The sequence below is a fragment of the Magnolia sinica genome, chromosome 13, assembly GCF_029962835.1.
Source record: "Magnolia sinica isolate HGM2019 chromosome 13, MsV1, whole genome shotgun sequence".
In the NCBI taxonomy this organism is placed as follows: Eukaryota; Viridiplantae; Streptophyta; class Magnoliopsida; order Magnoliales; family Magnoliaceae; genus Magnolia; species Magnolia sinica.
Genome location: NC_080585.1, coordinates 57,524,700 through 57,596,788, shown reverse-complemented (window position 1 = coordinate 57,596,788; position 72,089 = coordinate 57,524,700). Strand labels below are relative to the sequence as shown.

The 72,089-nt window shown below is 41.3% G+C and overlaps 1 protein-coding gene across 2 annotated transcripts; it reads left to right on the top strand.

Annotated features, from left to right (window-relative positions):
* Window positions 1–33,027: 33,027 nt before the first annotated feature.
* LOC131223772 (cytochrome P450 714C2-like) lies at window positions 33,028–62,332 on the top strand. Of its 2 annotated transcripts, XM_058219266.1 has the most exons (6): window positions 33,028–33,389; window positions 42,539–42,631; window positions 50,354–50,580; window positions 54,133–54,380; window positions 60,435–60,798; window positions 61,800–62,332. In XM_058219266.1, exons 1-6 carry the CDS (start codon window positions 33,107–33,109, stop codon window positions 62,223–62,225), a joined length of 1,641 nt encoding a protein of 546 aa, XP_058075249.1. In that variant the 5' UTR covers window positions 33,028–33,106; the 3' UTR covers window positions 62,226–62,332. The 2 variants fall into 2 exon arrangements, with proteins under 2 accessions (XP_058075249.1, XP_058075250.1); XM_058219267.1 differs by lacking the exon at window positions 42,539–42,631 and having other exon boundaries at window positions 33,031–33,389.
* The last annotated feature ends 9,757 nt before the right edge of the window (window positions 62,333–72,089 follow it).

Here is a 72,089-nt window from a genome sequence, read left to right as displayed (position 1 = left end):
ATATCAAATCGATATCAATATCATCAACAACCTTTCAGAATCCGAAGCATCACATGTTATAAAGTGTTATTGAAGACCTCTTCGATAACATCGAATGGGGCATATCGATATCATTGAATCCAAATTTGATGATGTCGAAGTTCACCGCCGAATAAAATGACGGACAAGCGGGAAAATTCTATTTTGTTCTATCCATCTTCCCAAGCCGTTTTTCCCTCTTTTGAAGACCACAAGCAGTCTAGCATGGCTCAAATCTGGTAATTTCTTGGCATATCCTTTTGATTCCTCAAGGTATTCTACATTTTTGGGTCTCCCTAGGTTGATTAAAAGCTCATTTCTTGGCATATTCTCTCTGGTTGGTCTCCATAGCTTTTTGTCATCTATCAGATTCCTTTCATCTGTTAGTTCGTTTTGAATTGTTGGTTGTCTAAATGAGTAAAGACAAGGGAAAACCACCTGTTATAGGGGAATCCTCCAGGCCTACCGGGATGAAAACCCTAGCCCCAAAAGAAAAGGCTAGGGCACAGGATCAGAGATCCTCGGCTCGCTAACAGAGCACCACTACCCGACAAATGTCGCACAGTGAAGCTCCGGCTACGGCCCCTGCACCTCAACCCTCTGTTGTAGCTCCTCCTCCACATATCCTTGAAAAATATATAGGAAGGTGACTTGTGTATGAGCGACGGCTTGATAGGGAATCGAGCAGATCTTACTGGATTTATGGCCATAATTTTATACTGCATTTCAACTGGTGTCAAGATTTGTCTGCCCACTTTAATTCTTCACCAATTAGCCAGCATCATTCACACTTCCAGAGCAACTTATCTACCCTTCCCTCATATCATCCATGTGATATGCGATAAAATTGGACTTCCTCTGACAGACGATCCTGAGCGTCCACTGCAACACTTCAACAAAGTCAACATCTGAAAAATGGACCTTAAGTTCCATGAGTTCACAAAAGAATAGCCTGAGGAAGAAATCCAAGGAAAAGGAGACATGGGGGAAGGGGCGGCTCAACTAGAAGGAGATCCACAGGAGCCTCAGCTAATTCTGACTCCGACGGACTCTACACCGACTCTATGGTTCCAATTTCATCAAGATTGGGTCAGGGCAACATTACGTGGAGTGGCACGAATAGAAGAGAAAGTAGAGAAGCATGAAGAGTGTTTCTCAACCTCGGATAAAATGGTGGTTGGAGTGCAGCACACAGTACAACAGCTCGTTGATCTAATGACATGCTATTGAGATGACATGACGCCATCTCACTCAGCCCCAGCACCATAATGACAGTTGCTCTTATGCCATCACATACACCGATTATGTATTTATACTTTGGGCATGAGTATCTTTTTGAATGCCCTACGTACCTATGAGTGTATGTGGTGGTCAGCTAACATTGGACAGATTAACCTTTTGTGGTGGTTGTTAGTCAGTTTTCTTTTTTCTTGTAGTTGTTCGTCCTCTGAATGAGGAAAATACTTTTTGTTTTGATATGCCCATGGATGGGCTGAATACTTTGATGGATGTTTGTTTTTAATGCTTCAAATACTTCCAAGCTTGGGCAGGTCTTTTGGATATTTTGGTACATGAATGATGTTATATATATTTCGTGCCTACTTCCTGCTAAGCCTATTTGCTCATATTATTTACTAATGATCTGTTTGAGCTTTATAGGAACTGTCTATGGGATGCATGTTATGTGACAAATGATAATTGATTCTCTGCTGATTATTGAATGCCCATAGAAGTGGTTTACTATGTGATGTGGTGATTCCCAACTTTACAATGCATATCTATCTTGAAATGTTTTACTGATTATATGCTCACATGGAAACTTACACCTCTCCTATTGCCTTAATTCTCCCAGTTTCTTTAATGTCAACTTCAGTCATTCGATCTGTTATTAGTACATTAACCTTTGTCAATGACTGACAAAAAGGGGGAGAACAAATCTCACCATGAGAATACATTGGATGTATGTTTTTAAGCATGGTGATGCAGGTGATAGGGGGAGCAGCTGCAAGATGATAGGGGGAGTAGCTACTTGAATCAAGATTGTGTGTAAACTCCATAGTATCTTTGTAAAATTGTGTAAATTTCATGTACACACAATTTAGGACGTCGTTCTAGGTTTGTTTTAGGTGTTTTGTCATGTAATTGACAAAGGGGAAGGGGAAGATTGAAAGTGCTCGGGTTTGTCAATTAGCGCGAGAGTTGAGTCGGTAAGACAAGTGGGCCTCATATGAAGATCATCAAGCGTTTGCCTCAACTGGATGTGTGCTCCGAACTCATCACAGGTAAACTAAGCCTCATGTCCCATGTCCCAAAACACCCAGGTACATAAACCCTTAAAATGAGTAAAACAACATAGGTGTTTTAGTATGAAAATTTATTTTGCAAAACAAGAAAATCTATAAGTTTTCAGCTTGATATATCGATAGCACATCGATATGATCGAACACCTTTTATCAATGTCCTCAGAAAGTACTCGATATCATTGAATTGAGGACCTATTGTGTCCAGCAACCAACTTGATCCTTAGACAAAATTCTCGATGAATTGATGGACTCTTCGATATCATCGGATTTCAAATTCTGATCACATCGAGACATCTTAATATAATTGAATTTTGGCTAGTTTGTGTCCAGCGTGTAGTTAAGGTAAATCTCATAATTATCGATGACTCGAAGTGAGCCTCGATTCCATCGGAACTCAAAATCCGATGATATTAAGGGAGCTTCAATGATATTGAATTCGGACCAAACTAGTACAGCGAGCTCAATAGGAAAATCCTCTGAAAATGACCGAGGAATCGATGATGTCTCGATATGATCGTAATTCAAATATCCAAGAAATCGATATCTACTCGATATCATCGAAATGGATCAAAGATTGTCCAGCAAACTCTTTTGAAAATCATGTGGAAGTGATCAATGTATCGAACATATTGTTGATGAAATCGGAATTCAAACTCTGATGACATCGACACACGCTCGATGACATCGATCCTTAGACAAAAAGTTTCAGGTATATACTTCAGTGGAGTTTGTATCATTGAACCTTGCTTCGATAGCATTGAAAGTATACGTTTGATGACATCAAAGCAAACACGATGATATCGAACTTAGTCAGAATTTGACATCTTAATTACTGTTGGAACTTTTTGTCTATTTAAGGAGAGGTTGTTCTAGGTTGCTGTGTTAAGAAAAAGAGAGAGAGCTTCGAGAGAGTAACTACACATTATTTACCCTAAGCCCTTTTTCTCATGGGAGTTCATCCTTCAATCCACCCTCATCATTGATATTTAATAGAGTGGATTGGGGAATGAACTTCCGCATTCTAGGATCATCCAGCTAACACCTTAATGGAAAATCATTGAGCTGAGATCCCTTGAATGCCTAAGACCTTGGAATCTCTCCATTGTTTTAATAGGTAATATTTATTAAAGTATATTCTGAGATAACCTTGACCCAACCCGTCACCTTTATTGGTAAATCTTCGAGTGTTGCAGATCAAGGGAGCTGAAGAATCTTCATCAACAAGGAGAAGATCTTCATCAACGTGTGGAACGGGGCTCACCTATAAGTTATTAGAGTCTAGTGACCCTTTTGATCATTCCTTTTGTAGGTTTAGGTCAAAGGTGCTTCTCACCCCTTTCAAGTCCTCATAGGAGGCCTCCGACGGGAGAGTACGTGTGGGTGTTGTGTGTTGACCCTTGCTCTTGTGTAGGGCATAAACTTAGGTCCTTAGTTTGTGTGGCCTAAAAGTTAGGTTTCTTAGTGTGGATCCTTTGCTCTTGTGCAGGTCATAAAACTTAGGTGTTCTGTGTTGACATTTGCTCTTGTGTAGGGTATAAACTCTAAGGTCTTTATGTGGATCTTTGGCCTGTGTGGCCTAAAACCCTAGGTTCCTTTTGTGGATCCTTTACTCTTGTGTAGGGCATAAAACTTAGGTGCTGTGTGTTGACCTTTGCTCCTGTGTGGGGCATAAACTTGTGTCTCGTGGAGACATGTTAGTTACCTTGTGTAGGTCCTAGAGTCAGCCTTGTGTAGGTTATACTGGTTTGAGGTAAACCTGATTTGAAACCTCTGTTAGTGAAATCCGGTACACTCAAGGGTTGAGTGCGTCCGCCGGGAGTGGAGTAGGCATATAATCGAACCACTATAAAATGACTGTGTTTGAGATTGTTGTTTACATATTCTTTTATTGTGTATTCTGATCACATGATGCATGATTATTTAGAACTGATAAGTATCACATCTCACACATAGTCACTCAGTGCATCCATCATAGACTAAATTTATATACTGTTTAGATATTATATAGTCTTGTGATTAGATTCTCTATTTCGATTGGAAGCCATTACAGTTAAGTTGAAGATATCTTGATAAATTGTTATATTAGATCAAGATAATGGTAATAGGATTTTAAATTGTCATAAAATTGTATAAAGTCCTATTCAGCCCCCTCTAGGACACTTTGACCTATTCCTACTTCTACTAGATCGGTCATTACCGTAATTTCAGCAACCACCTCTCAACAGGGAAGAGGTTACCCCAGCAAAAGCGGAAGAGCCAGCGCTTGTGAGTTCGCATGTCAGAGCATCCCAAAACTTATCCACTAGAGCTCCTAATCCCGCACGGAATGCAACGACTCAGGCCCTGACCTACGTATCAGTTACCTCAGCGCTAGCCCTGACTGACCTTCGCCATGAATTGGAGAGGATGAGAAGGGACAAAACGCCTGAGGTCAAGGCTCCTCAAGAAACTATTGCTAAAAAATGATATCCGTGGGAAGCCCAACTTAATGAACTTCGAAACTGAATTAAGACTCTGCAGTGGAATCAACAGACCCCGGCTCTGACTGCGGTAGAAGCAATGATGGAAGAAACTAAACCTCCATTCACCAGTGATATTATGAGCACAAAAATACCTCCGAGGTTCAGGATGCCCCCTGTCATTCAGTACTTAAGGTCCTTGGACCCGATAGAGCTGTGGAGTCTTACCACTCGTGGATGCAAATTCAATCAACGTAGAAGGCGATGATGTGTAGAGCTTTCTCGATAACCCTCACTGGGGCCACCAGGAATTGGTATCGACAGCTAAAGCCGAGGTCGATCAGCACCTTCGTCGAGCTCAGTAGATCGTTCCTGACGCAATTCATCGTCGAAAAGAAGAGTCGGAAACCATCAACCCACTTGCTTACCATCAAGAAAAAGAGCGGAGAGTCATTGAAAGACTACATCTCTCACTTTAATAAGGAGGCTTTGCAGGTGGATGACTACTCCGACAAAATGGCACTATCTGTAATGATCAGCGGACTCAAGGAAGGGAGATTCCTCTTCTCGATAAGGAAGAACCCGCCATCTACTCTTAGCAAGCTCATCAACCGTGCCCAAAAGTATACATATGCTAAGGAGTTCTTCAGCTTGCACAAGAGAAACCAAACCTTGGAGCACTCTTCTAAAGAGAAAAGATGAAAGGATGAAGTGTCATAACAAGCAAATAAAAGAAGGTCGGACAACAATGCCTCCCGAGACCGGAGGCCTAGCAGGAGGCCCGATAGCAAGTTCAGCTCGTACACTCCCCGCAACACGTCTCCAGAGCAAATCCTTCTGGATATCTGAGACTAGAGGCTACTACATTAGCCGAGTAGCATGAAGACGGAGGCTGGACAACGAGATAAACACAAGTATTGCTGCTTCCATCGTGATCATGGGCACAACACTAGTGATTGCGTCGACTTAAAGGAAGAAATTGAGACCCTCATTCGAAAGGGTCACTTGCATCAATATGTGAAGGAAGAGAAACAAGGCCGGAAGGATGACTAGCCGGGTAGAGCTGCAGATGAAGCTACAAAGATCCGAATAATCTATGGTAGTCCGTCCGGAGGCGGTGACTCGAATCGGGATCGTAAAGCCCATTCCCAAAGGACCGACCCCAAGCTCTATGTCTAGTCGGCCGACAGGCCAAGGAAAGAACTCTAAGTAAGTTCGTGCAACTTTACATTTATAGAGGATGATGCATGGGGAATTCAGCATCCCCATGATGATGCTTTGGTGGTCGTGATGATGATGGCCAACCACAAGGTCTATCGCATCCTGGTCGACACCAGGAGTTCAGCCGATATATTGTACTCGGAGGCGTTCAACAAAATGGGGATAGACAAGCCGTGTCTCCGACCTGTGAAGACACCACTGCACGGATTCGCGGGTGATAAGGTGATCTCCGAGGGTGCAATTTCTCTCCTATCACAGAAGGAGAAGGGAATAACCAGGTGACCCTACTGGTGGACTTCTTGGTGGTAAATGTACCATCAGCCCACAATGCCATCATTGGGTGACCGTCCCTTAATACCATGAGAGCGGTCGTGTTCACATACCATTTGATGATGAAGTTCCCTGCCGAAGGAGGAGTCGGCTATGTCCGAGGAGATCAGCGAAAAGCTCGGAGGTGTTATTCGATAGCAGTTAGGAAGGGATCAGCAAAGCAGGCCCTCACAATAAATGTACTCAACCCTAGAGTAGATGCTTCCACGGAAGGTTCCCCCACTGAGGGTCTAGTGACCGTTCCACTCGATGACTCTGACCTAAGTAAAACGGTTCAACTCGGATCGTCATTGAATGCCGAGTAGTGAAGCTAGATTCTGACCTTCCTACAACAGCACAATGACGTCTTCGCATGGTCCCACCAAGAGATGCCAGGTATCTCTCCGAAGGTCATGGTACATAAGCTAAATGTGGACCCAGAACACAAACCAGTGAAGAAAAAAAGGAGGCCTTTCGAGCCTAAAAGGTACGCGATAATAGCCGATGAGTTTTCTAAACTCCTCGGCGCTGGTTTCATCAAATAAGTCCATCACCCGGACTAGATCGCAAATGTGGTCCTTGTAAAGAAAGCCAACGGGAAATGGCAGGTTTGCGTGGATTACTTGGACCTAAACAAGGCATGCCCCAAGGACAGCTTCCCCTACCTCAGATCAACCAGTTGGTCGACAGCACGGCCGGGCACGAGCTTCTCACTTTTATGGACGCATACTCTGGTTACAACCAAATAGTGATGTACCCTCTAAACATATAAAAGATGAGCTTTGTCACTGACAAGGGGCTCTACTGTTACCGGTTCATGCCTGTAAGACCTGTATCCTAGTCCGTACCATTCCGTAGGCTTCTACGGTCCTTCTAATCGAATTCCGGTAATCCTCGACCCATATCCGATGTTTGCGAGCGATCCTAAGCCGGGTTCTACATACCGAAGTCAGCTCGAACCGAAACTTGTACCTTAGCTACCGCGCTGTCACTGAGGTTCCAACGCCATGACTCACGCACCGATCCGATACCTAGGCTAGAAGTTGTAGGCCGCGTTCAGTTCTAGGAAAACGTCGTGCGTTACGAATTCTGAGGAAATCTCTACGACATGTCACATCAATCCGTCAATCAATCAAGTCAAATGAACCCATACCTTACCCATACCTCTCTCACCCAAAGTCAACAACACCCATACTCATCTCATTCCTTTCTTACCAACAAGTCAACAAGTACCATATCCTCCATTTATTACTTCACATCTCTCTCTCTCTCTCTTTTTCAAACCAATTCTCAAGCAATTCATGAAAGCCAAAATGTCCAAGCTCCAAGCTCCATGGATAGAGCTTGTGTGGCCCACCTTCCTACCTCTCATCTCCACCATCCAAAGTCCATCTCAACCGTTGTAATTGTTCTTTTAGAGCTCTAGCATGCATTGGCGGAAGAAGGAAGGGGAGATCTAAGGTGGGTGTTTTTCTAAGGTTTGATTTTTGTGATTTTGATGGTTTGAGGGGCCACTTTTGGTGGGACCCATCTTGATGTATGTTTTGTATCTATGAGGGGCCCTTAGTGGCGGGGTCCCTCCATCATCCGATCTCCCTCTCTCTCTCTCTCTCTCTCTCTCTCTCTCTCTCTCTCTTCTTTTTTCTTTTTTTTTTGTTTGATGGCCCACTTGATGAGTGTGTGAGAGTTCTCCATGCTGTCCAAGTGGAGGACCACATGGCCGCCCTAATAGTAGGATCGACCCACCTTGCCACTCACCGTCCAGTAGTCTTGCTACCTGAATTTTTGGGTCGGCCTGGCTAAGGAAAAACCTCAAATATCAGCCTGATCTAGAGTAGTGTGGCCCACCATATGGACTCCACTATGATGCATGTGATGTATATCCACCTCGAACATCCCCTGGCCGCCCTACAGCGGGCCAGATGGGCCGTGATCGGCTGTCCTGATCGTCCAGCACATCTAGACTATTGAAACACAAATAGCAGCTTTTATCCAAGCTGGTGGGTCCCACACGTGTGGACCCACTTGAGATATGTTTTTAATCTAAGCCATCCAACGGCTTCCAGCTGCTGTAGCATTACGTCAGCGAGTGCTGCGAACCCCACCTTGAAGCATGTGAATCCGGTCCGTCCGTTGGACAGGCGTCCAACCATCTGGACACTGGACGCTGACTAGATGCTTGTGTTTATTTATTTATTTATTTATTTTTAAATAATAATAATAACGTAATTATAGTAAATATATATATTATTATATTCTGGGGGCCCATGTGGGACCCACCTATTGAGATAGTAGATTGGCCGGTCTGCCTCACACCAACTATATAGCTGTGTGTGGACATCAGCAACCTCACCGTCCATTCAGTTGGTGGGCCGCATGTGGACCCCACCATGATGCATGCGTTGCATCCCACCATCCAGGAAGTGGGATCCACCGTGATCTCAGTGTTTTATCCACGCTGCTGGCCCCACGTGGGATCCCACCTTGATTCCATATGTTGCATCCACACCGTCGAATCCATGGACGGTGGATGCAGTTGGTTGGAGTACCTCACATCCATGGTATAGCTACTGACTAGCGTCAGCATTTGTTGTGCCACCATGATGTATGTGTTTCATGGTACCGTCCATCCGTGGCCCACCCCACACGTGTGGGTGGACCCACGTTGATGTATTTATTATATTTACACCGTCCAGATCTTCTGGACGGTGGAAACTCACGTTGTATGTGAGTATACATTGACCAGGGGCAGAGATAGGACGTTTTTAAAATAATAATAATAATAATAAAATATTAAATATAATATAATATTGTATATATGTATATGCACGTGAGTGGTGGCCCCATGTGGGACCCAACTAGATGTATTTGTTATATCCAAACCGTCCATCCATATGGACAGTGGGTCCCATGCTGCATGATGTCAGTAAGTTCTGTGGGTCCCATTTGATGTATGTGTTCTTCACGTCATCCATCTGTTCTGCCGAGACCCACCATAGCACATGTTTCATCCACGCCGTCCAGGGGGTTTAGACGATGTTGGACGATGTTTGGACATTGCTGATCATCATTATTGGGCCATGTGCACCACGCAATGATAGTGTACAGTGGTACACATGTTACACCTACAACTATTAAAAAAAAAAATTGGCGTACTCCAGGCCCATTTGAGGCCCATTGGTGGGCCCATCCATGAGGCCCATCATGATGTATTTTGGCCCATGTGTGGGGCTTACTTGTTTGTACTTTTGGCCTATGTAATGGGGCCCATCTATTTGTGTTTGAAGCCCATATGATAAGGCTCATCATGATGTATATTTAAGGCCCATATGATGGAACCACTTACTTAAATCTAAGGCCCATGGGTTGAGGCCCATTATGATGTATTTGTGACCCATTTGGTGAGGCCCACATTGATGCATATATGCTCCACGTGAGAAGGCCCACTGTGATGTGTTCGTGACCTTTGGCGAGGCTTGACGTGATGATGATGTTGCCTTTATGATTTGGGTATACATGTGGTTATGCTTATTACGAGTTAAATGTACAAAAAAAAATCCTCCTTGTAGGATCCCAGGATCGGAACCTGGTGTATGTACGCTGGGGGCCGAGAATGGGGTACTATGGAGGCTGTCGGCACCGAGTTCGGTGATCGGGATTCCTGTGAATCCGATTTCCGGGTTTGGGGCGTGACAATACCCTTCGGCCTGAAGAATGATAGTGCAATGTACCAGAGGCTGGTCAACCAAATGTTTGCCCAACAAATCAGTCAGACCATGGAGGTCTATGTTAACGATATGCTCGTAAAGAGCTTTAAAGCATCCTACCACATTGTAGACCTCAGAGAGACCTTCTTGATCTTGCGAGAGTATCGAATAAAGTTGAATCTGGCTAAGTGTGCCTTTGGTGTGGGATCAGGTAAATTTCTCAGTTTCTAGGTTAGTCAGAGGAGTATTGAGGCAAATCCCGACAAGATTAGAGCTCTGCTCGACATGAGCTCGCCTTGGATGATGGAGATCCATTGCCTCACTGGAAGAGTCACCGCACTCAGTCGCTTCATATCCAAAGCCACCGATAAGTGTCTCCCCTTCTTCCAACAGCTGAAGGGCCACAAGAAGGCAGAATGGGCCTCTGGCTGCAAGTAGGCCTTTCAGCGATTAAAGAAATACCTAGGGTCACCACCGTTGTTGTTCAAACCCGAAGAGGGGGAGCCCTTATTTCTCTATTTGGCAGTTTCCGCCTCAGCTGTCAACTCGACACTTATCCGAGAAGCTGAGGGCAAACAATGTCCTATTTACTACACTAGCAAGGCTATGGTTCCAGCTGAGACCAGATACCTGAGTATGGAGAAACTAGCCTTGAGTCTGGTTGTCTCCGCTCAGAGGCTGCGCCCATACTTCCACGCACATTCCATCATCGTCGTCACAGATTCACCTCTCCGACAGGTGCTCTAGAAGCCGGAAGTGTCCGGACATCTGACCAAGTGGGCGGTGGAACTCAGAGAGTTCGATATTCAATATCAACCAAGGACAGCGATCAAAGGCCAAGCTGTGGCTGACTTCTTAGCTGAATTCACTGCTCCGAGTTGCGAGATTGGAGACACCAGTCCAGATGCACCATCAAGAGCATCTATTTTTCCCCTGACCCTTCCTCTTCTCAAGAGCATCTAGGTAGAGGCAAGTGATAGATGGACCCTATTCGTAGATGGGTCATATAATTCAAAATGAGGAGCAGGGATTGTTCTGGTCGTGGACGCGACCACCATTCAGTACGCGATCAGGCTCGGTTTCAAGGCATCTAACAACGAAGGAGAGTATGAAGCCCTATTGGCTGGACTCAGATTAGCTAATAGTCTGGAAGTCCAGCTCCATGATGTGCATTGCGATTCCTAGCTTGTTGTGAACCAAGTATCTGCCGAGTACGAGGCCAAGGAAGCAAGGATGATAGCTTACTTGGCCAAAGTTCGGAAGTTGTCAGAGAAATTCAAGGACTACATCATCAGTCAAATACCGAGGACTAAGAACTCTTGGGTTGACGCCCTCACAAAGCTTGCTTTAGCAATTGAGGGGAAGATCCCGAGGATCGTACCAGTAGAGTTTCTTGATAATCTGAGTATAAACCGAGCCGAGCAAGAAATGATCAATCCCGTGCAAACAACTACAAGTTGGATGGATCCTATCGTCAAATACCTCACCACCAGCAACGTCCCTCAAGACAGGTTGGAGGCTCGACGTCTGAAGGTCAGGGCAGCGCGATATGTGATCCTGAACAACATGTTGTACAAGAAAGGATACTCCCAGCCCTACCTCCGATGTCTCCGACCGAATGAAGCAGAGTACGTGATCTGAGAAATCCATGAAGGAATCTGTGGAAATAATTCTGGGGGTCGTGCCTTGGCTCAGAAAGTACTCCGCCAAGGGTATTTCTAACCAACGATTTGAGAAGACTCCAAAAACTTTGTCCAGAGGTACGATAAATGTCAGAGATTCACTGTCGTCCCGAAGCAGCCAGCAGAAGAGCTGACCCCCATAAGCCGACCATGGTCATTTGCTTAGTGGGGGATTGACATCATCAGGCCTCTTCCTCGTGGAAAGGGGCAGACCAAATTTGCAATTGTGGCTGTAGACTACTTCACCAAATGGGCTAAAGCCAAGCCCGTGAAGAAGATTACCGAACAGAAGATGATGGACTTTGTGTGAAAAAACATCATATGTTAGTTCGAAATCCCACGCACTATCGTATCCGATAATGGGAAGCAGTTCGACAACGATAGGTTCAGAGGCATGTGTTAGGGGCTCAGCATTTCCAACACATACTCATTGCTTTGTCATCCGCAGTTTAACGAACAAGCTGAAGTAGTGAATAAAGTTATCAAGCATCATCTCAAGACAAAGATGGAGAAAGCCAAGGGCAACTGGACCGATGAGCTTCCATTTGTCCTCTAGGCCTACAGGACCACGGCTTAGTCATCCATGTGGGAAACCCCCTTCTCTCTATCCTATGGCTCAGAGGCAGTCGTCCCAATCGAGATAGGGCTCCCCACTGCGCGAGTAAGTAACTATCAGGAAGAGAAAAACGCCAAGCAGATCGCAACAAACCTTGATTTACTTGAAGAGGTGCAAGACATTGCCAAACTCTGAGTTGCATCTCGGCATTAGTAAGTTGCTCGTTTCTACAACTCTAGAGTCAGGATGAGGCGGTTCCGAATAGGAGATCTAGTCCTTTGCCGCGTATTCCAGAACACTACAAAACCCGGGGTAGGGTCCATAGGTCCGAACAGGGAGGGACCCTATCGGGTAGCTGCCTCAGTTAAGCTAGGATCATACTGCCCAGAAGACTTGGAGGGACGTCCGTTACCCCACCCCTGGAATATCGAGCACTTGAAGATCTACTACCCCTGAAGGGGAAAGCCATGTATGGGTCAGATCTACTTGTTATTTCATCTCTTAATAAAAGATCGTCTATTTTCTACTTTAGATTATCTACTAAATGATCACCTCGCCATCTAAGTATGCTACGAATGACCATTTCTCATTTACAGAATTGAAATCCTTCGACGAACTAATCCCTTAAAGAAGAGGTCGGCTCGCCATTCAACAATCCAACAAGTTTAACGAAAGCAATCTACCGCAAGCATCCAATCATCATTCAAAAAGTAAGGATTAAAAGTTAAAAAGTTATGGGACATCCATTGTCTTGACATAAAAACATATCATTCCCTCTGAGAAGAGGGACCAGCTACTGAGCTGGGGGTTTGAGCATTAAGGGCCTCCTCGGCCTCGGCGATGGCAAGAGCCTCTCCAGCTTCAGCTACTGGAGCTTCCTCGGCGTTATCCATCACCAGGGAGTCGAGATCAATGTTGAGATCGAGACCTCTAACGTCGGCCAGACATGCGTTGTAGGCATAGTAATAGACACTGTCCAGTTCGACGGATCTCTCCGACAACGGCTTGAAATCTTTGACAACCGTAGTAACTTATGTTGCAGCCAAGGCTTCGAGTTCAGCCCGCTGCTTGGCCAGCTCCTCAGTAGCTTCAAGCCTCGCCACCCCGACCTCAGCTGAGAGGCATGTGTTGTCCTCCTCCACACACTTAGCGAGAGCCTTCACACACGCCATCTCAAACTCGGCAATGTCCAAGTGAGATTAGACCCCGTTGACCTCGCCTTAGAGCATAAGGTCCCTTAGCTGGCCTTCTCCCACCAGGCCTTTCAACTTCTCCTATTCTGTGACCGAGGCCTGCAAGAGCCCTTTAAGCTCAGCCTTCCCCCCCTCAATCTGAGCCATCACCCTCAGCCTTTCTCGGATCTGGACAAACATTGGCAACGCCTAAAAAAGTAAAGGGTTAGAGAATAAAAATGACAATTAGAGCTGACAAATAATGTTGAAAGCTTACCATGTAGTAGACTGAGACAAAGTCATTTACGAATGACTCGAGAAGATGGGTTTGAGTATTGGAAATCGACGCCTCGGTCGCGTGCTTAGCTGCCCAGTCGTTCAGCAATGACATATGGTAGCCTGGTGGAAGCACCTCCGATCCTGAGGGAGGAATCAGATCAACAACCCTCCCCACACTACTGACAGCTGAGGCCCGAGGCTCGACCTCAGGGACAACACTTTTTTCGGCTAGGACATTCGTCCTGCAGGCCAAAAAAATTACCTCAACACAGTGAGGTTGATGTTGATGTTGATGATCTCGTCTAAGGTGTCCCCTTCTTGAGAGAGAGCCGCTCCAATTGTCTCTCCGACCACCTCCCTCTCGATCCTAGGTGGATGGGTCGGAGCAGTAAAAGGGGCTTCGGGGGCTGAGGCGGGAGTTGAGACAGGGATTGCGGCAAGTTCGGCCACAGGGGATGTAGTCTTCTTCTTCTTCGTCGTGATTTTAACACGCGGCTTAGAAGCCATCATCACGCTTAGAGGAGGGCACAACACCGACGACCTCTTCCTCTTCGACCCCGAAGCCTCGGCCATACCTGACCAAAAATGAATCAACTCAGAAACATGCCTATAGAGAAGATAACTATATAAGAGGTCAGAATACTCACCCAGAGCCATCGGGAGGGGCTTGAATCTACAGAATCCGAAGTTAATGAGGCTATCCGGACTAATGATATCGTGTCAGACACACTGCGCTTCCTTGAGTACCCGAGCCCTAGCAATTTGAGCTTGGAGGAAGGGGGGATGTCGGAGAGCCCTTTCGGGTAAACTACAAACAAAGAATAGGTCAGAATGGAGAACGAGCCGGAAGTAGGAAGCACTATAAATTAAAGTAGACTCAACTTGGATTGAAAATTTTGGTGGGGACTCGGACCCATAGGTTACCGAGTTCAGAAGCAGGCGCCTCCCACTCCCCCGAGGCCCAAAACCACTTGCCTTTCTAGTTTTTATTGGAGTTAGGGAGTCTAGTAATCAGGCCCAGGGTACACTGGGGCTTGGCTAAGAAATTGTACCAAAACGGCTCGGATCTGTCGTGTTTAGCCTGGTATATAGCTGGGAACTCATCCGGCGTTAGGTGTTGGTTCTTTAGCTGGTGCCAGAGAATGTTAAAAGAGACCAGAATCCACTAGGCATTCAGAGCCAACTGAACCAGAGTAAGCTTCAGACATACGGTCATCAGGTGCACAAACGTATGGATGGGAAATTAAAGCCTGCATTGAAGGGCGCAAATGAATATAGTGACGTCCCCATCGGTAAGGTCACATAGAGCGTCAAAGGGAGAAGGAGCTCTGATATGCACCGAGTCGGGGATCTGGTACTCAGCGCGGAGTTGAGCCATCTGACGCTCAATCAGAACCGAGCCTCAGGGGACTACCGCTTCAGATCAGCCTCTCGAAGGCCCGGCCTTGGCCCTTCCTGCTAGATCACGGAGTATCCTCTTTAATCCTATGCCGCGGCTTTTGGCTTTTGTGCCCGCAGTCTTCTTGACCAGAGGGTGGAGTGGTATTGTTTCAAAGGGACTGTCGGAATCCCCTCGCTCCAAGTCTATGGTTTCAAGCTCAGAGTCCTCATTCGTTGCTCGAATCTCTTGGACTTCATCTGAATCATTCAACATAATGCTTTAACAAGAAATGGAAAAGGAGTTTGGGAAGAAAAAAACTCATAGAGAACAGCTCTCCAGAAGGCTTCTCGCTACGTAAGCTCTCAGAAGAAATGAAGCACAAGAGATGCGAATGAAAAAGCATGAGAGCCCAAATGAGAATAGGCAAGGGTTTATATAGCTGCTACTAACCAGATGCAATCATGATAGCAACTATCTCAGAAGCTGAAACGTCTCGGTTCCTAACCGATTGCACACGTGGAAGTAGGTTATTCGTCTAAGCCGACGCTCTCCGAACTGAACACTGCCAACACTGCGCAGCATTTATTATGCAGATGGCTCTTCACCTTTCAACGTCCACACAATGACATCTTGCTCATCTGGCTGATTCGAATCCTCAACCGTCGCCACGCGTTCGCCATCCAACGGCCAGTACTTCGAAAAACTGCAACCGTCGTACAACGTGCATATTTTGAAGCGCAATCATCATGAAAATTCATTTCAAGTTAGTCGATTCGTCATCAAGAGTAGGGTGGCGGTTCATTTTCCTAGATATTTACTCTCAGAGTCCGAGCTTAGACTCAGAGAGTAGGGGGTTTCTGTTATAGGAAAATCTGAGCCGAACCCGACAAAGGCCGACTTAGAGAAATTGATGAGCAGAGCCTCGGATAATAGCACTACATCCGAACCAGTTGCGCCTCTGAACTATGATTCCAAAACTAAGGCTTTTGAAGAGAGGAAGATGGGCCACACCAACGACTGGAACTCTCATTCGAAGAACTACGGCCCTGGATAATGCACAGGAGCTTTGACACCGGCCTGAAATTTGAAAGAAGTTATTACACGTCCAACCCGTCGACTCCTTCTAGTAGCTCAGAGGATCGTAGGTGAAACCCAGCTCAGATGAGAATATGACATTACACGTCCGACTCATAGGCCAGAGTCGGAGATCTAGTGCTTGGTGCCGATATGAGTCATCTGAGATCCGACCAAGATTAACTTGTTCATGAGCTCGAAGGGCCGTGGGCTGAGATCAGCTCAGATGCATACGTGGCCGAGGATCATGCTAAGGGATTAACCCTAATAAGGCATGCAGGAGAGTTGTCCGGTGCACGATCTTAGGATAACGGCCGACATCAGTGCACGCGCAGCTCCGGCTTAATGGAAGAGATCATGCGGAGATTAACGGGCACATCAACTTCGATCCAAAGGTATAAATAGAGGACATAATAACAGAAACAGGGACGCAACATCTTGCACCCTAACACCCAATTACACCACTTAAACCCATATTCCTAGCTTGACTTTGGCATCGGAGGGTCCCCTGCTCTAGCCAGGGTCTCCTTTGTCCTTCTCTTATGTAGGATTACAGGGCTCGGAGCTACCCGTCAGGGCATGGTTGGAGAAGCCAGATTTTGTATCAATAATGACTATCGTGCTTCTTAACACGTGGATGAGTAGGTTCAAGAGATGTTTTGTTGCTCTCGGACAGTGCATTAGAAGTTTTTAAAAGTCATTACGAAGGGTATTGGACATTGACGGGACACGCTGTTGAGTATGAAATATTGCATATTTTTCCCTAGTTATACCTTAATTTTATGAACATGATGATGCTTAATTGATCCATTTCTACATGTTTTTTCTTGCGAGGTGATTTTGAGAGCTTAAGGTGAAAAGGATGCTAAAAGCATGGATTTGATGCTCAAGAATTACCTAAGAAAGGATTGGATACTTGGAGGTCAAGATTGAAGATTTTAAGAGTCCAAGATCCAAGAAAACTAAGCAAAGAAGGAAGAAATTTGAGGTTGCAAAGTGTAAAAAACTGGAACTATTGAACTTAACAGTTCGATGCCATCGAACACAGCTTCAATGCTGTCGAAGTAAGTGTTTAATGCCATCGAAGGAGGCTCGATCCCATTGAAAATCAGAGAAAATCAAGTTTGTTTGCTAGACAATTGGGTGCAATTCTCGATCCCATTGAAGACCCCTTTGATCCCATCAAAGACACACTCGATGCCATCGAAGACAGTTCAATGACATCGAGATTATCATGAATTTTGGGGAGAACTCGTTGGATGATTTTAAATGTTTCTCGATCCCATCAAGCACATGTCTAATGACATTGAAGCCAATTTGATGCCATCGAAGGTTGGGCGATCTGATCGTAGGACTTATGCAGATGATTGTTAACAATTTCCAAATTCGAATCGAACTTGATGATGGAACTTCGATGCCATTGAATTCCCATCGAAGCTGAGATAACCGCATAAATTAAAGGCGGTTTTGAAGTCAATCCAAACAAAGCCTATATAAAGGAGTTCTCTGAGTTCTTCTAGGGGGAATTAAGGTAGAATGAGTGGAGCAAGGTGTTGTGGAGCTTCAAGGAGTCCTCTCTTTCTTCAATTCCTTTCATTCTAATTAGTTTTTATGTTTTTCTTTGAGAGCTATTAGTTTAACCATGTTTATGATTAGCTAATCTCTTAGCTAAAGCTAAGGGATGAATCTTGTAGTTAATTTCAGTCTTTAGTTTGTTGAAGTCAATGTTATTACTTTGAATGGTGATAATAAATTAGTTTAGTTTAAATTTACTTTAAAAGTCTTTGAGTTGTTTATTTCTGAATTTGTTGTGCACTCCGGGTACAATAAATGCCCTGATTTAACAAATTTTTAGCTTCAATCTAGAGAATGAATCAATATGTATAATTGATTGATCTAATGATGCCTAGGGGTGCATTGGATGTCTTTGATTCCCTGTGATTAATGGAAGAACCGGTCCATTGAAATCATATTCATCTTAATATTTGAGAATGGTTTAACTGCTCTATCATCTGACTGGATAGATTAAGATTTCAATTCCAGTTGTGTTATTTTATATTGAAGCAATAAATTGGTGTTGAGATTACTACAAGTGGATTCCTGGATCCTTAGTGCTTTATCATTATTATTTATTTTTCCTTTCACATCATTGGATGAAGAAACCCAGACAAAATAATTAGACTTAAATTGGTTCTAAACCGTGTTCCCCATTCCCTGTGGATTCGATCTCGATCTCACTGAATTATTACTACAGTGCAGCCCTGCAGTTGGGGTTGTGAATAAGTTTTTGGCGTCGTTGTCGGGGAGTGGCATTGAACATGATTATTTTTAGGGCTTTTAGGTTTGATTTCTGTTTTAGGTTATATTTTTTTAGTTTTCCTAATTTTCCTAAACTAGGATTTTTAGAATTTTCTGCATTTCAGGATTTATGTTTTGTCTAATTTTTTTTTCTATTTTGTTTCTAACATCACTAACATTGTTTTCTGTTTTATCGAATCCCCCACTCTAGCTCTTCTCTTCTGGTAACATCCTTCCTTACCTTCTCTACTTGCTTTCATACTTGTTGTAGGATTTAGAATTAGAATTTGGGTTTTGTGTGGTTCATGCCCAAGTGGGTAAGGGATCATACACTGAGACTTCTGAGTGAAGGGGGTTCAGTTAACGGCCTTATAATCCATTGACGAGTTAGAAAATACCTAAATGCTCCTGAACCATCATATGCAACTATGGCTAAAGATGAATAAAATTTTGATGAGAATCTCGTGCATCATACACTACCATTTAGGACGGTGCATGATGAGAACGAGGTGCACCAGGTGGAGCCAGTTCGAACTTTATGAGATTATTTAAAACTGGTGAGAACAAGTACACCTTCTTGTATGATTTTCCTAATCAATACAGGAAACGTGGACTTCAAACCTAGAATGATCGAATTACTTCATAAATTCCACAAGCTTGATTCAGAAAGTCTATATTTACACTTAAAAGAATTTGAAGAGATAATTGCGACCTTACACTTTAACAATGCTACTCCTGACACTATCCGACTACAATTATTCCCATTCTCATTAAAGGAGAAGGCCAAATCATGGCTTCACTCCTTAAGATTCAATATTATCCTCCAAATCTCATATTCTTCATCACCTTCAAGCTTGATATCTTTTTGAGCTTTAAATCATTCTTTTAAGTACGTATCAACTTTATCTTCCAAATTACCTTGCATGTATAAAACATATGTTATTAGATCAATTTAACTGTTGAATGAAGCTAAAACTATTGCAATTGGGAGGATAAATATGCAATAATATTTAGGCGTTATCATGGCCTAACTCAAAACTAATCCCGCCCAAATCTCAGTTTGGGAACTTCTATGCACATCTCAAACCTATCGAGAACTGTTCATAGAGACTCTGAATGACGCACATATCTCTCCTAAGGCACCACTTGAAATGGTCGTGACATGATAGGGCAACTCCTTGCCCCACGAGTCATTTATGTTTTCAGATGACAAGCTACCACAAAAAATCCATGACCATAGCCAATAGTTAAACATAATCGTCTATCACAAAGATTATAGTATCCCACTCATACTTATTAACAATGGTTCGAGCTTAAACGTATGGCCACTTCGGATTACCAAGTATCTTAGATTGAACTCTCCATGCTCAGGCCAAGAAACGTGAATGTCAGAGCATTTGGCAATTCCCAAAGACAAGCCCATGGAGAGATTGGCATCAAACTGTAAATCGGTCCAAACACAACTACCATCACTTTTTAGATATTGAACATTCCTCCATCATTCAATATCTTCCTCGATTAGTGATAAGACATAAATATTGCATTTTTATCCCTTATTATACATTACTTTTCCCATGTAATTTCATGTTAAAGTTGCTTAATTAGATTAGTTTTCTATTTACAGGAAGATTTAAGAGTCTAAGTCAATTTTATGCCTAAAACATGGGTTTAAAGCTAAAAAGAATTCAAGGGAAGAATTGAAGAATTGGAGCTAGAATTTAAGATTCAAAGTTCCAATGGACCAAGGAAATTAAGTGTCGAGGCTATGAAAATGATTGAAGTTCATGAGCACTACAAACTGGAATACACATTACAGTTTAATCGATCGACTATCCTAGTCCAATCGATCGACAATTCCTCAAGAGATCTAGATTGTTCGAGTGAAGAGATCGAAATTAATTTGAATTTATGCTTGAACTCGCTGGACAAATTTTGGCATGTTTGCTTGATCGAAGTCCAGGGCTTAGTCGATCGATAATTAATGAATTTTTGAATTCTGGTCGTTGGAAGTTATTGGGGACCATTGATCGATCCATCGACACATCGATCGATGGTCGCAGTGACTACGTAAGTTCATGATTTTTGAAGGTTGGTGTGAAAGTGCAGAAATCTAACTATTTAGAGGGAATTCCAATTAATCACTCACTCTAGGGTTTAAAGAGAGAAAAAGCTTGGAGGAGCGCTGACAACACCCTTCCACTTTTAGTTTTTTATTTTCCTAGAGTTAGCTATATCTGGCTAATCTCTTAGCTAAGTTTAAGGGGTGAAGCTTCTAGTTATTTGAATGTTCTAGTTTATTGATTCATTCTTTATGTATCATGATGAATATTTGATTGAATTATATTTGAATTTACTTTAAATCCCTCCCTTGAGTTGTTTATTTTTTAATCCGTTGTGAACTCTAGGTACATTGGATGCTTTGAAGTGCAATTGCTTAGATTGATTAGAGAATAAATCGATTTGTAAAATTAATTAATCTATTATAGACTCTGGGCACAATAGATGCTTTGAATTTTTTACGATCGATTACTGAGTGCTTCATGAGAGAATTGTGCAATTAAAATCATATATATTGTTGGATGTTTGAGTTGGTTTAACTATTTGATCTTCCTATTAGAACAAATTGAAAATCGATTCTAATTGAGTTGTAGAATATGAATCAATGAATTGAGAATTGTGATTGTTAGAATAAATCCTTGGATCCTTAGTGCTTTCTTAATTATTGTTTTTACCTTATCTCATTCACTGGAATTTCTTAGATCTTGATCTTACTTTAAAGTAGTTCTAATTGTGTTCTCACATTCCCTATGGATCAACCTCGATTTCACCGAGAATATATTACTTCCCATTCCTACACTCGGGATTGTCCAACAATCGGCCCTAACTACAAAAGTTTGGGGTCATTCCTTCAAGTCTCCACTGGAGAGTTAAGTACGTCCTAGGGGACAAAGTCCTCTCCACTGTGGCTGACCATGAACAACTCTTTCCTACCGAAGCAATCTATCCAGGAGAGCCTAACATCCCAATCATTGACACATGGCACCTAGCGAAAGACAACCCATACCAGAATTTTCATTTTGAGGCAGTGAATCATGTACCAGCAGCATGTGCCCTCATATTAAACTATATCTTCACTCCAGTCAAGCATCAAATTTTAAACTATCGACTTGAACACTAAGATACCACCAACGTAATTCATGTACCAAAAAACATAGGTAAGACTGGATTGGGATACGATTCTCTCTTGGAAGATAAGCCAGAGGAGCCAGATCCCAAAAGGAGATGGGAAGGCGAGGAGATGGATGCCCTCTTTTCCTCTCACCAATCAAACTCATTAGCACCGGATTCATTCACCAAGATGGAAACCTGGATCCCATCCCGCCGAACTACAACCACTATCTCACCTCCATGGAGTTGCCCAAGGAACAGGTGGGCAAGGGACAAGAGTTGCCCCAACTTAAATGGACCTCCATTATGATCCCGCTAGAGTTGCAAGAGCCTGATGAAAGCCTTGACCTTGGAAAAGAAGAGGAATCCACCTTGTTTGACACTAAGTCAAAGCCTAATCCCTGCTTCATCGTGATGGTTGAGCATGACAAAGGCCGACCAAACGTCTAAAAGTGTAAGCCTAAAAAAATGCCCCTGCAAATAGACATCAACGCCCTGGCCGAATTCGGGCAGCCCTTGGTTTAAAATGTCATCTTACTTGGTGTTCAATAAATTCAAAATTCCAAAAAATTAGAAAACTCACAAAATCCAAAAATAACAAAAAAAAAAAAAAAAAAAAAAAAAAAAAAAAAAAAGCAAAGAGAAGCGAAAAACATTCAAAAATTTTCAAAAAGCCAATAAATCAAAAAATCTTCAAAAACTAAGTAATAATGTGCCAGAATTGTCTAATGAACAACATGAGTTTGAATTTGACATATATGATTTTAACACAAAACTAGACTTTGAACTCATGAGTTAGAAAGAGGTCAAGGATGAGGGAAATGGCGATTCAACTCCCGAACTGGAGGACCTCCTCAATAAGTTCGATCCCAAAGCTAACATTGCACCCGTTAACTTTAAGATGGTCAATCTCGAAACTTCTGAGACTCCTTGGGAAGTACGAGTTTGAAAGAACATATTCCCTTACGATAAGTAGAGGATGATCGAGTTCTTGAAACCATGGTTGTCAAATTTTGCCTTCTCCTACGAAAACATGTTATGGCTTGACAAAGACTTAATCGTACATCATCTTCTTATGAAGCTTGAAATTAAGCCAGTCAAGAAAAAGTTAAGAAGAATGTGATTAGAATGGATCCTTAAGATATGGGAAGAAGTGATCAAGCAAAACAACGCGAGCTTTCTAGTAGTATCCAATTGCCTGCAATGGCTTGCCAACATTGTCCCTATGCCCAAGAAGGATGGCAAGGTTTGGGTGTGCATCAATTTCTGCAACCTTAAAAAGGCCATTCTGAAGGACGACTTTCCACTACCCTACATTAATACTCTGGTCAACAACACGATAGGGAAAAAGATCTTTTTCATGGATGGATTCTCTGGCTACAATCAAATCAAGATAGTCATGGAAGACCATAAAATGACATTATTTATTATGCCGTGGGGAACCTTATGCTTCTAAGTTATGTAGTTCGGGTTGAAGAATGCAAGAGCAACATACCAGCGAGCCATGATGACACTATTCCACGAAATGATGAACCAAGAACTCAAACTCTACATAGATGACAAGATCATCAAGTCTCGAAGCATCGAGGGACATTTTAGAGATCTTAAAAAGATATTCGACCATTTGGAAAAATTCAAACTCCACCTCAACTCATAGAAGTGTGTATTCGAGGCAATTGGGGGCAAGTTACTTAGGTTTATTGCCAACGAAGATGACATCCAAGTCGATGAGTCGAAAGTCAAAGCAATAATTAAAATGCCACCCCCAAGATCGAGAAAGAAAATTGAGGCTTCTTGTGCAGAATCCAATACATCAGTCACTTCATAGCCCAACTCATGCCCATATATAAGCCCATATTCAAGCTGCTCTGCAAAAATACGCCAAAAGAATGGAATGAGGATGGTCAGAAAGCCCTTGATAGAATTAAGGAGTAGTTGTTGGATCTACCAGTACTAGTCTCACCAGTACCAGGACGACCACTGCTACTCTACATCTCAGTAGCTACAGACGCCATTGAGTGCACCCTTGGGGAGCATGATGACACAAGAAGAAAGGAGTAAATGATCTACTATCTTAGCCACCAATTAACAGATTATGAGTCCAAATATTCTCCAATCGAAAAGAAATACCTCACCCTTGTATGGGCCACGCAACACCTGCGTCAGTACATGATCGCTTATCCTATCCTCTTCAATGCCCGTATGAATCCATTGAAGTATTTGTTCGAAAAACTAGAACTAACTGGCAGAACAGCAAAATGGCAACTGTTGCTTTCTGAGTTCGACATTACCTATGTCTCCCAAAAAACAATTAAGAGGCAAGCATTGTCTAATCATCTCGCAACACATTCTTTACGACTACCAGCCATTAAAGACCTTTCCTGAGAAGTACATCATATTCTTCAAGGGAGAAGAATGACCATAGGAGGACGAGTGGACCATGTATTTCGATGGTGCAGCTAACGCTGAAGTAAGCGGAGTAAGGTCAATCCTTTACCTTATAGATGATATCTCAGTCCCTATCTCAAGAAGGCTAGCTCTTAGATGTACAAGTAACATAGAAGAGTACGAAGCATGTATAGCGATATTACGAGAAGCAATCATCCTGGGAGTGAAAAAGTTGAGAGTCTTCGATGATTCTCAGCTCATCATCAATTAAACCAATGGTGACTGGAAAACAAAGGATGAGAAGATAATTCTGTGTCACGTCTATCTCGAAAATCTCATCGATGAATTCTACAAAGTCGCCTTTACATACATGCCATGCACCAAGAATCAATTCGCAGATGCTCTATCTACATAGGATTCTATGCTAGAAATTCCAAAAGGAGCAGTCTAATGAAAAATCACATTCAAACTTTAGGAAAACTCGACACTCTGCCTACAAATTGAGGAAGTTGAAATGTCCCTTGATGGACATCCTTAGTATACTGACATCAAGAAATACATGGAAGATCGGGTATACCTAAAAAGCATCACGCCAACGGACCATAGCACAATTCAACGACTGGCTGCACAGTTCACTATTAACGGCTACATCCTATATAAATTGTCCTTTAACCAGGTCCTGTTACGATGTGTGGATGAGACAGAAGTTGCAAAAATCAAGTCTTAATTTCATAATGGAATTTGAGGTCCGCATACGAATGAGCACATGATGGCTAATAAAATCCTACGGCTGGGATACTACTGACTAACTATGAAAACAGACTGCTGCCTTCGTGTTAGGACATGCTTCAAATATCAGGAGCATGCAAATAGAATCCACACACCTGCTTCTGAATTATATAACTTGATGACACCTTGGCCCTTCTCAATGTGGGGGTATCGACATCCTCGGTAAAATCAGCCCCAAAGCATCTAATGGCCACGAGTACATCCCGATGGCAATCGATTACTTACCAAATGGGTGGAGGTAGCATCCTATACCACCATAACAACATCACATGTGGTATGATTCCTAAAAAACAGCATCATCAATCGATATGGAGTTCCATAGGTCATTATCACAGACAAGGGGACACCCTTCGTAAATCAAAGGGTAGATAACTTTGTTGAACAATTCAAGTGAAAAGGCATCAATCAAGTCCCCATCAACCGTAGATGAATGGAAGGGTTAAGGCTGCTGACAAGATGTTCATTCACATCCTCGAAAACATAGTGAAAACATATCATGACTGGTCAGAGATGCTCCAGGCACTATTTCATACGAGCTTACATACGAAATGGATCGTTGTCCTAGCAATCGAGGTTGAGATTCCATCATTATGCATATTATTGGAAAGTGAGGTCAAAGAAGGAGAATGGTCATAGGCTCACGACGATTGGCTACATCTGGAAGATGAAAAGTGCATGCGAGCTATATGTCATTCTCAGACTTACAAGAAGAGGATTGCACAAGCGTACAACAAAAGGGTCCACACGAGAACATTAAGAGTATGACACATGGTAATGAAGAAAATCCTACCTCCTCACTTGCCTAATCCAAGGAGCAAATTCAAGCCCACCTGGAAACGTCCGCTCATCATTCGAGAAGTACTCTTTGGAGGCGCACTCCGCCTTGCCAATATGGAAGGTGAAGATCTTCATGAGACAATCAACACCAACCATGTTAGAGTTCACCATGGAGAGTAGGATAGTTACAAGAAGCCACCTGAGGTCGAGCCCCATCCCTTACTACCAACATGCCCTAAAAAAGAGAAAAAAAACATGTGTACAGAAAAAGGGAAAAATAAAAAAAGAAACCCAAAAATTATGAAAAATAATAAGGGCATAAAAAAGAAAAAAGAAAAAAAAAAGTATTCTTGGGAGAAAACCCCACCAAACCTCCCCCACCCTTGGGAAGATCTCAACCTCGGGGAGCGCATTTCAAAGCCTCCCACTTCGTTAGAAGCTTCCGTCGGCCGACAATGATGGAATTTCTGACCACATAAAAAGAAGAGAGAGAGAGAGAGAGAGAGAGAGAGAGAGAGAGAGAGAGAAGTGCTTCTAAAGTAAAATGGCGATGTGAAAATCTTCAAAGGCATCTCGAGTAAAAACAACGAATGAACAACAAACTTGGTGAAAGCTTAAAAGGGTGTTGGGGGCAAGAAAGGAAAGTTTCCAAAGAGTAGACAAGAATAAATACTTGGGGATGTGGTGAAAACTCGAAAGGCCACCACGGGCAAAAATGAAGGGCGAAATAGGATGTAGTGAAAATCCGAAAGGGCGCTACGGGTAAAAATGGTAACAAATATATATATATATATATATATATATATATATATATATATATATATATATTTTAAAAAAAAGGAAGAAAAATGAAACAAGATGGTTTGTGACCCCAGCTGGGTTCATATCTTGAAGGCAAAGCCTGAAAACCATGACATTTTAGGAACTTTCAACTTAGCCCAAATTTAGGAAGGAACTTCTAGTACATACTTCTAAGGGTCTTTTAAAACCCTCAGGAATCAGTTCAGAGCTCGTATAGGACGGATGTTGGAATAGTCAAGTATCTGGTCCCTACAATCCAATGCACTAAAATCCAAACCACAGATTGAATAGACAAGACTGGCATAGAAAGCTTTTCATTCAATTTCTTCCATCGAAAGTTATATTTGCCTTTAAAAAAAAACAAAAAAGTGCACATAGATGTACGTAACAAAAAAAAAAAACCAATATTCATCTCTGCAGGTTGTATTACTCAAACCATGGGCGTCTCTCCAAAATGTCTAACTAGACAACAATCTCATCTAACTACCTAGGTGAGTCTCACTCTCTCTACTCTAACTCTTCAATGCTCCAGCTGATGCGATCTCTCTCTCTCTCTCTCTCTCTCTCTCTCTCTCTCTCTCTCTCTCTGCAGGTACAAAAGCACCATTGATAGTAAAATCATTGCGTCAACTAAAAACACGCCTAAAGTTGGACACCGAACAGCGAACCCGTCTTCATAAAAGCTTATCTTAATCGCACCCACTAGATTGCAAGACGAAAAGTCAGATTTATTTTTTAAAAAAATTTCAAAAATGTACTGCAATAAAAGTTGACTCTAATCGCAACCATTGCAATCCCTAGTCAAAATGAGAGCAAGTTAGATTTATTTGAATTTTTTTTAAAGGACAAATAAGAAACCGCATGACAACGCTCACTCGCAAGATCGGGTAGATATTTTTAAAATAAATGGCATAGAAAAATCCTTCAAAAATATTTTACAATACAAATCCTATGGAACAATGTTCTACAGGTAGAGATCTTTCCAAAAAATAATAAATAAATAAATAAAAATTCAACATCTTCAAAAATACCAATATGTACGACATTTGAGGCACTAGGTGTTCTTCCATACTTCCCAATGGGTGCCGACGCAACACCAATAATTGATTTTAGGTTTTTTTACTTGTCGATTTTCTCTGAGATCATATGCGAAACATGGGCTGGCCGGCTTGAAGTGTTAATGTCATATCGATCATCTTAGAATACGAAATGTTTAATTCTGGATTAATGCAACCACACCTCTGGCTACAACAAAGCCTATTACAACCAAAGTGACGAAATCAAGAACTCGAATAGCAAAAGAATAACCCATATGGCTCTAGTCTAGGACACTTGTAAGCCTAACACATTGTAATGTGAAAAATCCGTAAAGCCACAAAATGCGTAAGAAACTGCCTATTACAAACGACTTGTCTTACAATCGATCTTAGGAGATCGTGCAACATCGAAAACTATCATTTTTAAATCAAAGTGTGTTATCCTCGTAAGGCCATAAAAAGTGCACGGGCTTTAACCACCCACAATCCAAACTCCCAGACTTCTTCAATGAACACATGTCGATCACGGTGTGAAAGGGTTGCAATTTGATGCCCCATAAGATGCAAAACAAATAGGGAAAAAATTGTAACATTTTCTCTAACCCCCATGGAATGTTCAGGATAAACTCTAACCAGACTAGCCTCTCGACAAATGACACTTCGATTGTACTCCAAATTTTCAAATAGGGGCATTTGTAGACACCCCACATTAACAAGATTGAATCACACCCATCGACTTCAGATGGGCCATAGTCAAAGCACTTATACAGCTAAGGGGAAGCCCAAAGATAGGCATCAGTTCAGATCGGCCGACGCAGGGATGTGCAAGTGGCAAGACAATGAAGAAGCATGGTCCCCATAGCACCCTTAGACCCATTTTCTATTTTAAAAAAGGTTACGGTCTTTCAAGGACTGGTTTTACGTTAAACTGATTCTTAGCAAAATCGGTCCCTGGTCGACCGGCTCTGGGTAAATGGTGCACTAGGTTGCTCTTATTAACTAGGAAACTATGTGCCACGCTTTGATTCGTGTCATCTCCTGTCGTCTTTGGAGAGTTCTTCCTATCAATGTTGCTCTGATAGTCAAAGCAAAGCCAGAGAAATAGTGAAGCCAACTAGTAGAGTCAGAATTTGGGATATTTGGTCGTCCCTTTTGACCAAAAAGTGTTGTTTGATTTATCATTTTCCTACTCACATATCGAATAAAGTCGTATTACATTCTGCACATAATTGAACACCAGCAATACACGCACTTACTTTTTTATTTTATTTTTGCAATCCTCTATCCAAACTAACTGGCTTTATATATATATATATATATATATATATATATATATATATATATATATATATATATATATATATATATATATATATATATATATATATACCTAGGGTCTTAAGACTTAGGAAGTAAGGCTAATTAAATTACATTTATTTTCTCATTGCCTATTGTTGCGCAGCACGCCAACAACGCAGTGAACCAAGATCCAATTTCCGGTCTCACCCACAAACGATAAACAGAAAGAAATATAAACTATAAGAAGAATCAAAGCATTCCAAACAAACTACAAAGCAAGATATATGTGAAAAAACCTCAAATAAGGGTAAAAAACCACGGGTGCAAACTTCCACTACGAAGAACACAAGATTACAAGCAATATACTAACCTTTTCCCTTAAATGTATAGAGAAAACTATTTGCCCACACTTTAGAATAACTCTCATTATCTACCTAGAAAAGCCCTAGGGATCCCTATTTATAATTTAGGCAACTTCCCTTTCACACCTCTGCGAAAACCGACTAAAAAATCCGCAATCCGTACAAGATCCGAACTCAAACTACGTAAGCTCAACTGGTCGTGTAGAGTCCTCGACCAGTCGAGCAGCACCCTCGACCAGTAGAGCACATCCCACGATTGGTCGAGTACCTCGAAAATCCAAAACCCCAACTCGTTGGAAAACGAGTCGATCCAGTCCACGATCGGTCAAGCAGCCCACTCGACTAGTCAAGTGGCGCTGCCCAGATGTGACTCCACATCTCAACACCTACCGGGGTTTTAAAACTTGTGCAGTAAAGTTAGGTGCAATTTATTTTCTCTGTTAGCCTGCTTTAAGTCTTAAACTTTGCGAAGCATGTCTATACACAATAACACTAGAATTTCTTTAAATCCTCCTAAAACTGTATAATCTTGTAAAGTAGAGACCATGCATTGCCCGGGCGGAAAAGGGTTCCTAAGCATTTTCTTTTTTTTATAACTGAGACCCTTACTTAGAATCTATAGTCGCAAACCAACTATAAGAGCCACTTGAGTTGAGGAGTCTTACAATTCCCTGACCTTTAGGTGATTTTACGGTTTTTAATCTGCTGTAGATTCCAAGTTACTTTGGGCTAGTTGTGAGTTCAAGTCAAACAAACTTTTATACCTAAGTGAACCTCACACTTAAATCAAATCAAAAATAAGACAAAAAAAAAAAAAAAAGCATCATTCCACACCCGTCTTCATGTCGTATGAGGGCGTTTATAATATCTCTAGTAGGGATGGATCTTACGTAAGCATCACAGGAGGCCCCTTCATAATCAAGATTGGAATGCCACGCCAAGCTTCTTTTTTCTTGTTAGCCTTTGTCCAGTTAGAAAGGGATGACGGGGACTTTGATTTTTGGTAGGGCCCACTGTGATATTAATGTAACATCTCCTCCAACCATTAGTTCCCTAATCCTAGTTTAGGCCTAGATCTAAAAGATTAGAATAATTTATGATTTAGCTAGGTTAGCCATACCAAAGAAAATAGTTAGGGGAGAGATGTCCACCTTTGATTTTTATAGGGCCGGCTATGATGATTATATGCCACACTAATATTTAGGTCCGGGGCCTAAAAGTCAGGCTCAATTGTAATTCATTGTAATTCAGGTGGGCCATGCCAAGCCTCTACACTTTTTCTAATCATATGGTCCACTTGAATCACATATAAGGGTTGTTTTCAGGGCCTTGGCCTGAGGTGATGCTTACATGAACATCACAATGGGGCCCACCCAAGCAGCCGACCCATTTGCTGGTACGCAAACCCAACCGGCCCTTTAAAAAATGTCAGGAAGGTAGCGGGATGATAACCATACCAATTAATGAGGTACCTGTTTGAAAACCTTTTTAAAAGGTACTGGAACGTAAATTCTATATTAATTAGGCGTGTCTTTGTAAAATTTCCTACATTAAAAGAGGTCTCAGTGCAGCCCGTTGAACTATTGGTTACGGTTCACCACTGGATACTTCCAACTTAAGTGCTCCAGCACTGGCAGTGACCCACCCACAAACTCAAAAGCGATAAATGCATGTATGCCATCTATCTAGGCAGTGGAAAGCCAGTAAGCTAACAGGAATTCATCCATGCCATCCAACTTACTTCATCCTATGGTCCAAAATGACACTGATCATAGTATATTAAAATTTGATTTGATGGATTAATATGGATAATCTGAAGTGCGACTATACTTCTCGACGGTGGTAAAATAGTTAAATATTTAATTATAAATTTCCTTTTCACTAAAACAATAATTTCACAACTTGGTATAATTGTAATTTTTTATTACATATTTTAATGATGAAAGATCAACTTAGTTAACTTTATAAAAATTGTATGCTCCACGTGCACTTGTGACGTGCTACGTGACTATCTATATTTAAAGGGAAGGTCTCGAGTCCAAACTGTCGGTCATAAGCTACTGTCCACCCGGTGGATAACTTCCAACCCGTCGTGTTTGTTGCATCCAATCCATCAAATAGATTGTACCCATCATCATAGACCATATTGTGAAAAGTTATCTACAGGAACTCATCAAGTAGATTAAAGATTATTTTTTTCTCTCAATGTCTATAAATTTTTTTGTATTTTGTCCTAGATAATGACTTATATAGGGGATTTATTATTGTACTAGGTGATCCTCATGTGGGACTGACCTTTTTACACGGGTTGGATATTACATAAATTTCACATGTCGTAAGGTATCCGCCGCTTGGACTATACATTGTGGTCCAACGGGTTGGACCCTCAAAATTGATTAGGCCTCAGGTCCAACTAGTTGGAGTATTATCTACTGTCCACCGAGTAAATAATTTCCAACCTTTCATGTTTGTGCATAATCTAATCCGTTCATTAAATATTTTGACCCTCACAGAAATCTCCTTATGGAAAAATCATCCATATACACTCACATAACGGAATATATAATATTTTTATCGGCATAACGACATTTGTCGTTTATTTTGACCCATAGGAAGTATATATAGGGTTTATTTTTGTATTAGAAGATATTCATAATGGGATTGACCTATTTAAAGGGTTGGATTTAAAATAAGAATTAAAAGTATGAATTTATCCTTGTATGGACGGTACAATTTCGTCCAGCAGGTTGGACTTGAGACCTTAACGACTTTAAAAGATTATGATACGGACGCGCGTTTACTGCGAAAGGCTTTGGCAGGAAGCGCTGGGAACCTATGTAGGGCCCACCTGAGAAATCCACGCCGTCGGACGAGGATTTCCTGCGAAAGGCTTTCGAAGGGAGTTCCTGTGCGGGATGCTACGTGGGGCCACCGTGATGTTTATGAAAAATCCACCCGTCCATCCGTTTTTTCAGATCATTCTAGCACGTTAGACAAAAAAATTATGCGGGTCAAAAACTCGAGTGGACCGCACAAGAGGAACGGTGGAGATTCACTGACCAACGTTTAAGCATTTATATGGCCACAAAATTTTAGTATAAGACTAATAGTTTTGTGTTTTCACTTCATCTAGTTGGGAATGAACTTATAAACAGTTTGGACGGCATGTAAACATAAGATGGAGCCCAGGAAGGTTTCAACCGTGGAAAACTCGTTCTTCAGTTTTACTTCTCGTATCGCCGCCTTGAGTTTTTGGATTCACCTGATTTTTATTTTAATGTCCTAAAATGATCTGAAAAAACGGATGCACGGGATGGATTTTTCCGAAACATCATGTAGCCCCACGCATCATCAAGGAACTTTGTACTGAAGGCTTTCCCAAAAAATCCCCCTAAAATGAGCGGGATTAAAGAGTCAAGCAGGAAATAAGATGAGAAACATTAGGAATTGAACAATCACAGTTGAAATATTCATATGGCCAGTAAAATTTTTGTACCAGGTTAAGTTATTATTATTATTTATTTTTATGTGTTTTCCGGTTCATCCTGCTGGAAATGACCTTATAAAAGGGTTTGGTTGTCACGTAAACATGAAGGTGGAGTCCAGGAAAGTTTCAACAGTAGTCATTTCTTTCCCAATTTTCCCTACCGTGTGGCCCAAACGAGTCTTGGATCCGGCTCATTTTTAAGTATAAATCCTATAATGAGCTCACAAAACGGATGTATAGGGTGGATTTCTCACAAACATCAGTGTGGGCCTAACCTAGGTTGCAGCGCACGAACTTCATGTGAAAGGCTTTGGCATGAAATCCGTGTCCTTAGAGATAGCGAACACCGACCAAACTAGCACACATGAGAGAGAGAGAGAGAGAGAGAGAGAGAGAGAGAGAGCGACCAAACCCCAGAGTCGAAAGATAAGTAGCCCGCGTTTGAGAGAGAGAGAGAGAGAGAGAGAGCGCGACAAACCCAGAGTCGAAAGATAAGTAGCCCGCGTCTCAGAGAGAGAGAGAGAGAGAGAGAGAGAGAGATGGGGGTCTTGTTTTCCGGGGTATTGGTAGGATTGTGGAGCATGTTTGTATACGTATATTACATGTTATGGTTGATGCCTGAGAAGATTAGAGGAAGGCTGCAAAGGCAAGGGATCAATGGCCCTCTCCCTTCTTTTCTTTATGGGAATATACACGAGATGCAGAGAATCTTATCCGTTGAGAAGGATATGGCGCTCAGCCGTACTTGCAATGGTGGACACGTGGCCCACAACTACGCTTCCACTCTCTTCCCTTACTTCGACAGGTGGAGAGAGACCTACGGTACGATTTCAATGATACATGCACACCTACGCTTTCATGAATACTCCTCTTTTTCTTTCTGATTTTTTTTTTTTTTTTTTTTTATAATCCAGACAGTTGGTCGAGGATGAGGTTTTCTGGCCCATTCTACCCCATCTATGATGATCTAGACCGTTCATCTTGAAGTTCAAGTTCTATATACCCCATGTGGGAAGTGTCTCACTGATTAGAGATCTTTACCGTCCATTTATAAGTCAGTTTTCATGAATTGTGAAGATATCTTATCTGTGCGGATTTTATTGGGGGACGCCGATTGCCAGCAGACCCGCTCACCAGCGGTAGCCCTGATGACCTGACTGTGGGCCCCACCGTAATGTATGTATTTTATCGACGCCTTCCGTACGTTTTGCCACAGGTGGATCACACCACCGTTGAAAACTTTGTAGGGCCCACCATGATGTTTATTTGCCATCTAACCTGTTCATATGGTCACACGGATCTGGATGAAGGGACAGCGGAAATATCAGCTTAATCCAAAGCTTCCGTGACCCTTGTGAAGTTTTCAACGGTAGTCATTCGATCCCCACTATTTCCTGTCCCTAAAATGAGACAGTAAAACAGATGGACGGCGTAGATAAAACACATACATCAAGGTGGACCCCGAAGGGGTATCAAGGCAATCCGCGTCCTTTATTGGCTGGGCTATACCTTAATGTACGGTCTGGATAGAAGGGGTGAACCTGGTGGGGATGCCCGTAGGGGCCTCCTTTGCGATCATCTAAAATAGAAAAGCAGGTGTACTTGTCAAAAGTACATCTTCTACTTTTAAAATGGTGGTGACTCGTTCTACTTACACGTGGCATTATTTACAAGTGGGTCTGCTTTCCGATGGAACATATATCTAAATTGTCATGCTTATCAGGCAATCCCAACCGTCCAACTCATGGCTATTAAATGAATGGTTAAATGGAAAATTGTGAGCTTTTCAGAGTGAAAGGGTCGAATCGGACGGTTATCATCCTACCACAGTGGGATAAATGATTTGGACATTACAGATTGTCATACAGATATCTTGTTCGGGTTTTTGAGTTACTTTTCATGACTGGTAGTAGTCAGACTCGTTGGCCTTGAAAACCGTCACATGGCAAATAGCCGGTGACTCAGACAAACATGCTTTTGAATGACACGGGTTTCTTTTTTTTCTTTTTTTTTTGTTGGCTTGTTAGTACACCCACGGTCAGTTCACTGTTAGCCACCCCACTAGCTAATCAATGCTTGGACCGCAGGGTTCAAACGAAGTATCTTTCACTCAGTCTATCCCATAATAACATTTTCCATAAAAGAATGACACGGTTGTTCGCGAGTCAACCCCGCGATTTATCTTCTACTTTTGTTCTTCTTTTTTTTCGTACGTGCCTTTTCCTTTGATAGCGGTAGAAAGGACTTTTATCTGAATTATTTGTACTCCGGCTGGGTGATGCTTGATACACAGGCACCGTGAAATTGTACACGTGGAATTATTGAATCAAGTTCAACTGTCCAATCATAGGATACACAGTGAATGGGTCGCTATCCAAAATCATAGTAGTAAAGCTATTATTAGACACTTTGATAGTGGTGCCAGGTTCACTGCATGCCGACCATTCCTTTTTTTAAAAGAAAGTTTAAACCGTCTATTAAATTTCCACACAATCGGCCATTTTTTTAAATATCAAATCAGTACGATTGTTTGTTATCTAGTCTATCTAAATATTGTCCCACAACTCGAATGGTTTAATCGTATTCCAGGTGTAATGTTTCTTAGTGCCTGCGATCAAGCATCATCCTCAACCAGAGTATCAAACTTTTTCTCTATTTGTTTTTTTTTAATTGTAATGTGTCCCTTGTTTTCTTGTAAGCGTGTGGGACCCAGTTGGGTGGAGAAATGATGTGGCCCACTTGTTACATGTCAGACATTGATGTGTGTATTAAAGGCAAGAGCTCCCCAACTTAGACAAGTGGCCCCCCTCGCTTCCACCAACTGAATCATACATTGAACCAAATTTTGGGAACGTGGCTTCGCTTGATCCCTGACCGTGGGCCTACCATTATGTATGTTACTTACATCCATGCCGTCCATTAACAGCTTGTTTTAGGGCATGATCCCAAAAATGAAGCAGATCCAAATCTCAGGTGTACCATACCACAGGAAACAGTGGTGATTAAACATTAGAAACTTTTTGTGGGTACAAATGTTTTGGATCAAGATAATATTTGTGTGGTCCATTCATCCAGGTCTTTTTTGACCTTATCAACAGGTTGGATGGAAAATAGAAATTCCGGTCACCCTCTCAGAAGTTTTTAATGGTGGGTATTCAATCACCACTGTATCCTATGGTGTGGTTGGCCTGAGATTCGGATATGCTTCATTTTTGGGATCATGCGCCAAAACGAGCTTTCAAAACAGATGGACAGTGTGGATTTAAGGAATATACATCCCCACAGTCAGGGATCCACTGAAGCCGCGTCCAAATTTTGGCTGGCTATATTGTTACCAAACGGCACTTCCTTCCGCACACACGTGTGCGAGACCTGGGCCGATCATTAGGTGGGGTCCACCACATGCTGCGTTGGCACATGATACCCTCACCAAGCCTTTAAAGGTGCGTGATTGGGTCTACCCACAGGATATTGATGTGATCTGGATCGTTCATTTGGTGGCCATTATTGGCCCTGAAGCCACCTGATGTAGAGCGGGTCGTGGACAGTTTCATGGCTAAGATGGACCAGAAAAGGGCCGGTCGACGACAGAAGTGATCTAGACTGTCGAACCTTAGATCGAGCGTATCTCACAATCCGAAATGAGTTATCGGGCGTAAAATATATGATTTTGGGGTAGAATGAGCTACTTTAGCCAACCAACCTGCTATTCCAAATTGCGTAAGCCGGAATTGCAAAATACCCCTGGATCGACGGTTGTTTTCCTATTTTAATTTCATTTTTACTATAAATAGTAAGTTTTAGTTTGATTATAACTCTTCATCCGTCAAGCTTTAAGAGTCGTGCCTAACGTAAAAAGAGCTTAGAATAATTAGGAGAACGTTTTGGTGAAGCCAAATAGGACACTTACTATTTTTGGCTGAAAACCTTGCTCACTAGTAGACATCACGACCATCTAAAAATAGTAAGTTTACTATTTATAGTAAGTCGCAGATTCTAAGAGTTTTAGTTGTAGTTTAATTCTGATTTCTTTCCCATTGCTTGGTACCCCTATTTAAAGGGTTGTGAACTCGTTTTAATCAATTTTGAATTTACTAGAATTTATTTCTATTTTCTGCTTTCTTTCCTCGTGGATTTGAGAAGTCTCTGTGAGGAGTCCGGAGAAGCTCTGTGGATTCAGAGTAGTTATCCTCATCACATTCATCCCTGTGTCAATTGGTATCAAAGCGAAGATTCTCCTCGGGCCGATGACAAACAATGAAGGTATGAATCAAAATCCTGTAGACGATGATACAGGGATTCGTTATCTTTCGGAAAGAATAGAAGTTTTCCACCGAGAGAGTCAGTTGACCATACAAGGGCTACAGGTAACCCTCGACCGTCTTGCGGATGCGCTACTTCCGCCCCGAGCCCTAGGCAGTGCTCCATCACCTATGGTTGCTCCACCACCCGTGGTTGTCGTACGACACAACCCCGATTTTTGTAGAGCACTACTAGTGACAAACCGTAGGGCTACACTAAATGATTCAAGTTCTAGCGACGAGGATCTTAATGAGGGTTTTACCCGACGACCAATACATGAAGACGATCATCTAGATCGTACTGAAAGAGACTATCGAGGTAAGACTGAACTTCCTAGTTTTAACGGTTTATTACGTATAAAAGATTTTCTCGATTAGCTAGCCGAAGTAAAGAGATATTTTGATTATATGGACGTGTCAAATCATAAAAGGGTAAATTTGGTAGCGTTTAAATTAAAATCTGATGCTTCTACATGGTGGGAACAATTACAACTCTCACGAGCACGTCAGAACAAGGCGCCCATCTCATCATGGCCACGGATGAGACGTCTTCTTCAATCACGATTTCTCCCCAGTGATTATGAGCAGATATTATTCCAGCAATATCAAAATTGCCGACAAGAAAATCGAACCATCACAGATTACACTGAAGAATTTCAACAGTTGGCTACACGAACCGATTTGTCAAAGTCTGAGTCACATAAGGTGGCACGGTTTATAGGTGGGTTGCAACCAACAATTCAAGACCGAGTTAAGATGTACCCAGTCGGGACTATGGATGAAACAGTTTATTTGGCGGGTAGGGCAGAAACACAACTTGCAAGAGCTCCTGCTCGTCCATATCTTTCAACTCTACCCCCCATGACGGGTCCCACGCAGGATCCAATGCTGGCACGAGGAAAAGATACAGTAGGAGAACGTCCTCAACCTCCTACAACTGCAAACCGTGATACGGGGAGCAACTCATCCAGACCTCAATGTGTAGTACCCACAACAGTGGGCCCGAGTAAGATTCCAAATCCTTATACTCGGCCAAGGTCGAACAATTATTACCGCTGTGACCAGCCAGGCCACTTATCAAACACTTGTCCTCAACATCCCGTAGCACACTTGACTATAAACGAATGGGGCACTGAAGATGAGGCCGTAGAAGAAGACCATGACTTTGATGAACATGAACAAACCACTGAAGAAATAGCAGGTGGCGATGAAGTGACGGGCGAAGATCGTGGCAAATTTATAGTTGTGATGCGATTACTGTATGCCCCACGAAAGGAATTACATCCATAGCGACACAATATATTTCATACTTGGCGCACTGTCAACGGAAAGGTCTGTGATATGATCATAAACAATGATAGTAGCGAGAACATCGTCTCAAGAGTGATGGTAGACAAGTTGCAGCTACCAACGATGAAACATCCTTCCCCGTACTCAATTGGATGGATAAAAAAGGCGAATGAGACCAAGGTAACTGATCAATGCACTATCTCATTTTCAATTGGTAAAAATTGTAAGGATCAAATACTTTATGACATGGTCGATATGGAAGCTTGTCATATGCTACTCGGTCGACCTTGGCAGTCGAACCGTGATGCAACCCATCGGGGACGAGATAATGTCTACATATTCTTCAAGGATAGTCGAAAAATAATCCTTGCTCCTATGGTACCAGAGAACCACCCTGAAGTATCTAAAGTGGAAAGAGTTCCCTCTTGACCATTTAGCATTTCATTGAGGAATCCAAGGAAACCGGTGAGATATACGCTGTAGTGGTGAAGGGCGAAGAAGCGGAACCCTCAAACATCCCTTCAAGTTTAAGACTGTTTCTAAACGAATTCAAAGAATTCTGGCCTGAGGATTTACCTGATGGATTGCCTCCCATGAGGAACATCCAACATCACATAAACCTTGTTCCTGGGGCTAGCCTGCCCAACTGCCCTCATTATCGGATGAGTCTGAAGGAGTGTGAGATACTTCAGGAGTAAGTGAAGGAATTAATCCGTAAGGTTCTCTTGAGAGAGAGCATGAGCCCATGTGCCGTACCAACATTATTAACACTAAAAAAATATGAAAGTTGGCGCATGTGTGTCGACAGCCGTGCAATCAATAAAATTACCATCAAATATCGGTTCTCAATACCACGGTTGAACGACATGCTCGATATACTAGAAGGGACCAAGGTGTTTTCTAAACTAGATCTAAGGAGCAAGTACCATCAGATTCGTATTCGACTCGGTAATGAGTGGAAAACGACATTTAAGACCAAGGAAGGGTTATATGAGTGACTGGTCATGCCCTTGGGCCTATCAAACGCACCAAGTACTTTTACGCATTTGATAAATCAAGTTTTAAAACCGTTCATTGGCCGATTTGTGGTAGTATATTTTGATGACATATTGATATATAGTTAGGATGAGGCGGGGCAAAGAAAACATCTCAGACAGGTGCTGCAAGTCTTACAAATTAACAAGTTGTACCTCAACTTGAAGAAGTGTAGTTTTTTAACTGACAGCCTGTTGTTTCTAGGATTTGTTGTAACATCCACAAGCATTCGTGTGGACAATGAAAAGGTGCGAGCTATTAGGGAATGGTCGATCCCGATAAACATTCATGAGGTGGAGTTTTCACGGGTTGGCAACTTTCTATCGTCGATTTGTGCGAGATTTTACCATCATAATCGCGCCTATAACAGATTGTATGAAAAAGGGACCGTTCAAGTGGATCGATAAAGCTGACAAAAGCTTTCATGAGATCAAGCATCGTTTGTCTACAACACCAGTCTTGGTGCTTCCTAATTTGACGCTTCACACGTCGGAATTAGAGGAGTATTATCACAAGAAGGTAGGCCGATAGCCTTTTACAGCGAGAAGCTCAGCGAAGCCCGAAAGAAGTGGTCGACTTATAAGCTTGAGTTGTACGCAGTTGTTCAGGCGTTGTGACATTGGCGGCATTATCTGATTCAAAGAGAGTTTGTTCTGTACACTGACCATCAAGCATTAAAGTTTATTAATAGTCAGACTAACGTGAACCGTGTGCATGCTAGATGAGTTACGTTTTTACAGGAATTCACATTTGTTTTGAAGCATAAGTCAGGGCAGCAGAACAAAGTGGCTGATGCACTTTGTCGTCGTGCATCACTACTTGTTACGATGAGCAACAAGGTGAGGGCTTCGACTGTCTTAAGGAGATGTATGCTGAGAATGAGGACTTCAAATATTCCTAGATGAAGTGCCAAGAAGGTCATCCCAGTGACCTTCATATACAGGACGATTTTCTCTTCAAAGGGAATCGATTCTGCATCCCCCAAAGTTTTCTGAGAGAGAAAATTATTCAGGAGCTACATGAGGTAGCCTTGGTAGATACCTTGGGCGAGACAAGACGCGAGCTCTTGTGGAAGAGTGGTATTACTGACCGTAATTAGTACATGATGTGGAAAAAGCCATACAACGTTGTCATGTTTGTCAGACCTCTAAGGGGCAATCTCAGAATACAGCCCTCTACACCCCGTTACCTGTGCTTGGGACGATTTATCAATGTACTTCGTGCTTGGTCTCTCACGAACATAACGCGGCATAGATTCGGTGTTCATGGTGATAGATCGTTTCTCCAAAGTGGTACACTTTATCCCATGCAAGAAGACCCTAGATGTAACACACGTGGTGAATTTATTCTTTAGGGAGGTCGTACGACTACATGGGGTCCCCAAGACCATTACTTTTGACCGTGACACGAAGTTCATTAACCACTTTTGGAGGACTTTGTGGACTCGATTCGATACATGACTTCAATTCAGCAGTGCTTGCCACCTACAGACTGATGGGCAGTCTGAAGTTGTGAATTGCATGTTGAAAACCTCCTTCGCTGTATTTCATGAGAAAAACCAAAGCAGTAGGATTTAGCCTTATCTCAAGCAGAGTTTGCATTCAACAACATGGTGAATCGCTCGACAGGAAAATCACCGTTTCAGATTATATACGGACGAGTGCCTCACCACACACTTGACTTGGTCCCTCTGCCCAAGCACCCAGGCACGAGCATTGCAACAGAACATATGGTAGACGAGATTATGGGCATCTATGCGGAAGTGCAGACCAAGCTACATGCCTTGAACGATAAGTACAAGGAACAAACAGACAAGCACCGACGACAAAAAGTGTTTAAGGTGGGCGACCGCGTTATGATCCATTTGCCAAAGAGAGATTTCCTACAGAGACGTACAACAAGTTGAAAAATAAGAAGATTGGACCCGTCCCAATCATTCGAAAGATCAATGACAATGCTTATGTTGCTGATCTTCCAGATGACATGACGATCTCACGGACTTTCAACGTTATGGACCTAACCGAGTATCATGAACTTGAGCAGGATGAGAACTCGAGGACGAGTTCTTTTGAAGTGGAGGGGACTGATGTAGAGTGGGTCACAGACAGTTTCATGGCCAAGATGGACTAGAAAAGGGCCGGTCGACGATAAAAGTGATCCGGACCGTCGGACCTTAGATCAGGCGTATCTCACTATCCGGAATGAGTTATTGGGTGTAAAATATATGATTTTGGGGTAGAACGAGCTACTTTAGCCAACCAACCTGCTACATCGGGTTGCGCAAGCCGGAATTGCGAAATACCCCTAGATCGACGGTCGTTTCCCTGTTTTAATTTCGTTTTTACTATAAATAGTAAGTTTTAGTTTGATTATAACTCTTCATCCATCGGGCTTTAGGAGTCGCGCCCAACGTGAAAAGAGCGTAGAATAATTAGGAGAACGGTTTGGTGAAGCCAAATAGGACACTTACTATTTTTGGCCGAAAACCTTGCGCACCAGTAGACATCACGACCGTCTATAAATAGTAAGTTTACTATTTATAGTAAGTCGCAGATTCTAGGAGTTTTAGTTGTAGTTTGATTCTGATTTCTTTCCCGTTGCTTGGTACCCCTATTTAAAGGGTTGTGAACTCATTTTTATTTATTAATTAATCAATTTTTAATTTATTAGAATTTATTTTTATTTTCTGCCTTCTTTCCACGTGGATTCGAGAAGTGTCTGTGAAGAGTCCGAAGAAGCTCCGTGGATTCGGAGTAGTTTTCCTCATCAGGTTCATCCCTGCGTTACCACTCATATCGCATGATCTTAACCATCTGATTGTAAGAAATTTCCACGCGGAATTCATACAGTTGTTCTTATTTTCTAATCATCCCTTCTTCGGCATCTGATCGGTTGGTTAGCATGGTCCGCGGCTCTCGTCCGAGCAATTTTGCTGCGATCAACAGTTCACTGTGGGGTCCACCACATGGAAGGCCAGATCATATTGACGTCACGCATGTGGGCCCAGTCATGCACGTTATATGGAAGGTCCTAGAGAAGGTTGGCAGGTTGTTTTTTGACCGGACACGGGTTGGCCTTTATGAGATTTGTCAATTCCGCGCACATGTGGAGCCATACGTGTCCACACGTGGGTACAAGTTCAAATATAAGAGAAGTGTGTGAGATGTGAACTTTTCATCAGGTGAGATACACTGTTTAGATGTTCTGGCATAAAAATCAGGCTATTTCACGGCTCAAGTGGACTATAGCATATCAAAACAAATGAATGTTTACAAAAAATTATGACCGTCAATTAACTTTGCACATTGTCATGCACCTGAGTATTGAAATCGTCTGATTTTTTAGGCAGAAGATCTAAGGCATTATTTCCAACCTTATGGAAAGCTCGGATCTCATACAGGTTTTTTCATATTTGCACTTGTGCCCGAAGGTGGATAGGTAGGGTCATAGATGGGTGTGTAATTTGCGAACGTTCCAAGAAGATTTAATGCATTGAAAAATTTCAATATGTTAAAGGAACATATGTGATATCTAAATTAATTTTAATATATTTAATAGATTGATTGTAATAAACCTATTAAAATATATAATTTAGTAAAAAAATCCTTGAACTTCGCTTGGGCCACAAACATAAGGATCACAGATAGTTAATTTGTCAATGTTTTTTTATTATCTATTTAGATAACCAACCTTTAGATGGTTTGGATCATTTTATTAATATGATTTTAGTGATGTAGCTAGTATTTGGATGGTTTTGGAACATCACTAGCATGTGATGTGTAGCGCCCACCTTTCTTAGGCGCACGCGACTCTCTAATAGAGCTCAAAAAGACATTTAACTCCAATTTATTTCTGAATCTTGGCTCGGTATTTCATTTACAAGCATTTATTTCAATTTCATTTCATATGCATACATTTACTTATATCCAAATATACTAAAAATTGTTGGGGGCCTTGCACAAAACCTTAGGATCTAGCCTCCCGAAATAAACAAGAATTATGGAATAATAATGTAATGAACTAAATCCAAACATAAACCCCACCACACCAGGGATTTTTACGTGGAAAACCATCAAAGAGGTAAAAACCAGAGGACCTCGTCCAAATCAACAATCCACTATAAAGCAGAACGTTACAACCGATCACAAGCACACACCGCTTGGATCAAACCTTCTTCACTCACGCAGGAGTGGATAAACAATAAGAGAAACAAAGAAGACGGAGAGATCTCACCGATTACGAGGACGTGGAAGTGCTGAGATATGGTAGATCACCTCTACGAGCATAGCCTCCCTTCCACAAGCTTCCTCTCTCTCTCTCTCTTTCTCTCTCACACACACCTTTGATAACCCTAAGCCCTTTAGCAAATCCTTGCAAAGCTTTAGGAAATCCTAGAATACCATGGAATTCACCCCAATCCTGCATACACCCCTTTATATAATAATAAAAAGAGGTAGAATCAAAATAGGAAACACAATTTGTAAAATCTGTATTTCTGCAATCGCATCTGCGGAACTCTTCGATGATATCGACACTCTTTCGATGACAGCCTTCAATATCATCGACGGTTTTTCGATGATATCAAAATAGGACCAAAAACTGTCCAGCAACCAGTGGTGAAAAATTCAACAATTATCGATGTCATCGAAGGTCTCTCGATGACAGCCTTTGATATCATCTAAAGTCCATCGATGATATCGACAGAACCAAAAAACTGTTCAGCAACCAGCGGTGAAAAATTCAGTAATTATCGATGATATCGAAACTGGTTCGATTTCATCGAACCCAGCAATGAGGAGAAAATCCTCATCAAATCTCCCCCTTTTCGACTCAGGAGGAATCCACCTTCTTCAAGCCAGCCCGTTTTCTACAAACCTCAAACTTACCCTTGAGCAAAGCCTTAGTCATCATGTCTGACCCATTATCGTACGTGTGAACCTTCTCAAGCTGTAATACCTTCTGTTCCAAAGTATCCCTGATCCAGTGATATCGAATATCTATGTGCTTCGACTTGGAGTGCTGACTTGGATTCTTGCTCAAGTGTATAACACTTTGACTATCGTAATAGATCACGTGTTGCTCCTTCTTCAGGTTAAGTTCCTTTAGGAACCTCTTCATCCAAAGCATCTCTTTACATGCCTCTGTGACTGCAATGTACTCGGCCTCTGTCATCGACCATGCTACGACCTTCTATAGCTTGCTCTACCAAGAAACTTCCCCTGCAAACGTGAACATGAACCCCGATGTAGACTTCCTGAAGTCTATGTCACCTGTCATATCTATATCTATGTAGCCCTCTAACACAGGTTTTCCGTCACCATAGCATAAGCTCAACCTGGATGAGCTTCTTAGATACCACAGTATCCACTTCACCGCTGCCCAATGCTCTTTTCCAGGATTGGCAAGATAACGGCTGACAACACCAACCGCATATGCTATGTCTGGGCGTGTGCACACCATAACATACATTAAACTTTCTATTGTTTACGCGTAGGGTATCTTCTGCATCTCTTCCACCTCTGCCTTCGTCTTGGGACACTGTCTGTCGCTCAATCTGAAGTGACCATCCAATGAAGTATTGACTGGCTTCGTTGCATTCATATTGAACCGCTCTAGGACTTTCTCAATATACCGCTCTTGTGACAGCCAAGGCTTCCTGCTGCTTCTGTCACGGGTTATCTCCATTCCTAGGATTTGTTTAGCCGAACCCAAGTCTTTTACCGCAAACGACTTGCTCAACTCCTGTTTCAATTTGTCGATCTTCTTGATGCTTTTTCCATGATGAACATGTCATCAACGTATAACAAAAGAACTAAAAAATCACCATCTGAGAACTTGCACGTGAACACACAGTGGTCCGACTCCGTTCTGTCATACCCATGCTTTAGTATAAACGAGTCGAACTTCTTGTACCATTGCCGTGGAACTTGTTTCAGCCCATACAAGCTCTTCCTCAGCCTACACACCATATGCTCATTGCCCTTGATTTCGAACCCCTCTGGTTGGTACATATAGATCTCTTCTTCCAGGTCACCATGGAAAAAAACAGTTTTAATATCTAACTGCTTTATTTCCAGATCCATGCTAGCCGCCAACCCAAGCAACACCTGTATGAATGTCATCTTCACCACTGGTGAAAATATCTCCTCGAAGTCTATACCTTTCTTCTGACCGAACCCTTTCACTACAAATCTGGCCTTGAACCTCGTCTGTGAATTCTTTTACTCAACCTTCTTTCTGAACACTCACCTGTTGTTCAAAGCTTTCTTGCCCTTAGGCAATTTCACCATATCATAGGTGTGGTTCTTATGTAGGATTTCATCTCCTCTTGCATAGCTTTCAACCACTCCCGCTTATGCTCATTGGCTAGGGCCTCAGAATAATCTTCTAGCTCTCATCCATCAGTGAGCATAATGTACTCATGCGACGAGTACCTCTTGGACGGCTGTCTATCCCTAGATGACCTCCTCACCTATGGCTCAACAAGTGGATCAAGTGGGGGATGCTCCCCTGGTCCATCTTTTGAAGGAACTCCCTCGTCTTCTGCACCTTTCTGTACTCCCCCGTCATCAGGCACCACGGGAGGAATAACCGGATCCATGTCCTCTAGCTCACCACAACTAGGCTGGTTCTTCTCTGGCTTACCAATGTCTTCTATACACTGATCTTCAAAGAAAACCACATCTCTGCTCCTGACGAGCTTCCTCTCGGTTGGATCCCACAATTTGTAACCGAATTTTTCATCATCATACCCCAAGAACACATACTGCCTGATCTTCATATCGAGCTTGGACCTCTCGTCCTTTGGTACGTGAACGGATGCCCTGCATCCAAACACCCCGAGATGACTGTACGATGGATCCTGTCCAGTCCACACCTTCTTAGGTACTTCTCCATTCAATAGGGCTGATGGAGACCTATTTATCAAATACACCGCCGTGTGCATTGCTTCTCCCCAGAACGTCTTAGGTAACTTCGCATAGGATAACATGCATCTGATTCTCTCAACAATGGTGCGATTCATTCACTCAGCTACACTATTATGTTGGGGGTCTTGGGAACCGTTTGTTTATGCCGTATACCCAGGGACTTGCAGTACTCATGAAAGTCGTCAATGTATTCACTACCATTGTCAGTGCGAATGCACTTCAATGATCTATCTGTCTCTCTCTCGACCATAACATGAAATAATTTAAACACACCAAAGACTTCATCCTTGGATTTCAAAGCATAAACCCAAACCCTCATAAATACATTATCTATAAAAGTGACAAAATACAATGCCCTACCCAAGGTTTTTGTCCTTATAGGACCACAAACATTAGAATAAACCAAATCTAATGCATGCATTTTATTAATATGAGAAGCAGTTTTAACGAATGAAACTCTATGTTGTTTCCCTGGTAAACAATCAAGACAGGTTTTGAGAGGTGTACCTGTCACGTATGGAAGGAGCCGCTTCATCGCTAGTACTTGAAGCCCTTTTTCACTCAGGTAGCCTAGACGCGTGTGCACATATCAATAGTTGAATCTTTCGCTGTGTTCAACCCACCCTTGCATACACTGACACTTGCCTTGTAAAGGGTGCAACAATTCTTTCCTCTGGCTACGATCAACGAACCCTTGATGAGCTTTCAGCGCCCACCAGCAAACCGGCTTTCATAGCCATCATCATCCAGTCTTCCCATCGACATCAAGTTGATGCGAAGGTCTAGGATATGCCTCATATCCCCGAGAACCAATGTGCAGCCCACATCGGTCTTCACACAAATATCACTGACCCCTACGATCTTCGATACGCCAGAATTCCCCAACTTCACGGTCCCATAGTCACCTGACTTGTAGCTTATGAAGAAGTCTCTACGTGGAGTCACATGAAAAGAAGCTCCTAAGTCAATCACCCAGTCGGTGTCCTGACTCATAGTCATGAGACATACATGATCTGCTGAAAGAGTAACTACAACGTCGCCATCTAAAGCGACCGCAGTGGAATCTGATTCATTTGCCTTCTCCTTTCATTTTCCTTTCTTGTCAGTCTTCTTACCACGGCATTCGTGCTTGTAGTGGCCCTTCTTGCTACAATTCCAGCAATTAACATCTTTCCTGTTCTTTCATTTCTCCCGTTTCTGTGTCACAAGGGCCTCTTGCTGAGTAGACCCCTGAGACTTCCTCCTTGTCTCCTCATTGAAGAGACAGCTAGTAACTTGTTTCATGAATATCTTTCCGTCTGACACGGAGTTACTTAGAGACACCACCAATGTCTCTCAACCGTCAGGCAATGAACTAAGCAATAGCAAAGCCTACAATTCATCATCCAGGACCATCTTTATAGAGGAGAGTTGGTTCACTATATTGCTTATCTCATTCATATGCTCGGCCACAAAACCACCATCTTTGAACTTGAGATTCACAAGTCGTTTTATCAGAATGATTTTATTACCGGCTGTCTTCCTCTCATACAGCCCTTCCAATTTCAGCCATAAGCTAACGGCTGAGGTTTCCGTAGACACATGGTGGAATAAGAAATCGTCCAACCATTGTCTAATAAACTCCACCGCCTTTCAATCTATCTTCTTCCAATCATCATCAGACATATCCTTAGATTTTGCTGATATGCCTAAAATTGGAGAATATAAGTCCTTGTAATAAAGCAAGTCCTCTATCTTAGCCTTCCATATGGTTCAGTTAGAACCATTGAGGCTGATCATCCTTGATGAGGCACCTTCCATAATTCAAAACCAATCCTACCCGTTCAATGAACTTAGCTCTGATACCACTTTGTTGGGGGCCTTGCACAAAACCTTAGGATCTAGCCTCCTGAAACAAACCAGAAATATGAAATAATAATGCAATGAACTAAATCAAAACATAAACCACACAACACTAGGTATTTTTACGTGGAAAACCCTTAAAGAGGTAAAAACTACGGGACCTTGTCCAGATCAACAATCCACTATAAAGCAGAACGTTACAACCGATCACAAGCACACACCGCTTGCATCAAACATTCTTCACTCACGCAGGAGTGGATAAACAATAAAAGAAACAAAGAAGACGGAGAGATCTCACTGATTACGAGGACGTGGAAGCGCTTAGATATGGTAGATCACCTCTACAAGCATAACCTCCCTTCCACAAGCTTCCTCTCTCTCTTTCTCTCTCTCACATACCTTTGATAACTCTAAGCCCTTTAGCAAATCCTTGCAAAGCTTTAGAAAATCCTAGAATACCATGGAATCCACCCCAATCCCGCATACACCCCTTTATATAAGAATAGAAAGAGGTAGAATCAAAATAGGAAACAAAATCCGCAAAATTTACGTTTCCGCAATCGCATCTGCGGAACTCTTCGATGATATCGACGGTCTTTCAATGACAGCCTTCGATATCATCGACGGTCCTTCGATGATATCGAAACATGACTAAAAACTGTCCAGCGACCAGGGGTGAAAAATTCAACAATTATCAATGTCATCAAAGGTCTCTCGATGACAGCCTTCGATATCATCTAAAGTCCATCAATGATATCGGCATGACCAAAAAACTGTCCGGCGACCAACGGTTAAAAATCCAGCAATTATCGATGATATCGAAACTGGTTCGATTTCATCGAACCCAGCAATGAGGAGAAAATCCTCATCAAATTGGCATTTGCCTTATTTACTTTCAGTTCCCTCCTTTTTCCTTCATTTACTTCTATCCAAACCGATAGGCTTAATATATCAATGGCCCAACTTGAGGCCGGTTGGTTGGGCCACTGAAACATGGGCCCAACTTGAGGCCGGAAAGTGTGGGACTGGTCCACTGGCCTAACAGGGCTGGCTGGGGCCTGAGCATAAAATCTTTGGGTCAGGGCAGATTTGACAACTTCAGTTAGTTAGCTGATAAGACGCTGCCCTGACTGTGGGTGCCACCTTGATTTATTTATTGTACATCCATGTCATGCATCCATTTTACCAGCTTTAAAAAAAAAAATTAATTAATTTTTTTTTTTTACTATATGAGGTAAAAAAATGAAGCAGATCCAAATCTCAGGTGGACTACCCAAAGTAAACAGTGGCTATTGACAATTAAAAACTTCTTGTAGGCCACAAAAGTTTTGGATCAAGCTGATAATTATTTTTTCCCTTCATCTAGGTCTTTATGACCTTATGACCTTATCAATAGGTTTGATGGCAAATAAACATTACGGTGGGCCCTTGAAAATTTTTAATGGTAGGCATTTAATCACCACCATTACTTATGTTAAGGTTTACCTGAGTTTTGGATCTGCTTCATTTTTGGGCTCATGTCCTAAACTGAGCTGGCAAAACCCATGAACGGTGTGGATATACAATACAGACATCAAGGTAGGCCCACGGTCAGGGTTGCACCGTGTTGGGTGAGGATTAGGCCCATTTTGGGTGGGCGGATTATGGGCTTTTCTTCCGGACCCAGTTAATGAGCGGACTAAACGCAAACTGGTCCACCAGTCCCGAGGACACTGTATTCTTCGGTTAAAGGATTATATAATTCCTCCATATTCAGCCGAACTGTACTGTGCTCCATGTATGTGGGCCACATGTTGGGTGATCCATCCATTCATACGGGGGGCCATGCCGTCGCTGGAGACTGGTGAAAACTTTCTTCCAGATTAGAGAATATCATCCCTACAATCTATGGCCTTTTCCTTTGTGTTGAATGTTGACATTTGCTATATTTTTAGGAACTTACTCTATTGAGGATTATGGGGTGTTCCATGGTGTGCCCACCAGATCAACAGTCTAGAATTCTAGATCGTCGAACCATGGATCCCAACACCCAATAATTCCTCATCCATAGTGGTAGTATGAGGTAGAGATGTAGGCTTAGGGCTGGGATGGGTTGTTGAATTCCAGTCCAGGAACTGTTGGAAATGGGCCAGGCTTTATTTAGATCAAAGGCCCGATAGGTTTGTCTAGCCCGGCCTAATCAGCCTAGGCATTTTAATGGTAGGTGTGGCCTGGGCCAAGCCTTATTCTCAGATCCCGGACTGGGCTAGACAGGAGGTGGCCCTTTTCATTGGCTAGCTTTGCTTAAAGAAGGAAAGGCCCACTAGGTTGTTACGTGTCACAATCTTCTGTGTTCCTATCATCGGCTTCGATCACTAACTCTACCATTTCATGGGTTTGATTCTTATAGGTCCGCTATTTATGTACTCGACCGGAACCATGCAACTATTGTATGTGAGCGACGCCGATCTTGTGAAGGAAATAAGCCTCCAAAAGTCTTTGGATCTTGGAAAGCCCACATACATGCAGAAAGAAAGGGGCCCATTATTTGGTGAGGGCATTCTAACATCAAATGGGTCCATTTGGGCCCACCAGAGGAAAATCATAGCCCCTCAGTTCTTCATGGACAAGGTCAAGGTAAATTCAACTCACATTTATCTCCTCCCTTGAAATTTGATTTACTAACCTCTTAATATTGTACAAATCAACTTTTTAAAAATGGAGGTGACTCAACCATGCACATGGCTTAGGTGCATGACAATATAGACCGTTCCACTGCCACATAGCTGACTCAATTTGAATTGTGTGTGTGTGTATAGGTACTATGAGGCCGACCTTATGGGAGCTTCCCATGAGGTCGAGTTGTGTGGGCCCCACCTTGATGTGTGTCGAACATCTACCCCATTAGCCAGATGCACCATTACATGATGGGCCACCGGCTTAAAAATCAAGTCAATCCATGACTTTTGTGGGCCACACCACATACAATAGTTGAGAGGGGTTACCCTCCCATTAAAACATTCATAATCATTTATTGAGTCCACTGAGATGTGGTTCACAAATCCAACCCATCCATTGTGTGTGTCTCACTTGGATGAGGGGTCATACTGAGTTTCAGGTACATTCAAAACTCAAGTGAGCCCCACCAAGTGCTTTTATATATTTTAGGCATGTCTTTACATGATTTTAGATGGTATGGCTCACCTTAGTTCCATATACAGCTGATTTTTGGGATATCCCATAACCTAAAGGGGACCCATCAAATGCATGGTGTTGATGTTCCACACACATCATGGTGGGGCCCACACAGCTCGACCTAATGGGAAACCTCATAGTACCATTTCCATTTCCTCTCTCTCTCTCTCTCTCTCTCTCTCTCTCTCTCTCTCTCTCTATATATATATATATATATATATATATATATATATATATATATATATATATATATATATATATACACGGAAACGCTCACTTGCGAACCAGTTCGTACCTGTTACATACGAACTTTTTTGAGAACCCATAATATGTGATATGGATCCAAAATCTGAACCGTTCATGTGAAGCAACACCTCGTGAAACCCCCCCAAACCAAGTTTTACTTTGATCTAGAACTTTGATGGGCCATGAAAAATTAAAACAGTTTCCTCCCTTGATTTGCATTTCTCTTTGCTATGGCCCACCAGAATTTTAGATTAAGGTGAAAATTTCCTACATGAGGTTTCATGGGATTCCGCATCACATGGACCGTCCAGATTAGACACCCATGACACGTGTGCAAAGGTGCGCACGTGCATAGGTGCGCAGGGGAGCATGACTCTCTCTCTCTCTCTCTCTCTCTCTCTCTCTCTCTATATATATATATATATATATATATATAGGAATGCTCACCTGCGCACCTTCTAATGTGAGCACCCGTGCGCACCTTTGCACATGTGTCATGGGTACAGAATTTGAACAGTTCATGTGATGCAGTACCCCTTGAAACTTTATAGGTCCAATTTGTAGCCTAACCCAAAACTCTAGTGGGGCATAGCAAAGCGAAATGCAAATCAAGGGAGGAAATTGTTTCCTTTTGCCATGGCCAACAAGAGTTTTGTAGCGGGCTGAAAGTTGGGCTAGTGAGGTTTCAAGGGGTGCCGCGTCATCGTGGACTGTTCAGATTTTGTGCCCATGACACATTTGCAAATGACTTTTGCACATGTGTCATGGGCACATAATTTGAATGGTCCATGTGATGCAGTACCCCTTGAAACTCTATGGGCCCAATTTTTAGCCTGACCCAAAACTCTAGTGGGCCATAACAAAGAGAAATGCAAATCAAGGGAGGAAACTGTTTCCTTTTGCCATGGCCCACCGGAGTTTTGTATCGAGCTTAAAGCTGGGCTAGTGAGGTTTCAAGGGGTACCGCATCATGTGGACCGTTTAGATTCTGTGCCCCATGACATGTGTGTAAAGGTGCGCAGAAGTGCTCACGTAAGAAGGTCCGCAGGTGAGCATTCCTCTCTCTCTCTCTCTCTCTCTCTCTCTCTCTCTCTCTCTCTCTCTCTATATATATATATATATATATATATATATATATATATAAACACACACACACACACCGATATATATATATATATATATATATATATATATATATATATATATATATATATATATAGACACACACACACACACCGAGCACGTGGAACTGAACCATAAACCGATGGGTACCCAAACCAACAACCCTTGGGAAAACTGTAGCCAGGAAACCTTGTTTTGGCATCCGTTCACTCCCTAAAATCTGCAAGGCAACTCCATAGACCAATCCAAACTGACCTAGTGCCCCAACAGGACCATCCAAACCGTAAAAACTGGCCAAAATAACCACGGTCTGCCAGCAAAAATTGGATTTTCATTGGTACCTTTTGACCAATCAAGGGCAATCAAGGGCCGCCGAAGGACACCTAAGATTACAACAAAACAAGTTGCAAGTACAGAAGTGAGTGTAACTAGGTGATAAAAATCCAATTTCCGCTATCCTAATAAAAGTCAACCGTTCTTCCAGAAAGCTGCACATGGATCCCTAGACTAGATGCCTCAGGATTCGGTTACTCCAAGCACTAGTAGAAATCCATTTTTTTTATTTTTTATTTTTAATAATAGACCCCAAGTCTTGGTGAAATTACAAATTCTACAGCACTCCTAGTCAACCAATGGTGCCATATGTCCAGCAGCTACTCAAACCATCCCACATGGCAATTTTGCCCTTTAAGTTCCCACTATTTTAAAAAATGAATACCCCCGCTCTCATTTCAAGAAGTCTTGAATTCTCTACCAAGCAGAGAGAGATAGATAGATACAGAAATAAAGAGAGACTAAGAGAGAGAGTGTGTGAGAGACCAAGAAGAAAGAAGTGAGGGTGTGTTCCTATCTAAGCCGTCCATACCATCCCAACCATCAAATCTAGTCAATACTTACATTCAAGCTAATGGCTTATCTCATCCAAAGTAGGGTTGGGATTTGAAATCTATGATCTTCTTCTCTAAAGAGGAGTGTTGTAGCTCTCATTTCTCTTCTCAAATCTCCCACATCACAAGCAGTTTTCTTACCATCCATTTACTTACTTGTCGCACTATTTCCTTCTTATACTTTCCCTTGCTTCTCTAGGAATTATCCCTTAGGCGTATGTTTTGTATCTTGTTGAGTCCTTGGATCTTGACACAGTAACCTAGGGTCATCTGATTATTTGTGTCTTTTCTTTCAATAATCATCTCCTTGGCTATGATTGATGCGAGCAAACTGTCTCTACGATTATAGCCCGTAGTTGAGCCATCATTGATTCCTAGGTGGTGCTTGAACTTGAACAGTTGGTTTCAATTAAGCTTTGAATATTGTCCACAACCACTTAGACAATATGACATCTGGGATCCTTTAAATCCTCACGAATCCCAAAATTTCACAAAGTAGAGATCTCATGTGAGTGCGGGTAGAGAAGGGTGCCTAACACATTCCAATAAGATTATTTTACCCCCAACAAGAAATTATTTTATTGTAGAATAGATAATAGGAAATTATTAAACAAACTCCAAGAAATTATTTTATTGTAGAACTCTAGGAAAGTTGTATTAGATCTGGCCCTTGTTTTATTTTTATTTTCTTCTTCTTCTTCTTCTTCTTATGTGTCTATCACTTTCTATACCTTGGTAGGGAATGGTGGATATAATGGTGGAGTCCATCATCCCATTATTGAAATCATGGGAGAGTAGAGTTGACAAAGAGGGTGGGGTTGGAGATATAAGAGTTGATGAGGATTTGAGAAGCTTCTCTGCAGATGTAATCTCAAGAGCTTGTTTTGGGAGCTCTTATTTTAAAGGAAAAGAGATATTTTTAAGGCTTAGAGCTCTACAACAGGCCATGTCTACGAAAAGTTTACTTATAGGGGTTCCTGGCTTGAGGTATTCTATCTATTCTCATTTTACTTATATTTTTTTATAATTTTAGTTGTATTTATAATTTTCATAATCTAGAAAACCTAAGCATCCTTAATCTCCTCCATTTGAGGCACTTATTTCATAGGTTAGTCAATAATGTGCATTGGCTACAACTACTGAGGCAACATTCAAGCCAATCCAGACACAAAATCATGGGCCTCAATGTGTGAGAGAAAAGCCCGAAAATCAGTTCTCAACTAATCTTAACCATCTAATTTTCTGATGAATTTGGAATATTGACAAATTTCTTTTCAACGATCCAATTGACGATCCTTGGATGGTTAGAATTGTTGACCAGTACGATCCACAATGAGCCTTGGGATTCTAAGGTCTAATTGGCATGTATATATGCTACTTGCACTGTGGATGTGTTGCTACAACTACACTGTGGCAGAAGCCAATTATTGTTTTTATATGGACATTAACTTCTTCTTTATAAATCCCACACTCAAAAAATTATCATGATATAATCTAGTTTATGATCATAACCTTAGTTTATACCACTAAAAAAAAAAAAACCATCTGCTAATGACCTTATTGAAGTTTATTTAGATGGGTCCCAACAGGGGTTCTAGACATTTGAGTGCATTAATTTTCCAAGGATTAATGTCATTCAAATTCTAAAAACAGCATGTGGGAGTTTTGTGCTCTCATTGCCAGTCCCAAGCCTGATTAAAAGAGGAGGGTTGCATCAGGTTGACAGATGACATGAAACTTCTGCCACAATGATGCAGGACAATTAACCAGTTGCTCTAAAAGCTCGAACTGTTAGAGTATGATGAATTAAGACCTCCCCCGTGGGCTCCAAATCACATGGGTCACCCACCCCGAGTGTGTCTACGCATCTCACTGGCTACCCCACTCAAGCCCGGTGTGAAAATGCCCCTGCATTAATCACCTCCGGTGAGAAGTCTCTCTTGTACCAATTTGATGCAGGGCAATTAACCAGTTGCTCTAAAAGCTTAAACTGTTAGAGTACGACGAATTAATCCCTTTATCTCATAGCCCAGGCCTCACATCTCATGGGTCAGGACCTCGGCCGAACCCCCCTTGTGGGCTCGTGGGCCTCGAATCACATGGCCTGCCCACCCCGAGTGTGTCCCCGCATCCCACGGGCTACCCCACTCGAGCCTGGTATGAAATGCACATTAATCACCCCCGGTGAGGAGTCTCGAACATGAGACCTCCCTTGTGGGCCCCAAATCACATGGGTCACCCACCCCGAGTGTGTCCCCGCATCCCATGGGCTACCCCACTCGAGCTCAGTATGAAAATGCCCCTGCATTACACAACTTTGATCATTAGTCTTGACAATATGACAATAGATATGGTCTGCGATAGAGTGGAATGGCAAAACAAGATTCTTTTAGTAGACCCCAATTAGTTGGGATAAGGCTTATACGATGATAATGATTTTCATTCAAATTCTCTATCATATACCAATTCCATATATAGTTTGTTTTTATTATGGTTGTAGAAGCAAAAAGGAATCATTTTACCTTTTGCCAAATTCATATACAAGAGGTGTTTCTCGTCAATCCAACAAATAACTTAAGACTAATAAATTCAGATAGTTTTCTTAACTAGGTTGTTTGTAACGATCACTTGGATCCCAAAAAACATTAGTACCACCGTCCTCATTGTTGAGTGAATCACTCTTACGAAGAAATAATTGTAGAGATTTAAAACAATGTTGTTGGCCATACTTCTCATCAAAATTAAAAACAGAACCCTTTATCTCATTGCTTCATCTTAGCCAGCATCAAGTTTTGATGAGCAGTGTTTGTTCAATATTGTAATGGTTGAGATTACAAACTCAACTTTTTTATTGTGTTGTGTCTTTTATTTATTGACTTGTGTGTTTAGTCCTATACTGGATACTTATGAGAAAGTGGGTTGCAACTTCTAAGGGGGCTCAAGGCATCTAGTCTACTGTAAAGAGTGTCTAAGAAATGTATTGCATTGTGCATCTGGCAATCTATTTTAGTAAGAATGCCCTAGCTCCTCTTAATATAAATGATCTATCCTTCTTTTAATATAAATATAATACTCTCTCTCTCTCTCTCTCTCTCTCTCTCTCTCATTAAAATGATCAATTTGCAAGGCCTGAGAACGTATATCCTCAATCGGCTGCCTTGTTCTCATTAAAATGATCAATTCACAAGGCCTGCGAACATTTCTCCTCAATCGGCTGCTTCTTAGGGATCCAAAAATTTGCATGTGCCGCATCCTCCTTTCTGATTTGGACTGTTAATGGGTTGGCCCCATGCCAAAGGAAAATCAAAATTGTTGATAATCCTGGCAGGACAGACCCATATAATTCAACATTTGGGGTAAATCTGACCCCAGTCCCAGTCCATTAAGAGCCCGGCATTTTTTGGAGAAGTTCGTTTCCATGGTTTATCACAGTCCAATAGGAGCCACCATCTGCCACAATTTTAACACAAATTTCATTAATTTTCATCCCTTGTATCATTGTCGCCATTTGTCACCAGTATGGTATACGTAGTGTAGTTCAACGAGTATCTTTAGGAAATTGTAAGGGCCCATGTAGATGTTGTTAACGAATTTGTTTTGGAAATTGCAAGGGTGGGCCCATCGCTTTTGGAGAAGTTTGTCTTCATGGTCGATAGCAATCCAATGGGAGCCACCGTCCTCCATGATTTAGCACAGATTTTGTTGCTTTTTATCCCCTTTCTTCTTCATTGTTACTACTCGTCACCAATGTTGTCAAAATCCTACGATTTACGATTTGAGTCGAATCTTAAGAAAAACGATTTGAATCCCACTTTTGAATCCCTTTTTATATGAATCCTACAATTTTATGATGTGAATCCTATGTTTAGGATTCAAATCCTGATTTATGATTTAAAATATACATATTCTCTTCTGTTTTAAGCTTCACTTAGCTTTCATTGTATGTTTTTAAATTGATAGGGGCTTTAAGAATCATCTAGAAAAAACCTTTCAAAAAACTAAAAATAAATAAATAAATATTGTTTAGAAAAGGTAAATTATTTTATTTTATTCTTTATAAGAGACTAAATGATATATATTCTTTTCAATGTTGAATCATAGAGCCTTTTTATTTTTTAATGATTTCTTACTTCTTAATTGGTTGAAACACCAAATTGATGTATGACTTATCTTGAATTTTTTTTATGGATTGTTACGATCATGTTGAATTAGATGTATTGTGGAATGATGGTTAGAAATCAAAATATCTTTATTTTTATTTTTATTTTTATTGGTCTACAAAATCAAATGCTGCCTTTCCAACGCGATTCTACATTCAAGAAAGTTGACAAGAATATAAATGATCAAAGGATCCTCATATGTTTTTGAAGAAAAATTCCTTGAAAGACAAAAAAAGAAAAGCAAAAAAGAAGGAAAGATAAGAATCCCTTAACCCTATCATGGCATGGTATTGCTTGGTGCATATTGACAAAATTGCTCGTCACCAGTGAGGTCTGCATAGCTTAGTTTAAAAAGTTTTTTGGGACATTGTAATGGTCAATGTAGATGTTGCTTAACGAGTTCCTTTTGAAAATTGTGAGGGCCGACACCAGGCCAAGTCCCCTAAGAGCCTGTCATTTTTGGAGAAGTTCATCTTTGTGGTTGATCGTAGTCCAATGGGAGCCACTGTTCACCATGATTTCAGCAAATTTCATTGCTTTCATCCCCTCACTTCTTTCTTGTCATCATTTCTCCAGTGTGGTTGTAGTGTAGTTTAATGAGTTTATTTTAGAAATTGCAATGGTCATTGTCGATGTTGTTTAACAGGTTTCTTTTGAAAATTGTAAGGGCCGACACCAGGCCAAGTCAATATAAGAGCCTGTCGTTTGGAGAAATTCATCTTTGTGATTGATCACAGTCCAATGGGAGCCACTATCCACAAAGATTTTAGCACAATCTTCACATCGTTTCATCCCTCTCTCCTTCATTGTCACCAGTTAGTCTGCGCATTGCAGTTTAACGAGTGTCTTTTAGAAATTGTAGTGGTCAATGTAGATGATGTTTGTTGAATTTCTTTTGAAAATTGTAAGGGGTGACACAAGGGCAAGCCTGTTAAGAGCCCATCATTTTGGAGAAGTTCGTCTTCGTGGTTGATCACGGTCCAATGGGAGCCACTGTCTACCACCATTTTAACACAAGTTCCATTGCTTTTCATTGCTCGCTTCTTCATTGTTGCCATTCGTCACCAGCACGGTCTGCATAGTGTAGTTTTAGGAGTTTCTTTTAGAAGTTGTGAAAGGTCGATGTAGATGTTGTTCAATTGTCGCGTGCTGAATTTGGAGCTATGGGAGTCATGGATTACCTTGCAAGGACAGACTACCATTCCCAACCTTGTTTTTGTTCAATGAAAACAAATTGTTTGACATATTGCTTGACCCAACTTAACATGGAGGATATCAAGCGGAACTAGAGCTTCCATTGATTGTTTCTTCCTTTATTAGGTTTTTCTTATCTATTGTGGTTGTAGTTCTATTGTGTAGTATTGCACTTGTGTCTTCATGTGCCTTTATGTGTGGTTACCCTCTCCACCATTATGTACTTTACTCGCTATGTGGCACTAGTGTCTTAGGGAGGTTTTTTCATGTGAATAATGGTTTGGTAGCTCAATCATTGTCGAGTTCACCTTTTCCCTTCTATGTCAGGAGAAGACTCAATAGATATCGACAGTTCAATCTAAAAAGTTGTAATTGAAGATCTTAAATCCCACCATATTGAGTGAGAATGAATGTTGAGAACACAAATCTCTTACTTGTGTTGTCTTATGTTTTTTTTTTTTTTAATGTTTAGTCCTACACCAGATGCTTGTGAGTGGGTTGTAACTCATTTCTCTATAGAGTTCAAGTCATCTAGTTTAGTGTGAAGTGTGAAAAATCTAGTAAGAGAGACCTTGCCTTCCCTCAATAAAAATCTTGTGTTTTCTTTCATTAGTTTGACCAACTTTAATATCATTAGTGAGATTCGTCTTCGATATTATTTCCATTGGTAGAGTTTTTGGTGGTGAATGGTTGCAATTGTTGCCATAGAACTAGTAGCTTTCCTTCCTTTAATTGCGCAAGTTCAGTCCATAATAGTATCAAGGGGGAGTGCGATTCGTGAGTGTTGTAACTTGTCCTTAAGACGAGTAATGGAACACTTGCAAAGAATAACCTTATGAAGCCTATCAATGCAAACAAATCACACATGCCCAATAACTCACACTCAAACCTTATTCTAACAAAATACTCACGAAAACCCCTTTCATTGAGAAATAACTGGACTTCATTGTATCTAAGAAGCAGGTCACTACTAACCTAAGTAAGCTAATCTGCAATTTGCTTTCAAACTGCTTACCTTAGGGTCCATTCTGGGTTGAGGGTGAATACCACAGTATTTGTGCAATTGAATGACTTGCATTTCATCAATTCAATACATATAGAGTTTATCTCTTTCTCTACTGAAGTCTTCTCCAATACATCCCTACGTATTACAATAAGATACGTCTACCTGTTGTATTTAAGTCTTTTTCGGTGATAAAAACTGGGGCTCCGTTGGATGGGCGACCTCAAGGAAACATCCCCCCCCCCCCCAACGAAAAAAAAAAAAAAAAAAACTCCTCTATTGATTATTTCAACTCATTGACTATACAAAGGTTATGGAGACCATTCATGTTCAAATCAAACGGGTTGAAATAATCTAATTGAGATCTTTTATCTGTTGTCTTTCCACCATACAAAGTGAGACTTGTCATGTAAACCCGTTTGAGTCATTGGAAGATAACCCAGATTCAAAGGCTTAACTCTTGACTCGTCGTATTGCAATATGTCAGGATGAATTTGAGCAAATCTCTTGCCCATGAGTTTCTTAACTTGTTACATTTAATAGTGGAGGCACAAATAAGTGTTTATTAATTCTTTTTGTGTGTGTGTGTGTGTGTGTGTGTGTGTGTGTGTGTATTTTTCATTAAAACAAGTATGGATTCATTTTGTTATTGGATTTGTAAATAATGACTTAAGTGTGTGCAAGGTATCTTCCAACCAAGAACAATAGAAACACTTGGAGGTTAGACAGAGAGATCCGGTCATTGATTTTGAAGCTAGTAAAGGAACGCAGAGAAGAATCCCTGGCAACGTCAGAAAAGGACCTGTTACAAACTATTCTCGAAGGCGCCAACTCTGATCAGATCAAGCCTGATACAACCGACCGCTTCATAGTTGACAATTGCAAGAACATCTACTTTGCGGGGCATGAGACAACGGCCGTAGCTGCCACATGGACCTTGATGTTACTTGCATTGAACCCAGAGTGGCAGACCCGTGCTCGTGCTGAGGTTTTAGAGGTTTGCGGGGGCCAACTTCCAGATGTTGATATGATCCGAAAGATGAAAGTGGTATGTGCATGCTTCTATGTAAAAATATTCACCGTCGTGCCTTTCGTGTCACGCTCCATGCACATTCTAGGACCCTAAAAGCACCATGAATGGTCGCATCGATGATTGTTACCATGTTTGATGTACCACTTGGATATTGTTCCCTAATTGCTGGTGAAGTGGTCATCCAAGGGAAATTGATTAGTACCAATTTCTCCATGTGTTTGGGGCAGCTGGAAACAGTTAGTTTACTTGGAGTTCCCCACAAATCTGTAGTGAAAAGAAAGAAGGAAAGAATTAGATCACAATCCAATGGTTGAGATTGAGATCAGATTTATTGAAAATATTGAGATTTTTGAAAGATGATCCGATCTGTCATCTTACGATCCAACAATTGTGATCGATATCGGACTTACTGAAAATATTTTTTGAAAGAAAAATGATCGTGCATATTCTTATCTTACTTCAATTTGGGGGCGAGAAGCAAGTGGCTACAAACATGGGCCTAGATTCATTCAAACACAGCTTAGACATATGTGTTCACATAGAGCATGTTTGGATCATCATGCAATAGCTATATGATTTGATGCATGCAGCATCTGGGTTGAATTTTCGTCCACCTTTGATTTCATCATATAGCCCAAGATTGCGTCAAAAATTACGAGCCTTTGAATGGTCAGATAATGGGTTGTGCTGAAATCAATGGTGGAGGAAAATTCAACACAAATGGTTCCTACATGATAATTTGAGCCATTGTCTGAAACCATCAATGATCATTGTTCTAAAAGAAATTTAATAGTATCACTCTCACCCCTTAAACACAAATGGTTATGATCATATTCAAGATATGAATTCTATTTTTATTTAAAAGATTTTGACTGTTAGTAACCGTTAGTTCGGTCTCAAGGTCTTGGGCTAGCCAGCTCCAATTCTCACAGTTCGCCTGTAAATCGTTATATTCAACAGATGAACTTTGGTGGTCTTTGTTAGAGGAATCATTAAGCTTTTTTCCTACAATGCAGGTGACAATGGTGATTCAAGAGAGCTTGCGTCTATATCCTCCGGCCGCATTTCTATCAAGGGAGGCATTACGGGACATGGAATTAGGAGGCATCCATGTTCCCAAAGGCCTCAAGCTATGGATACCGATCCTGACCTTACATCAAAATCCTGACATCTGGGGCCCAGATGCACATGAGTTCAACCCGGAGAGGTTTGCGCATGGCATTTTCAACGCTTGCAAGCTTCCACATGTGTACATGCCGTTTGGGGCCGGGGCCCGCACATGTGTGGGCCAGAACTTTGCCATGGTAGAATTGAAGGTGGTCCTTTCAGGGATCTTGGGTAAGTTTTCATTCTCACTTTCTCCAGGCTATTGTCATTCACCAGCATTTAGATTGACTGTAGAACCTGAGCATGGGCTTAACCTCATCATAAGGAGGGTGTGATTTGAATTGATTGTAAACAGGTATAAGAAATTGTTTGATTTTGTTTACCATGGGCCCACACCTATAATTCATGTATGACAGTTTAAATGAACAGTTTCATTTTTTTACAGGTGGAGCTCATTGTTCAGTGATCCTGAGCATTGATTGTTTGGGCCCCACTGTTGATGGGACTGGAATACGAGGCCTATTTTACACAGCCCGTGCAACAATCAATCAGTGGGCCCACTATGTTGTTTGTGTGAAATCCATTTCGTCCATTAGGTGCAGTCCTCGATAATAGGCCATGGGGCCAAAATCATCTAGATACACAACTCAGGTGGGCCACATCACAGGTAATGATGGAGATGGGACAATAACCATAGGTGGGTGCACTTCTTTCATCAAACCCATGCCTCAGGTGTGGAATATAGGTGTTTTAAGCACAGGTGTTATAGACCATTCCTGTTGGATGTACTGTTCACAAGATCCCACCCAAGATCTGTCGCTTTTCAGTTGAAAATGGACCTATGCTATGTTTCTCCTTGACCGTCCATCGGCCAAAAATTGGATTCTCCCATTCGAAAGGTGGGGAACTCAGGGTCTGGGTCACCGAACCATGGGATCCGCACTTGAGTATCCGGTTTGTACAGGTGGGTGCCATAGTTCAATGATCCAGACCATTGGTCTGTTGGGCTCACCATTGACAGACCATGCCCTAAAATTTCCTAGGTATCCAATTCTAAACGTTCAATTTATAGGCTGCAAATGGATGGTTAATGATGTAGAGCGTGCGCAGTACCTATTCTTGACACCGTTGGCTTTCTGGTTTGTTTTCTGTCACTAATGTGTGCGGGCGTGCCGGAATCCATAAAGCGGCTCATCCAAACCGATCAACTTTGACCCCCAAGCCTTGAAATAAGCAAATACGTCTTATATGAATGTATATGACCAGATTTTGAGAAGATTAATCACTTGCTCAGCCACTTGTAGAATTTTATAATGATCAAGTGATACTCGGAAAGTAGAGTTTTTCCTACGAAGATGAATTGCTTTGTGCCTTCTATAAGAAATGACTCTTTAGAATACCCGTACAATCAAATAAAAAGAAAAACTCATAATCAATCACTATGAGCGACTACAAGAACACATCTCTTGAAAGAACTGTTGATATTGGATAGAGGTCACATCTAATGTATGAGCATAGATTTGGATTACAACTAGAGGCTATAACTATGAATTACCGCTACTTGATTATTGCTACTCCTATGATAAGTTGAGATAAAGAAAATTGATAGATTTGTTTGATTTGATTTGTAAAGGATTGATGGTTGGATTCTTGCTCAGTTAAATTTCTCTCTTATTTATAGAGTTATGTTGTAGTTTGTTCTTCCAGATCTTTCTTCTATTACTGCAACGGTTATAGTAGTTGAAAAAACTTTCTCTAGATCTTTCTTTTGTTATGTCTTCCTTTCGTAATTGTTCCTCTTCTATCGGTCAAACTTTGTTCCTCTTGGTTACTTTTTATATCTTAAACTACTTGATCACATTTCTCTCTTCTCGCATTAGACTTTTGGATAACTCGACCACATTACTTCGTTGACCATCCGTTGATGTATAAGATTGCATTTACGTCAACTATGATTTTACAAAAAGCACTCCAAGTATCTTGAAGATCTTTTCATCCACCTCGTATTTCTCGTGTAATGCCACGTGTCGCCCTCCTATTGACTTTCTCCAAAATAGCCAAAAATAGGGTACAACATTGCCCCTTATGTTGCTCGCCTTTATGGAAAAATGTGAAAGTGACGTTGTTCCATTGCCCAATGCACTAATGCAATCGGCCGTTTGTCAACGTGTTGTCTCCCCATTGGTTTTCTACCTAATCGAGGTCGTACCGAAAGATATCTTTTGCCTCTCTCACTTCTAGGTTGTCTTTATGATACGTTGCATAAAATCGTATCGTACGAGGAGTTATGATTATCCTTTCATTAATGGGCATGTATTGCGGCCAATACATAAACACAATTCTAAGTCGGTGTTGTTCTTCCTTCACCTTTACTTCTTCTCTCTTGTATCAAAACCCCCTTTCCAATTTTCTCCTCTCAATTATCATGGCTACATCTTTTTTTTTTTTCCTTCCATTGCAGCCTTCCACTTAAAATTGTTCATCAAAGACCTAGATGTTATGTCGTCAAGAGTGGCCAATGACCTCTTATTCAATACTCCTATCAAACTAGACAAGTCATTGTTGACACTTGCTTCACCATTCCATCCCGTAGTTACTCGCGAACAGTTTCGTGAGATCGAACCTAGTTTTCCAAAGTTCCTTGATGAAGTTCTTCTTGTCCAATCTAATAATTTCTCAGATCCTTCTAACATGTTTAAGTCTCTAAGAGCATGGCCAAAACTGATGAACAATTAAGAAGAATGGTTTGCTCGCGTTGAAGCACAATATGGTGATACATGGAGGCAGGCAAGAATCCATGAATGCATCAAAATGTTCTTGCGTGATATCCAACCAATACCTTCCTCTTTGCGGCGGTTTCAAGTTTCTGAAGTCAGTCAACCAATACATTCCATTTAAGATGTGGCCCCATGGGTCCAACAATCATGGATGTATGTGCTCTGACCCATCTTTTGTCTTTTTGTGAGCTTATTTATCAGGGTTTCGCTTTGAAGAATCAATACCCCTTCACCCTTTCGGACAAGACTAGTAAGGCATATTCCACTTTCATGGCTCTACAACGCAAATCTCAGGACAATGAATGAGCAAGAACACACGATTTTTCCTTCTTATGTAAATTTGCTGATTTCTGATATGTGTGAGTGCCCTGCAAATTACTAAGGAATACATTTATCTGACCGATGCACTCGCTCAAAGACGTCAGCTTGCTCTTGCCCATTTCGTGCTCGACCACCTTTACCGTATCATGTTTGAATTAAAAATGAAGGGTTTTTACTACTCTGGCGGGCCTATCTAGCTTGTCCAGATATGGTTCTATGAGTACTTTGGAGAAAAATTCATTAAATCTATTCCAACAGAAGTGGAATTCACCTTCATTGGCCATCGCAATATCCTTTGCCCTAAAATCAATTATTCTTTTGCTGAATATACGAGTTTTCTGTTCTTTTACCCTTGATAATTCTAACCATTCTTTTTGTCCCTTTAAAGATAAATAGTTCAACCCGACCTGATTCACTGAAGACTACAAGTCGACCAACACCGAGATAGTAAACGTCGGGGATATGGCTTGGAAAAACTATCTGATCTGCAGAGATCTACTATATAACGACACAATAAATATGGGTGTCAATACCAAGGTTCGTATCAAACAATACTGCCCCAATCTTCTTGCTTGTCAATTTGGTTTGGCTTAAAGAATCCCCCTTCCATTTATTCACTAGACTTGTAACCAACTTTTGACTTATTGACCAGTTGCAGACTCAGTCATTACTTTTCAGACTCTCTACAGAGTGTTTAATTCTATAAGCTCTTCTTTCACGCTTCCCCTCTTTACCAACTATCCACAACAACTAGAGTCATCCTACTCCTGGTGGAAAAACTACTATGAGACTTTAATTAGTGGATCTCATAAATTAATTATTGGTCGGCTTTCTCCTTCTTCAAAAGTTGAGAAATCTATGGCTAAGAAGAAGGTGAATAGAGAAGGCACCAAAAAATTGACTACTCCTCAGTCGGTCGTCTCCTGTCTAGAGGAAGATGACTTCGATCGCGTCGACCGTCCCATCCCCAACACCAATAAAGATGGTCAAACATTCTTTCACATTAATAAGAACGGTCGAGCTAGCTTAACCTGAATTAAAGTGTTAAAAGACCACAGTGGCAGGTCCAACTAAGGTGGTTCCCATCTGCTGCTTTAATCCCAACACCTACAAATCCTTTAACCATTTTGAGGAATTTTAAGCTTGGGCCTCTCTCAACTGAGGATTTCTCAATCCCATCCCAGCTCCAGGTATTTCTTCTTCAGTTAAAGCTATCGCAACCTTTAAAAAATATTACAAAACCAAATTATGGTAGGGTATTCCACCTTCAAAATACTCTTGGAAGATGAAAGAGGTGTATAAAAGACATAAAGATGCTCACTTCAATGAGGTCTTTAATAAATGACAGAGTGAAAAGGAAAGATTAAACGATCCTAACCTTTCTTTTGATTGATTTCTCAAGCCATATCGTCCTAATCCTCCTCATTTTCCTCGTTCCAAATGAGTTTTGGCTTTGGTCATCAATCCCACCAAAATTTCACCAACGGTCGATCAATTTACCATTGTTGCTGTTTAGTTAGATTTATGTGGATGTTGCTTCAACATTTTTATTCCCTTCCTTTTAATTATTTTATAATTTTTTTTTGTCTTTCTTTCTCCTTTCTTTGTCACAGTAACCAGGGAGCTCTCGGCCTCTGAAAAGTTGGTCTCTGTACCAGCTTCTCAATTTGAGGTATCTATTCTAGACACTATGGTTGATGTTGCTCAATCTTCTATAGAAAGATTTGAAGTTTTTGACTCAAAAGAGACTATGAGTGACATTCGTTAATCAGAGAATCAGACAGAAGGTCAAGCTCAAGAGTAAGCAATAATATTCCAGCCTGTGGAGTCCTTCAGTTTCCTTTTGCAATCTATAACTTCCACACTAGTACCTGATCAGGATTAGGGAGTTATGGAATCGATCGCACCGACAACCTTCTCTTCCATTTAGCATGTGTCATCCATGAAACTGACTGATCAAGTAGTCCTTACCCTGGTCCATGAACACAAGATGGTGCCTTTGGATGAAATAGAAATACTGGAAGAAGAATCTCAACCAACTGAAGCCTCTCCTGGTCGAGCCATGGAAGTTCCTACAATCGACGTTTTTGTCTCTCTGGCCCCATTGACCAATATTTCTTATGCCTTGTATTCTTCTTCTGAGGAACTAGTTCTGATAGAAGACATCTTATCCTCCTTTGATTAGGCCTTTCCATGTGATATCGTTATGGACGAATCCCTTGCACCTTCATTAGAGATCCAATAACTTTAGAAGGAATTACAAGTTCTCCTAACATCATTGCATTGGGATCGATGAAGAGACTCAACTTTCTCATTCATCAGTACTAGTGTAACGCCCCAAATTTTCACAGCCCAAGTACATACTCGAACCCGAGAATTTCAGACGTTAATAATGTAAAACTTAGATGCTTCGAAATCGCACCTTTTTTTTTCATTTAGATCACATTCAGTTACATTCACAAAAGTAATCATTCACGAGAAAAAATCAACTGTATTTATCATTCCATTAGAGTAAAAGAATTTAACAAATTATCAAATGCCCTCTCAATGAGAGCTTATTAGATTATCAAGTTTGCAACAGAAAATAAATAAAACTAAGCGTAAAACTATTTTCTTATTTATTTAGTATAATCTTCCATAGGGAGATGGTCCTCTGGGTTTTCAGTTGTACATCACCTGCATCATCTATATGGTTGGAGATGGTCAATGCCCTACTCATAGTGATGGTTATCCTTTAAGATTAACAATAATTTAAGATATTCACAAAAGTAATGTAAGGGTTCTGATACACCTCATACTCCACCACTACGAGAGGTATCAGTATGCACCACTAATATATATATATATATATATATATATATATATATATATATATATATAATATATATGAATGTATGCCTATTAAAGTGTGTGCGGCTCATTATACGTAGTGATCATCACAATATGGAATATAATTCATAGAAAACCTGGCTAGCCTCGCATTCTCACACTACGAAGATTCGTCGGCATGTCCAACCTATAAAGGTTATCATTCTATTGTACTTTCATCACCATGAATGACCCCTTTGAAACTTTCGAGACACGATCAAAATTGGTGAATTTACACTAAATTGCCCCAAAAGCTCCTAAAGAGTTCAGATTCTTTCATAGATTAGAAATATGTCTCACATCTGTCAGAATACGTTCCATCCCATTGTTGAGGGTCAAATATTACATATTATCCCCCATTTATTACATGGTTTTATGAACAAGATAATGCTTAATGTTCTATTTTAATCATGTTTGTGTTGCAAGGTGAATTTAAGAGCTTGGATTGAAAAGGATGCTAAAAGCATGGATTTAACACTTAAGAATCACCAAAGCCAAGGATGAATCTTATGAAACCAAGAATGAAGAATTCACATGCCAAAGATTCAAGAAAACTAAGTGAGGAATGAAGAGCATTGAAGACTTGAAGGGAAGAAAAGGAACCCTAAAAATGTACATCCTTCGACTAGTCTAAGCTTATCTTCGACCTGTTGAAGGATTCCGCTCGACCAGTAGAAGATTCCTTGACTCGAACTCCAACGACAAAATTCTCAAAAAACCGGTCATCCTTGACCAGTTGAAGGTTGTCCTCGACCAGTCTAAGGTCACGCGGACAGCACACGGATTGCGTAAATTTGAGGCGGTTTCCGGATTTTTCTAACTCGGTGCAAAAGTTTGAGTTGCAAAACTATAAATAGGGGTCCCTAGGATGTTCCTAGGCATCTTCTAGGGTTTAAGAAGTAGAGCAAAAGTGTGGAGAATCCATCGCTAAGAGTTTTTCGTCCTCTTCCTTAGTCGTTTTTATGTTTTTCTTAAGAGTTCTTAGTTCAATCATGTCTATGGTTGGCTAAGCCTCTTAGCTAGAGCTAAGAGGTGAAGTTTGTAGCGTGATTGGAATGTTTGCTTTATTTTGATTCTTGTTTTGTTGAACTCTCTTGGATTATAGTTTGATTATAAGGAATATTTTTAGTTTTTAATGGTTTGTTGTGACAAATTATAGTAGATCTGTGATAGCTTTGAATATCTTCTTTTTCTGATTTGAGATTGTGAAATTAGTAAGTCTCGTTATTCACCATCGTCCCTTGGGCATGGTTAGGTGACAGAATCACTTCCAAATCCTCTCATCTCTCATCCATTGATGATTAGATCCGCGAGAAGTTTAGAGATATGATAAATCTCTTCTTACCAATTGGATAAGATAGGACTCTGATTTTAATTGTGTCCTTGAATCAAGCAAGGTAGCATCCTGAGAACCTACAAGTGGATCCTTGGAAACCCTATTTACCACTTTTGAATTTATTAATTTTAATCACTTTAATCACAATTACTCTCTATACTTTCCTGATTTAGGTTATATCTTCTCCTAGTTTTGATTCTAATTACTTTCAGAATAGACACACGAGATTAGTCCCTGTGGATTCGACCTTGGTCTCACCGAGATTATTACTGCATCGCGACCTTACACTTGGGGTTGTGAACAAGTTTTTGGTGCCGTTGTTCACACCCCAAGTGCAGGGTTGTGATGTAGTAATAAACTCGGTAAGACCGAGGTCGAATCCACAGGGACTGATACCTGTACGTTATCTGAAACAAAGTAGAACTAGAACTAGACTAAGATGCTATCTAAATCAAATAGAATTTAAGAAATAATTGTGGAAGAATTATCTAAAACTTTAAGGAATTCAAAGGAAAGGAACTAGGGATTCAGAGGATCCACTTGTAGAGATCAGGGAGATCTTATGCCTGCATCAAGGATTATGGAATTCAACTGAACTTACTTGATTTGATTTTCAAGAGATGAAAGGTATATGAATTAGAATGGATTCCATCACCAAACCATGCCCAGGAGACAAAGTAAACAATAGAATTAAACTAATTACCAACCAATCAACAATGTATGAAGATCAGGAAGGTACTGTCATCCTACCATGCCCATGAGACGATGGTGAACAACAGGGCCTCCTGACGTCATAAACATCAAAAGAGAAAAGAAATATTCAAAGCCATTGCAAACCCATTGTAATTTCAGTCACAACAGACCATTAAAGACTAAGAAAAATATTCATTTAATAATTAAACCACAATCAAGTTTAATTCACAATGAAATAATTAAATAAAGTCTCCCATCTCAATACAAGCTTCACCTCTTAGCCCTAGCTAAGAGGTTCAGCCTAGCATGATTATGCTAGAACCAAAGAGAAAAAAAAAACATTAAAGGAAAGAAATAAAATAAAAGGAAAAGAAAAAGGAAACCTCTTTCTTCCTATCTCCTCAGCTTTTTCTCCTTTTCTTCTTAGCTTTTTTTCTCCTTTTCTTCTGATTTCTCCCACCGAGCACAAAACCCAAAACCGAGCTCCCTCCTTCCCGTTTTTTTTTTCTCTTCCTCTCTTCCTTCCTTTTATCCCTTGCTAGGGACGGAGGAGCGAGGTTGTTGTATTCGAAACGGAAACAAATTCGTTTACGCAGACACAGCTGATGCAGCCGAGAATTTCGCAGAAAAGTACTTCTGTTTAGCTTGAGATCGTCCAAAATCGGAATCAGACTTCTTGGTGGGGTTCAGGATCTCCTACTCTATCATTTGAACGGTCTGGATCATTGATCCGGTCGTGATTGACATCACAAAAGGGGCCACGGAGAGCGGCAGCGTCCGGGCGCTGTTTGGACTCTCTGCCTGCGCAGGACTTGCGCTGAGCTACTAGTGGGGCCCACTTACCTTGTCGCTTGAGAAATCCAAACCGTCCATTAGATTCGTGACAAAATTTTGGTAAGAGGGATGGATTTTGGATCAGATTCGGCGTGACCCACGGAAGAAATCAGCTGCAATAGTTGTAGGGCAGTCCATTTGTGACCATTGAAACCAACAAGTGTGCATGCATGAGTGCATAAAGTCAACATGGGTTTGGCTAAATCGAGCCCCTCTGCATGATGGACGGCTCGGATTGAGCATTTGGACCATGATGATGGCCCACTGAGATCATCCTCAGTCTCTGTTTCACGACAGAAACGGAGTTCACGTAAACAGAGTTCACGTCCCTGTGTTGCCATGCACTCTTAGTGCAAAAAGTGTAGTATATACACTGTATAATGATTATGAGAAATCCACACCATTCATCTTGTTCTCCATTTCATTTGAACCGTGGGGGCCAAAGTTAAAGCGTATCTGGACAGCGGGTGGGCCCCAAATCAGGATTTTATGGACTGATCTGTTAGTTCAGCCACTTTCACGAGGATCCAATGGCTGAAATTTGACGTGTACGGTTAGTTTTTGGTCCTCGAGCCATGTATAAAGTTTCGAGCCAAACAGATGATGAAAACCCAGTGATCTTGCATTCTGGCTGACTTTCAGGCCGCTTGAGCTTCAGTTTCTCAATTTTCGCGGATCCCTGGCGTGTAATTCCGTCGATCTTGGTCCCTTGGAGTCCGTCCCTTGCCTTGGTGCATTCTGAACGTTAAATCCATGCTTTTAGCATCCTTTTTCAGTCCATGCTCGTAAATACACCTTGCATCACAAACACGATTAAATTGGTGCATTAAATAGTATCATGTCCATAAATTCAGGTAATAATTGGGTCTGATATGCAATATTTGACCCTCAACACAACCCCCAACCAGCATATTGCTAGTCCCGAGCAAGGTATGCGAAAGATAAATTAAGAATTACAGGACAATTTTTATAACTCAAGTGATTTATGGAAAAAAAAAAAAAAACAATTCAGATACTAGAATTCTAAGATTCATGAATGCTGGCATTACTTTCTCTCCTAGACTTAAGCACACGGTAACTTCATAATTAAGTTCAAAATATTAGTCCATCAATTAGAACAATTCTAAACATTGAATTCCATGGATGCATAGTCTAATCTCGAATTATCAACATTAAGATTCACCTTGATATTTAAGGATATCATTAGTAACAAATAAGAGAAATCACGATAACCCAACTTGGCTTACACCTTATCTTTTTATTCTTTTATTTTTTGATTTTTTTTTTCATTAGAAGTAACGCCAAGAAGAGGGATCAAATCCTCACCTACAGGAAGCAAACCTAAGGTAAAGACTGTACACCCAACTTTT

Coding starts and splice junctions, on each gene's coding strand:
- LOC131223772 (XM_058219266.1), top strand. CDS start 33,107: ATGGGGGTCTTGTTTTCCGGGGTATTGGTAGGATTGTGGAGCATGTTT. Junction 54,381..60,434: donor ATAGGGGTTCCTGGCTTGAG/GTATTCTATCTA, acceptor AGTGTGTGCAAG/GTATCTTCCAACCAAGAACA. Junction 60,799..61,799: donor TGATCCGAAAGATGAAAGTG/GTATGTGCATGC, acceptor CCTACAATGCAG/GTGACAATGGTGATTCAAGA.